This window comes from Cygnus atratus, chromosome 1 (genome assembly GCF_013377495.2).
Source record: "Cygnus atratus isolate AKBS03 ecotype Queensland, Australia chromosome 1, CAtr_DNAZoo_HiC_assembly, whole genome shotgun sequence".
NCBI classification, from domain to species: domain Eukaryota; kingdom Metazoa; phylum Chordata; class Aves; order Anseriformes; family Anatidae; genus Cygnus; species Cygnus atratus.
This window is the reverse complement of record NC_066362.1, coordinates 29,979,449-30,051,537: the sequence shown is the minus strand read 5'-3', so window position 1 is coordinate 30,051,537 and position 72,089 is coordinate 29,979,449.

Sequence of the window (72,089 nt, the reverse complement as noted above, 5' to 3'; positions counted from 1 at the left end):
CACAATTGGGACGTCACTGGAAGAGTGAAGAAGATGACAAGCATGTTTACTGCAGTGGAAATGTGTGTGCATGGGTAGGGAAGGGGATTAAACTGGAAAAATGAGAAAGCAAAACTAGAAACAGTCCAACGTGGAAGGGGAAGCAATCAAGTGCAGCAGTAACAAAAGAGTAAACCTAAGGATATAATGCCGAAAAGGGTTGTGGGGAACAGCGGGTGGTATGGGATGGGAAAACAAAGGAAGTATGTGAAAAGTGCTTTAGTAGCACAGCCATAGTGCTTTACCAGACAAGCTTGCACTATCTCAACCCACCATGGGTGGGAAAGAAGATGACAAGTTAAGCTGGAGAACAGACACACTCAAAGCAGTACCTGACCATGCTCCTAGGGAGTGCCCTGCTGCTCTCTCCAGTTACCACTGTCTGGATCCACACAACTCAGGAGGACAGCAAAACCCATTCTGCGATCACTGCCACCAATATCAGTCTCACAAGACATTTCATGGTTGAATGGCCTTTTAATTAGAAAAGCCAATGCAGAAGCCAATAAGTACTATATGAATTTTTCTGCCAGAGATGGACAGATTTTTTCTTGGTGTCAGTGTGTATTTACAAAGAGATATTAAACCTCTGTCTGCTTGTTTTTATGTAGTGAGAAAAATGATCTGCTTTAAAAAGACAATTTCGAACACCACACATTTGAACTCCCACCTGTGTTTTGAAGCAGGTATTTGCAACCTTCACTCTCCCACATTCCCTACCTCTGTCACTTTCTGCTCCATTATATTAGCATTTTAACAATGTACTTTGACATTTAAAAAATGCAGCTTTCATGCTGCTCTTTAATTAACACAGAGCAGACAGGGACAGGGATTTGCAGTAGGAATTCTCACACAGTTTTCTTTCCTATGAAACAGTCTATACTTGCATGGAAACAATAGAAATCAAAACCCCAATAAACCAAAAAAAAAAAAAAAAAAAAAAAAAAAAGCCTTCCTGGGAGTTGGTATTCACTCCCAGGGCTTACTTGGTTAGTACCAGTGTCTGGGTATGTCTGGTTGTATCTATATAAAAGCCTGAATATTTTTAAAGAGAGATCCTTGGCAAGAGTCGGCTTAGCTGTGGCCTAATATTGTTTATGGATCAGCACACTGTAAGACTAAATATGATCTTGTATTATCTTGAGTACTCCGTAGGATTTAAAGGCAGAAAAATAAGAACCAATAATGTGCTTAAAGGTAAAATATTCTTGTTTCTTTCTCATGTTATTAAAACTCTGTTGCAGAGCATCTCAGGTGAAACACAATGCAAAGTCAGATCCAAACAGCACATGTTCAGCATGTAGAAGGATCAGAGCCACCCACATTACCCTACTGAAATCCTGAATAAAAATGTTTTGCACCATTAAGCTAAACATACAATATTAAATAAATATAAAAGCAGAGGAAAAAAAAATAGACCTGTCTAGCTATTCAAATTCTGGCTGCTATTACACTGAAAATCTTAATACTGTCTCTTAGGAAACAGCCCCACCATTTTCTATTTATGAGATAGAACTACTTTAGTAAATTAATTTCTTATTCAGGATTTGAGCCTGCTTAGGGCTTGTGCAGACAGTTCTGCAGGATACTTGTCAAATCTGTTACTGCCTGCACGCAGGACAAAGCACCTCAGCCAAGGAAATGGTACTTCATTTGATATAGGGCCCTGAGAGCACTTGCCCTCATTTTAGGAGTTTTGCTATTTTTTTTTTCAAGGCAAGTTCACTGATAAAAGCTACTGGGGAGAGATGGAAAGAGCCAGAGTATCATAGCCATGTTTGGCCAAGCACTCCATGATCCAGATCCCAACGTCCCATCCCGGCCTCAGCTTATTGTCATGGTTTTGGCTGGGGTGGAGTTAATTTTCTTTGTAGAGGCTCACACAATGTCGTGTTTGAATTTTTGGTGAAAATAGTGGCGATAACACACCAATGTTGTTTCACACAGTAGTTGTTTCAGAGCAAGGCTTACAACGAGCCAAGGGCTTTTCAGCTTCACGGGCTGCCCTGCCAGTGAGGAGGCTGGGGGTGCACAAGGAGCTGGAGAGGACAGAACCAGAACAGCCAACTCAGACTGAACAAAGGGTCATCCCATACCATGTGGTGTCATGCTCAGCAATAAAAGCTGGGGTAAAGAAGGAGGAAGGGTGGGACATTCAGAGTGATAGTATTTGTCTTCCCAAGAAACTGTCATATGTGATGAGCACTGCTGTCCTGGAAGTGGCTGAACACCTGCCTGCCAATGGGAAGCAGCAAACAGATTCTTTGTTTGACTTTGCTTGTGGGCGCAGCTCTTGCTTTACCCAGGAAACTGTCTTTATATCAGCCCATGAGTTCTTGAACTTTTATCTTTCTGATTCTCCCACCCAGCCCACCTGGGGAAAGTGAGCGAGCACCTGTGTAGGGCTGAGCTGCCTGCCAGGGTTAAGCCACAATACCCATCCCCTTCCTCACAGATGTGCCTGATGCTGCAGGCTGGGGCTGCTCCTGGCTGCCCCCCAGCCTGCCCTGCTTCCTGGCTGGGGACAGACAGAGCAGCGTCCAATGTCAGAGGTGTTTGGGATGGGTCCTGTCTAGTGAGACCCTGTTCTGCCTATCTTGTTGGCAGTCCCCACCACTCTTTGCTCCCAGTCCATGTAAATATACAGCAAAACAAAGGGGTTATATGATTTGGTGCTGTTTCCCATTGATGGAAAACTATTTTTCTTCTTTTCTTCTGGAGGCAACTTCACAAGAGAAGTTTAATTTGGGTGTCGCTCATTTTTAAAATAACTAAAGGGGAATGGGAAAATATGTGTTCTTCTCCATCAAGCTCCATAACGTACTGTGCTACCCTGATGCTTTCTCTCACTGATTTGCCTACAGTTTCCTCACTGAAGCTAACAATTAATAGATGTCATTAAAGTGTTTGGAAGGTTAATGAGATGACTTTTTTTTTTTTTTTCCTAGAATGAGGAAATTTCCTTCTTTATGCTGAATTTACACAACTGTTGCATCGTATCACTTTTTCGAAGACTAGCATATGTATATGTCTAGCAACTTAGATCCAGTCTTGCCATCATCACTTTGTGGTGGTTTTACTCAAGTGGGCAGCTGAGCTCCACCACAACCACTCTCTCACTCCCCCCCTCCTCAAAGGGAAAGGGGAAGAAAATATGATGCAAAGGGCTCAAGGGTTGAGATAAGGACAGGGAGATCACTCAACAATTATCACGATGGGCAAAACAGACTCAGCATATGGAGATTAATGTAATTTATTACCTATTACTAACAAACTAGAGAAGTGAGAAAAAAAAGAAAACAAACTAAAAACACCTTCCCCCCATACACCCTCTTCTATGTACTCCCCCCAAATGGCGCAGGGGAAGTGGGAATGAGGGCTGCAGTAAGTCCCTAACCTTCATCTCCGCCGCTCCTTCACGGTGACTCTCTGCCCCTGCTCCACGTGGGGTCCCTCCCACGGGATGCCGTCCTTCCCCAACTGAGCCTGCGGGGGCTGCCCACAGGCAGCAGCTCTTCAAGAACTGCTCCCACATGGCTCCGTACCACGGGGTCCATCCCCCAGGAGCAAACTGCCCCAGCACGGGTCCCCCACGGGCGGCAGCTCCCCCCAGACCCCCTGATCCTGCGTGGGCTCCTCTCCACAGGCTGCAGCTCCGGCCCGGGGCCTGCTCCTGCGGGGGCTCTCCATGGGCCGCAGCCTCCTCCAGGCCACATCCACCTGCTCCACCGGGGGCTCCTCCACGGGGGGGCTGCAGCGTGGAGATCTGCTCCATGTGGGACCCATGGGCTGCAGGGGGACAGCCTGCTACACCAGGGGCCTCTCTATAGGCCGCACGGGAACTTCAGCACCTGGAGCACCTCCTGCCCTCCTGCTGCACTGACCTGGGTGTCCGCAGGGCTGTTTCTCACTCCTCACTTTCCCAGCTGCTGTTGTACAGCAGGTTTCTTTCTTTTTTTTTTTTTTTTGTTTGTTTGTTTTGTTTGTTTGTTTGTTTGTTTTTCCCCTTTATTCAGTCTGCTCTCCCAGATGCACAAACAACATTACTTATTGGCTTGGCTCTGGCCAGCGGCGGGTCCCTTTGGAGCCTGCTGAAACTGGCACTTATCTAATATGGGGCAGCTTCTGGATTCTTCTTAGAGAAGCCACCCCTGCAACCCTCCGCTACCAGAACCTTGTCATGTAAACCCACTACACACTTACAATGTTATTCAGCCTGAATAGTAGGGTGGAAGGAAAGGTCTATTTAGGGTATGTAACAGTAGGAGTATGTGAAGTGAGGCACAGAGACTGCCTTTTCTACACTTAAGTTGTAATTCTAGCAGAGATGAAAGGAACCCGCTTTCTCCCACAGAATAAAAGGATTTGAAAAACACTCAGAAGAGAAGCTTCCAAGGAATGGCAACCTCAGGCTTTGTAGTACTGGTTTCCTGGTGAACATGAACACGCTAACATAGTATGCCTGTACATATGGGTGAATAACCCACATATTCAGTATTTCAGAAATGGAAATATTCGGGTTTCCTTAGTCCAATCTGATCATGTATTAGCAAGTCCTAAAGAAAATCAGATGTGAATTTTAGCACAGTTATTTCATACGTATCATAAATTATACTATCAATGTTATACAACCAAAGACGAAAACAAACAACAACAACAATAACAAACTTGAATAAAACCAATCCCACCAGTGGATTTAGGTTATCACCTGTGGAGTAATGGAATTAAATCTCAGGAACTTAAAGCCTGTTACCAACTGGGGCAAAATTTTATCTAATTTGAGGATAAAAGATCTCATTGGAATACATGGAAGTTTTCTTTTGTTTTTAATTGGCTTTGGTTTGGGTCCAAGGAATTAATTTAATTGTCCTGGGCTATTGGTGTTCTGCTGTTCACAAGCTCTAAATCCAGTTTAAAAAGCTATTCCTTAACAAGGAATCCAGATAAAGCCAGGCGTGAACCAATTCCTTTGTCTTTTCCTCTCCATACTTGTCATTGCTCATGGTGTCTTAGCTGCTACTCTTTTTTTTTTTTTTCTATCTCATTTTACTGACTCTGTGCTCATAGAAGAGCCTAAGCAAAACAAGAGCAGTTCATGAGACAAAAATGAGTTTTTAACATTTGTTTTCCTTTTACACTGGAGCAAAAGATGTCTGGACAGTTTTAAAATTTCCATGGGAAAGGGGACCAAGTCTACCTCAGAGTAGTTAATAACTTTAATAGGTGGGGAATCACTTGTCTTGCTGGCTCACAGAACTGTCTAATATTGAACAGAGACCTTAACCTGCATTTTCTGTAAAACACTCATCAAATGGCTATAGTCAGTAGATTTTGTTCTTGACCAGAATTCTCATCTTTGCTTTCAGAAGCCTGATGATAGAATCTCTGAAGAACACCAATGGTTTTCTGGGGGGAAAAAAAAAAAAAATCTATCAATTTCTATATCAGTTTCATCTAGTTGGGGGGGGGGGGGGGGGCGGGGGAGAGAGAGAGAGAGATTTCCCGTAGGAAACAATGCCAGGGGGAGGTTTTGTTAGGGGTAAAATGTAAGAAGTATTATATTAGGTGGGTTTTGTTCACATTTTTAAAGTGCAAGATCTGACCAGTAAAACTCAAGGTTTTAATAGTACTCCACACATCACAACACTGTGACTTTGAAAGATTATTGAAAGTTACTTTACATTCTTTATTTACTCTTCCAATAAAATCTGTAGTTCAGTTGCCCACCAAGACATGTCAGTCAAGCTTTAAAATATGTGCCTGAATCTTTTCATGTAGTTTTCTACTGATACAACCTCAATGTGGAATTTCTTGTTGTCCATAGCCTCCTCTCCAATTTAGTTTTGCTTTTCTCTACTTCAGACCTACATTTCTTTCCTACATATTTGGTTGTCCTTAAATACACCTCTATTGCTCTTAAACTGTTTTCCCCAAAGGATAAAGTTCAAGTTGTGAACATTCTCTCTTTGTGTATGAGCTTGTTAGATAACTCCCAGCTTTCATCCCTAAATATGTTTGTTCTTTTTCTTTCTGCTTGTTTACTTCATGATTACCTTTTAACTGTGAAAGATTGTCACTCTATACAGTATTCCAGGAGTGTCTTAGCAGTGCTGAAAGCAGATGACTTAAAACACACCTTATCTCACATCCAGTACTGTTCTTTAGATTACTGCTCTCCATGTCATCATCATATGATAAGCCCCAAAGGACCAAATTTGCACTAGCTGGTGCAAATTGGAGATTGAAATGAATATAGCTTTGTGAATTACGCTAGCTGTAGCACCATCCTTGTGTCATTGCCATTTTGCTGAATAGGGTTAAAAGCCCAATATTCATAACTAATGTAAAATGATATCTAAGCTTATCGCCTCAGTTAATGCAGAATGGTGTCATCAATAATTTTTATCTTCTGACTCTCAGCTAACAGAAAGTGTGCAATATGGAGAATTTAGGCCTTCACATGGTTGTTCTTTAAAACCTTTTTTCCTGTGACATTTCCCAGGTGATAGACACATGTTGATGGGACATGTTGAAATGTTGATTAGTAACTCTGCTGCATAAGGACAGGTGAAGAAACTGCAAATCTTCACTGTTCTGAGAATCAGAAAAGGTAGCAGTCTGATCAAAAGCCCATTCTGCTCGGTAGGAAGATGACAAAAGAAAGCAGCACAGAATTTCAGCAGCTTTTATGCCAGAAACAGTCTACAAGTAACTGCATTTCCAGAAATGTGAAGCAGAATGAACTATAGAATAAACTATATTTTGTGCTAAGCAAATCTTTCACTCTCTCTATATTGTGACCTTTCAAAGTGCAGAAGCTAAAAGGAGCAACATTTTAGAACATCTATTTTTCTCATTACAACTGCAGCACTATAACAGCATATTGTGGGTGATACAGAAAAGAAATTAATAGCATGTTTGTACAGCATGGACTTTCACACTCCTGCAGTCAGTCTCTCTCTGGCTCTTTTTCTTATGCCTGATGAGAAAGAATTTCTTCAATGAATCAGCTATTAAACTTCATAACCATGCAGAAACTGACAACAAAAATGTCAGCAACATTTTCTTTGGGTACTCTAAAACCAAAAGGAAAATGCTAAGAAAAATATTCCAAGTTTTCTTTGAATTCTCTGCACAGTTTAACAAAGAAAATTCAAGCCGTGCAGCCAAATGTTTGATACTGAGAAAAATAAAGTGGGAGTAAGCCTAGGTACTGACTGGATTTTGCACCTTATGACTGACAGCTTTCCTATAATATTAATCGCTCAGCTTGTTGCCTCTTCTATTTGAATAAACCACTGGTAATGTTCAGAAAGAAATGTTCAAGTAATACCTTGCAAATGCTCCCATCAAAAGTGTCCAAACCTTTTCAACAGCAAATGTAATGGTTAGGAGTAAACTAAGGTTAGAAACTCATAAACTCCCAAAGCTGTAATTCAATGTTAGAGTCACAATAAACTGAGTTCAGTCAGTGTAGAATAAATATGTTTTTCCTTTCTAGAAGAATTTTTTTTTTCTCTCTCTAGGGCTTTTTAACTATTGAAGAACTAAAAGCTTCAAAATTGAAATGTTGGAAATGTTGTTATCATTGAATAAATATGATTGGATCTAAAGATATTATTTAAAAAAAAAAAAAAATCTGGAAAGCCACCCCCAGGCCACTGAAGCAGTCATATTCTGTATTATTACAACTCAGTATTTTTGGAACTCTACTGAATTCTCATAAAAAGTGGAGTATGATGGGCAGTGGATTTTAAGCTTTAGGAGTACAGCTATTAGAACTACTGCATTATGAACAAGATTTACTTTCAAGTTTCTGTAACACTTTGAGACTTTTAGAACTTCTGAATTTCATTAAGAGCAGTGCAGTGTCTGTCTTTCCATTTTGCACAGATTCTTCTGAGATGTGCATGAGTGATTAGGCATCCTGGAAAGAAAAAAGAAAATGTGCCCTTCAGAAGAGGGTATGTTGTAGGATCCATGACTTATGGATCTGCGGCATGAAGGATGAAGGAATATGAGGAACAGAAATGGCTGAAGTGGAGCTATAAAAGAAATAATGGGCTTGCAGGATATGAATTAGTGTTGAACTCCTATAATGCTTTACCTCTAAAGAAATCACAATATTCAGAAACCTCTGTACATACATGTTTTCTGAGAAAAAAAAAAAAGGAATATGAGTGGGACTCGGTTAAAATCACATATTCGTCCAGAAACAAATATCTGAACATCTTTTAAACGTTAAGGTATTCTTAGTTCCAGTATTATTTCCCCAAAGTATAGGCAATGCTTCACATTTGATTTTGTAGAGTAAATGAGACGGGGATTTTACAGCCTAAAACAAGTTTGCCTAACTGTAGCTATTTTTAATTTAATTTGTAGTTTTAGAACTGGCTTTCATCAAGTCAGTGAAAAGTGACTATTTTAAGAAGGTATGAATCATGCTATATGTTTAGCTATCCATCTCTTCAACTTCAGGCAGAGCCAAAATGCTCCCTCCAGTTTGGACCAGATGTCTAACTTTGAGACAAGATAAAGTTAAGTGACATGACTCAAATTTATAAGTGATTTACTCTTGGCAATAAAGGAATTCTGAAATTGAGCTCTGTCCTACAGGCATGAAGGTGTTTCCTAAACATCTTACCATTTGTTCCCCTAACAGGCTAGGTAAGAATGCACAAGAATCTGTATCTCAGGCACTATCTGAAATTTGAGAGCTTAACCTGAAGTTAACATCTATGTCATCATAAATGTTGCATATGATTTTGTATGTGTTTGTGAAGGAGGGGGAGCAGGTGGAGGGGTGTGTGTGTGTGTGTGTGTGTCTTTATTTATTTGTTTTTGTTTGTTTTTAAAGATAGAAAAGAAAGACCAAATGTAAAAAGATGGAGTGGTACTCCCCAGAATCTGAAGCTTTTCTAGATTTTGCAGCTCCTTAAGGGGAAGAATCTTTAGGAAGGATCTTTTCTTTGAAGTTCCTAACAAAGTGGGATGGAAACCCTCCAAAAGCCTTTGTAGAATAGGCTTCCTGTTATATTTTGCACTACAAAGCTGAGAGAGACCACACACTGTATACCGTAGAGTTCACTGTGATTGCCTCATATATTTTAAGGCTCATGTAACTGTACTGTTCATTATGCATCTGCTATACTTGTAGATAAAAATAAATAAATGAATAAATAAATAAATAAATAAATAAATAAATAAAGGGTATCTTAGGCTAATTTCCTTCATGGGAATATACTTGAGATAAAACACACTCATGCAAGTCCTTTTCTTTTGTGGTATAGTACATAAACTCCAAGGATTTGTACAAATCTCTAGTGGAGAGAAACTTTCACCATGAATTTGACAACTATAACAAGGACATGTGTTCTAAATAATTAACTGGACCATCCTGTACATTTCTGAGATACGTTATCTTTCTATGTAAAAATGATAATCAAGAAGGCTGGCTGTTTTAAATATTTATTTTTCTACATATCAATTACATCTTTTTCTCTCCATTTCTGCCTAAAAGATAGACAAAAAAAAAATCATTACTTTTCTGCAAGAAAGTTCTTGCCTGTACTATGTGCTTAAAATCAACTAGATTATTTTTCCTGGAAGGAAAAATGCTAAGTTTGCATTACATTAATTAAAAACAAACAAACAAAAAAAGCAACAAAACATTTTTTTCAAAGACAAGAGCTTTAATGATGAAGCTCAGAATGTGTTATAACTGCTAAATTAATTTAAAGCAGAAGGAGCTATGCTGCTTCAGGTATAACTGCTGCAGTCTCTCCTGCCATGCAGCAACTGACAATTAACGAACCCTTCGTGAAGTGAGGTAAAAGTCTTGATTCCTGTCTTACACTTGAACAAATAAGTCCAAAGATGTGCAGTAATTTTTATAAATTGAGGAAAAGTATTACAATTTGATGGTTCCATGTTTTAATCATTAGAATATCTCTACAAAGGAAATGTTTATAAGCAGTAATATTAGTTCTTCCTCTTGACATTGAAGAGGGAAGAAGGGAGCAGACACAGAACACAGAGGGAATAGAGGCATTATGTACAGGACAGTGGGTCATGGGTTCAATACTCCCCTGGAGGGAATGGTTCTGTGCAGAGTTAGACAAGGGTCCAACTGGCTCTTTGTGCTCCTGAGCTCAGATGTACCAGAACAGATTAGTTTACCAGCAACACACTTCATTCTCATCCTGTGGTAGCTGAAATTTTTAAGTGACAAAGGAGCCTTCAGCATCTTCATTTCTAGTCCAAAGACATTGTCATGAATTTTTCACCATTCTTTGCAAACTACAGGGAAGAGGTGGGGAAATGCTAGGAGTGTTTTGAACAAGCATTGATTCTGAAATGTTCAAGCATGTGTCTGTAACTCTCACTTAGCATTTGAACATTTGTCTTAGAGGTAAACAAGAGGATTCTAAAATATAAAATGTACTTAAAAGATCAATTTAACCCTTTTGTCTCGCTTAGAAATCCATTTTATGGTGAATGAGCCTACATTCTAATCTAATGTTCAGTGACTTTTACTGTAAAAAAAATCTTTATCAAAATCTGTCACGTGATCACCCCAGTAGGTTTGAGCAATAATTGGTTAAAAACCTGTGCAACTAAATCTGTTAGCATTATGTTTTTGGCTTGATTCCTCTTGTTACCAGTACTGTACCCAGTTTACCCAGTTCTCCTCTTCCTCACAGCTAAAGTAAGCGAGACACAACTGTATTAAATCAGCAAAGTAATTAAATATTAAGTCACGCTAATTAAAGGATTTTTTTTTCTTTTCTAAAGACTTTGAGCAGTTGCTTTTGCTTTTAAATTATTTCTTTTACTCATATTCATAGAATTTTCCTTACGTCCTGCAGAATACATTGTGAATGAGTAGTGGTAGATATATTTGTTTCAAATGAGTCATCTGCCTTCTTTACCTCATGCTGGCAGAAGGGTGTTCTCTCTTGACTTATACTGTGCTAGGGTTTACTCTTTCCCTTAACTCCTCAGTACAAGAGGATGCACGATAAAAGTGAAACACGCCTTATAAGCCATGTCATTCTATGGACAATTGGTTATGCTGGGGTTTTATGTTGCTTCTGCCCTAGTATGGGTAACTATACAGTTTTTCATTTAGTATAGATATACCAGCAAAAAGTCTGCTAGAGTTCATTGGATCTTTCTCATTTCTCTCTTCTCATGGAAAATCTGAGAGTCTAAAAAACCGCATAATGTTTTAGTTCCAGGGAAAACCAAATCTCTGTCTTATATTGACAGCATTCATTAGGAGAAAGTCATTAAATCCGTTGTGCTGCAAATGACTTTTCACTGTCTCCTTTCTTAGGGATCTTGGTTGTGATCTTTTCTTTCCTCATTAAAATGATACCATCTACTCTGCTAAGTGTGACCTGTTTCAATCTTGCAAATGTTGCTGGTATTGATTTATTTCTGTCCTGGAGGTAATAAGGCTTTTGGATCCAATCCTGTGAGATTCTGAAGGCATCCTGAAAAGTCTGATCTTCAGCTGAAGTTGAGTATGTTCTGCCTGTACAGTTGCTCTCCCAAGTGCTTCTGTCAGTTGCTGCTTTTAGAGATTTTCAGTACTTTTAAGAAGTGCCTTTAGTTTGTTGGTACTTTATTCCTAATTATATGACCAAGCTGTATACCTTTGCTTTTAAAGCACATATATTGGCATCCTGTCAGGCAGCATATTGATATTTATACTTGAATTGTTTGGCTTAATGTATGACTTGGCCTTGGCTCTAGTTATCTAGAAGAAGTATTGATTCCTTCTGAACCCCATTTTACTCTACAGTCTTCATCTACTAGCTTGTTAACTGTCCCATATCTTAGATCAACAAATTTGACAGAGTTTGCCTTAGGGGGAAAAGGAGGGTGTTACAATTCCCATGTCCTGAATGTTATGCCTTTAGGGGTTACAGAAGCCTTGGTATTAAGTACTAGCTGCTTCTAAATTGCTGTAAAGAGGTCAGTTCACTGACTTATACTGAGCTGTACTAAGGAGAAAAAAAAAAGTGCAAAACTTTGAATTTGAATTACTTTGGATAATTGTAGTATGCTTCCTCTCATTGTTACTACATTAATAATTGAGGATCATACCTCTAATCAAACAAGACGGGATCAAGAACCCCAGCCTGTTCTGTCTAAATCAGTTATTTCAGTTTTTATGCTCCAGAGTGATACCCTTCCAGCTTTAGTGGTTCCCCCAGTAGGATCTGCCAGGGTATGTGGGATCTGCAAATGGAAGTGGAAGGTGAGAGGTCTGTGTCAGTAAGAATATCTGACCTTTTCAGTGCAAAGGGAAAGGGGAAACAATAAACAAAACACACAGACACATAGACACACAGACCTGACAGACAAACATAATTGAGACAAGGAAAAGAAACAAACCTTCTCAGTCACAGTAAATGATGAGCTATCAAGGAACTGTAAGCAAACTGGGACTTCGTGACCGATGAGGTTGCAGACTTAAGGGTCCAGGATATTGGAACTGAAGAAGGTGTTTGGTGAGACTGATGAAGGAAGTACAGGGGGAGGGAACCGGGGAGAAACAAAGGAGGAACAGGCAGAAAGAAATATAAAAAGGTCTGGTCTTGTCTAAAACATGACTGGTCAGTACACTTGACTGACAGCCCTGTGCCCAAGCACCACAATCTGTCCTGTTTTACTAAATCTCTTTTTAACTCTCTGCATGATCTCCCTCTCTATCCTGGGTGTACGCGTGCTGAAAGGACTTCAGTGGCTTTAGTCCTGACCCACTGAATAGGAGGAAGGGGATTTGGCTGTCTGTGTTTTTATCAGTCCTGTATCCGTAGGTGCTGTTGAAGGCAGCATCTTGTCTGTGGTCATAAATGTAGCTGGCCTTGTTGGTGTTCCCTGTGTATGTCCATGTGTGTGTCAATGTATGTGTCTCTGCGATACATGCTCAGCCTTGCTACAGGTTGAGCCTGCACACAGAAAAGCAACTGCAGTATCTCTCAGCCTGGGCACAGACCTGAGGTCCCCAGGTGCCCTGGGCTGGGATCCAGCATCCAGACAGGAGGAATCACCATCCCCAGAGCTGCTGGAAGTGACAACACTGATGGCATGCCTTAATAGGACCTTTAGAGGAACAAAATCCTATAAATGTGTATTTGTTTAGTAATAACTGTTCAACCATCGTTAATGCTGTTGTTGTAACTGCAGAACTTTCTGAATTTGTGAACTTCTTTTGCATGTTTGAATTTAGAGCTACAAAGATGGTGAAGGGCCTATAGGGGAAGACATACGAGGAGCGGCTGAGGTCACTTGGCTTGTTCAGCCTGGAAAAGAGGAGGCTGAGGGGAGACCTCATCGCGGTCTACAGCTTCCTCACAAGGGGGAGTGGAGGGGCAGTCACTGATCTATTCTCTTTAGTGACCAGTGATAGGACCTGAGGGAAGGGAGTCAAGCTGTGACAGGGGAGGTTCAGGCTGGACATCAGGAAAAGGTTCTTCAATGAGAGGGTTGTTGCGCACTGCAACAGGCTCCCCAGGGAAGTAGTCACAGAACCAAGCGTGTCAGAGTTTAAGAATCATTTGGACTATGCTCTCAGTCATATGATCTGAATTTTGGGGTAGACCTGTGTGGTGCCAGGAGTTGGACTTCATGATCCTTGTGGGTCTCTTCCAACTCAGGATATTCTATGATTCTAATTTTCTATTTTAGTTTCATTTCAATGTTATATAAAAATAGAGCCTGAAATCTCAGGTGATATACAAGGTTCTATAAATGTACATGCATATTTACTTGTTATAAACAAGTCTGTGAAAGTATATAATACTGTTATAAATGTCATTAGTACAAGATATTGATCACTTTCCATTTCCACTCCTGTGATTTTTGGCAGATCCACCTGCTGACTGAAACAGATTATTGAATGTCAAAGTTGTTGAACCAGTAACACTAAAAAACTGTCAGATGCTTAGCTGTGCTTTGAAAACATACGCTTTACATACTCATATTCAAGGATGTATAGAGGTCATGATTTTTAACCACATTGTTTTGAATCATCATTGTTTTAATACTTTCTTGGATGTGGCAATTTATTTTTTAATACATTGATCCTAGAAAAGCTTGATGAGCTCTTGGTACTTGCCAGATGATTGTCATTTCAGAGAAGAAGGAAAGAGAATAATAGGCAAATTTTCTCTAAAAGTGCCACTTAACAAGAAGATATTGTCTTTGTGTGAAAAGATGTCTGTACAGGAGAGAGTAAGCGTGAAGGTGAGGGACACCTGAAAATCCCTGGCAGTTATTTCTCTGCTGTCTATTATCTGTTTCTATTCTGTCGTTTGCTTTTTGAATAAATTAAATATCAGTTATTATCTTTTAGTTTGTCTTCCTCAACTATAATTTTCTACATGTACTATTAATTACAAAGGCTATTAAAATGAGATGAGTGTATCAAGATCATAGTCTGGCCATCTATGCTCTGTGATGTGTGTACTATAAAGTACATTTCCAGCACAGGAGCAGTGAACAAAGGTTAACCATATCATTGACCAGCATGAGAACACCAAAACAATATTTTAGTTATATTTATTATACCGTTTGTATTTAGAAAAAATAGGTAGTTGCTACTACACTACAGGACGAACAGCTGACACTGAAGCATTCATATCAGTAGAAATGTTCATTTAGGCAAAATGGAATTTCCTTGTGAATTAAAAAAAAAAAAAAAGGCTTGTTTTAGTTTAATCTTTATACATTTTCAAAGGTATATACTCAGGCTGGGGATTGGGACAGTCTAGTTTGTGCAAAATAACCACTGAAATTTCTTTATGTAGTTGATACAGAAGAACCAATACACGTTGTACATACCTCTGTCTATACATACCTCTATCATCTATGCAGACAGTTTAGGTATCACCAAGGAGAATCAAAGCCAGTTAAATGTCTACTACTTCCATTGTTAATATGGGAAATTTAGAATCATAGAATCATAGAATATCCTGAGTTGGAAGGCACCCACAAGGATCATCAAGTCCAACTCCTGGTACCGCACAGGTCTGCCCAAAAGTTTAGACCATGTGACTAAGTGCACAGTCCAAACACTTCTTAAATTCAGACAGGCTTGGCGCAGTGACTACTTCACTGGGGAGCCTGTTCCAGTGTGCAACCACTCTTTCGGTGAAGAACCTCTTCCTGATGTCCAGCCTAAACTTCCCCTGCCTCAGCTTAAAGTTCCCGCGGGTCCTATCACTGGTGATAATGGAGAATAGGTCACCTGCCTCTCCACTCCCCCTCACAAGGAAGTTGTAGACCGCGATGAGGTCTCCCCTCAGCCTCGTCTTCTCCAGGCTGAACAGGCTAAGTGACCTCAGCCGTTCCTCATATGTCTTCCCCTCTAGGCCCTTCACCGTCTTTGTCGCCCTCCTCTGGACACTCTCCAGTAGTTTAATGCCTTTTTGTACTGTGGTGCCCAGAACTGTACACAGTACTCGAGGTGAGGCCGCACCAGCGCAGAGTGGAGCGGGACAATCACTTCCCTCGACTGACTAGCAATTTATAGAAAGTGCTTGATTTTTGTGTCTCATTTACTCAGAGAACAACCATGTTGGTCCTGTATAGAGTATCCCATACTGTGGTAAGGAGTACTCTAGTAAAGTGCTTCTCTGGGGTGTAGAAGATGGATATCAAATATCTGTTAGACTGTGTCAAGGAACCAGAGCCCAGGGCTTTCCATTTCTGAGCACCAGTCCTAACTACTGCGTCATTGGATATTAAGAAAAAAATATTCACTGGGAGGGTTGTGAGGTATTGGTACAGGCTGCTTAGGGAAGTAGTTGAGTCACTGTCCCTGGAGGTCTTCAAAAAAACATGTAGATATAGAGCTTAGTGACATGGTTTAATGGTGAGCTTGACGGTGCTAGGTTAAATGTTGGACTAGATGATCTTAGAGGTCTTTTCCAACCTAAATGATTCTATGTTTCTATGATCATAATGAAAAATTAACACATCTAATATGGTTACAGTCCTGACCCTGGACTTGGAGAGAATTGTCTGGTTACTTGGGCAAGACCAGGGTCTTCTCTGGCTACACATGAAAGGATCATGGAAAGAAGCTGGCTGCAAAAAGAAAACACTCTCCCCCATTCTGAAAGTATATGGGAAATATAAATTCTGACAGATATAGAACTCTCTAGCTAGCAAAGTTATATATCTCCAAAGGTGAGCAATTCTGAAGAGCTGGCAGATTGTTTGATGGGATTGCCGAAGTCTCAGGTTAAGTAAGACTTAGGTTTCCTGGGTTCTGTTCTAGTTTCCATCACTTTTTTTTTTTTCTCCTTTTTATCTTTTAGTTGCATTTAATAGCTGGTCTTTTTCTGCTTTCAAATATCACAGAATCACAGAATCACCTAGGTTGGAAGAGACCTCCATGTTCACCTAGTACAACCTCTGACCTAACACTAAGAAGTCCTCCACTAACCCATATCGCTAAGATAAATATGCAACATTACAGATTTTTGAACATATTTAAATAAAAATATACAATGGCTAAATGCCTTCAAGTGCCATGTCATTGTGATAGTAGTCTGATAGTCTGATATATTTCTGAAAATTGGAAATTATATGTTAGAATTTGATGCAGATAAGGAGTCAGAACATGACAGCAAGGTAGAAAATATATTCTGAATATTAGCTGGGAAGATTAAGCAAGAAGACTGGAGAAATGAACGGGAGTGGACAAAATAGTGATTCTTCTAAATGTGAGAAAAATACTTGTGGTAACCTCATATGTGGGTGTACAAGAAGAATATATTAGTTTCAAAAATTATTAGAGAAACAGCTTCTGAAATGCCTCTGAGGTTACAAAGCTGAGAAATATCCTATCTTTATGTTATGATGAAACAGAATGTTTAAGAGAGATAAACTAAACAGTTATGCGTATATGCCATGTGTAGTTCTGGGACATGCAGTATTACTACAGTTATGTACTAAGAGCATTGAGTGTATGATTGTGTAATATTAAACTTCCACAACAAGATTTTAATCAGTGAAGAATATGTGTAGTGAGAAGTTTAGTCATAAGGACCAGAAAAGAATGTTTTGTCATCAGGTTGTGCAATAACCTTGATAGCTTATTAGCTTTGTAAGTAGAAAGACAAACCTTGTAGAGAGGACTAACTTAAAAATAGCTGTCTGTCAATAAGCCTAAGTAAATATGGTGTTAGTGTGTAGTGACAAAGTTCTTTCTTCCTTTCTTTAAATGGACTGGAAAATGGAAGACTGGCATCATGATTCTGAAAACCAGAATATGAAACAAGTTCATGATTCTATATGCTCAAGTAATGGGATCTTTCCCCAATGCACTCCACAGGTGAGTTTGTGAACTGGTAAAGAGTTATTGGCATAGAAGAGAGACTTTCCCCTGACAAGCTTTAGAAAGAAGCCAAATCACTGAAATGCCTTTCATAGAGCTGAACGAATGAGTTTATCACATTTAGATCATAAACTTTATGCAGTTGAGATACATACTTAGTGTTTCAGCCCACTTTCAGCCCACAGTTAGGTTAGAATAACCTAACTATTAATTTAGGTTATTCTTTTATGCTAGACAAAGTAATAATAAGAGCATTGACATTTAAAGACAGATGTCAGATCTTACTCTTCTTATTATTCATATTTATTGCTCAAAAATATATATTTTGCTTTTTGAAGGACCTTTATTGAGTAGGTAGTTTAGTGAATCGAGTACAAATAATGTACCTGTAGAAACAAGAAGGAGTGGGAGTTTTCTTCTGAATAATGGTTTTCTTGTATATAAACCAGAAATGAAATATTACTGGTTGCCCAAAGGAAAGTTTGTACTATGATAGAGATACCAGATGATGAACCTGGTAAAGTATATGTGAAGAAGTCACCAAATTGACTTTCTCTACCACGAAAACTTGATGAAAATGTGCTATAAAAAGTTGAGGCCTAAATGTCACGTTAAAAATTTGGTCTGTAGTTTTTATCTCTCTCTTATTTTGTAGCATAATATTTGATCTTTATTATTCCAACAAACCTAATTTAAAATGATTTTGGTTGAAAAAGAAATGCAGAGTACTAATTTAATTTTGAATGCATGTTTTCATAAAAGGCAAAGTGATGAGAGGTGAGACATTAGTTCTACGGGCAAATTCTATTACAGCAAAAGTAATAACCAAATTCCTATTGACTTCAGAGATATAGAATCAAATACAGTTGACTAAACTAATATTATTTTTTTTTTAAAGCAATTTGTAGATTTAAAACTATCTTTTCTATCTGTAACTGGAAATAAGAATCAGTGACAAGCTGCGTAGAGTATGAGGCGTTATTCCATGGAAGGAAGCACTGTCAACACTATCTATGATGAAAGCAACGTTGGTTATGTCATTCTTTCCCCACTTTTCTTCCATAGAGTGGTCAACTAACACTTTCTCTCTGGAAGAAGTTTCTGACTCACTTTGTTTATATTGCATATAAAGCAGGAAAATACTGAAAATTTGAGAAATTGACATTGCAAAAATATACTAATGAGAGAGTTTGAGGGAAAAAGATGTGATCTTGTAAATACTGAAGAGATATAGTGTCCTCCATGGTTCCAAAAAATTGGTTTCTATAGTTGCAGCGTAAAGCAAAATGGCCTTTAGTGGAATGGGAAAACAGTTGTATCTGCAAGAATTAATCATTTTAATAAGTTGGAAGGAGCTTGTAAATGCAGATGAATTTCTAGTCTCAGTCAAATACCTACCTTATACAGTTAAGCCAGAATTTTAGCCAGTGGTACCTAGCTCAAGTATTTGTAAATTTTCTTCCCAGTCTGCCAAGCAAAGATACTTGAAAATCTCAAACAATCTCAAAAAGCTGAGTGATTATTCTGAGGTGAGAGACTGCTCTATCTCGAAGCTTTGAAAACAGAGAAAAATATAAACAGTTTTGGGACATTACCAGTATAGCTACAGATTTCCGGCACTGCATGCTCTAGGTTAGCTAGAAGCAAAAGATTTCAAGGCCATTTAAGTTCCTTCTGAGCCCAGCAATTTTCTGTGTACAGAGGTTTGTAGATGTGTTGTATCCCCATATAATAAGGCATATTATATTTTTGTATGATTTAACTAAAAGGAAACCACCAGATATAATGCATGTCAGCATTTATCCTCTGAGATATAGAAATATCTCTTTTTTCCAGCATGTTACTAACTACTCAGTTAAGGAGATAAAAATTGTTAAGTTGTTCAAATACTTCAATTTAATTGACAAGGCAGATTATCAGTGAGAGGAAATACAAATAAATAGAAATAGAATGGATATGTTTGTTACTTAACCATGTACAGTCATTTCTGTGTAGCACGAAAATGTTTGTAGGACATGTAAGAACAATAGCATTTTGAAGTAAGGCATTTTCAAGAGTATAGAAAATACAGGCTCATCAAAAAAAAAAAAAAAAAAAAAAAGAAAGAAGCAGCAAGTGAGAGAGACTTACTATTGAAAAAAATGACACATTTAAAATGTCAAAAGAACAGTCTGAGAAACTGACAGTAAGCAATAAACCAAGAAATATGATAAAGAGAGAGGAGGTAAGGTGTAGAACTGCTCCGTATTTCATGTTTACTGATTGCTTACATGTCAATAAAAGATAGGGTCTAAATTTCACTTTTGGATTCAAGGCAATACTATTTTTCCTCAACCTACAGCTGATCTATAGCCACTTTGTGGCTCATATGATGTCTTTCAATTACTTTTCAATTTCAATTATTCATATATATATATATGATAGGGTTCTTCATTCTTTCCCCATAGTTTCAGACCCTTGATCATTCTTTTCAGAATTTCTTTTATTTACTTCAAGGTAACCATTAAAAGAATGGTAGTGTTACTGCCTTTAGCTGAGTATCTTTCATCCCAAATGAGATCAAAATACTTTCCAAACTCTGTTTACAGGGTTGAAATTACAGAAAAGTTAAAGCATCTGGAGTAGAGTATGAGAATTTCCTCAACAGTCTGGGTAAGCAGAAACATTTCATTTCCCTTGCAACCAGGTATGCTTTTCTGCTAAATAGGAAAATGGTGAGCAGTTGCTTACAATCAGCTCACCTTTCAGCTAATAGAAAAATTGGACCTGTGCCAGTCTATGTGCAACTGATTGTAGGAAACCTTCCTGGAAGCCTTCTCTGCCACCCCAAACCCACCAGGATGAGCAGGATAACTCTGCTAAGGCACTTCTCTTGGCAGAAGTCCTTGAGGCATCAATCTAGTGAGCACTGTGCCCAGACTTGATGCCTGATGCAGATGATGTCCAGGATGACTGAATGACTTGGACTCATTTACACCTTGCTAAGTTATTAGGACTTTGATATTGACGTTAAGATGGAGGATTTAGTTTGTTTCTGATGCTACAAGACAATTCACAAGAAGAAAGGAAAAGAATAACTCATAAAACACATTAACTACTGTGTTACAATAACACACCCTATTCCATGAAGAAACTGCCCAAATCAATTCTAACTCTTCCCTCCTATTTTAACAAAAATATTTAAGCTATCTGGAAAACAATACAATATGAGCAGACAATATCTGCTGATGACACTAAGACAGTCAGTGTGGTATTGTTCTGGGTCTGGCTGGGTTGGAGTTAACTTTCCCTGCAGCAGCCTATACTGTGCTGTGCTCTGCACTTGTAGCTAGAACAGCATTGGTGTCACACCAGTGTTTTGTCTGCTGCTGAGCAGTGCTGGCACAGCATCAGGACTCCATCCAACCCCCCCAAGAGAGGTTGGCAAGAGATGAGGAGGGGACATCACTAGGGCAGTTGACCTAAACCAACCAAAGGGATGTTCCATACCATATGATGTTACACTGAGCAATAAAAGGTGGGAAAGAGGAAGGAGAGGGGGGGCTCTTGTTATGAAAATGTCTATCTTCCCAAACTACTGCTATGTGTATTGTGGCCCTGCTTCCCAGGACGTGTCTTAACATCACTCATTGATGGGAAGTAGAGAGTAATTTCTCTTCTCTTTCTGTGCTTCTGCATGGCCTTTGCTTGTTGCTTTTTTGTTTGTTTGTTTGTTTGTTTTCCCTCTTCATTTTCCCTTTAATTAAATCATCCTTATCTCAAACCTTGAGCCCTTTGTGTTGCATTTTTTCCCCCTTTCCCTTTGAGGACAGGGAGCGAGAAAGTGACTGCGGTAGAGCTCGGCTGCCCATCCAAGTAAAACCACCACAGGTATGAATGAGGGATCATTGCATAGTTGTGGAAAGGTTGCATAGGTGGTAAAATGGTAGCTACAATTAAATATAAAAAATATAAATAAATGTAATATGTGCAAAATAATATTAAATTTACTGCTATTGTGTACATAATTATGGGTCTTGAACTAGTTTTTTTCCATAAGAAATAAAATTGTGGGTTTATAAAAGCAGTTCTGTGAAAACATAAGCTCAGTCAAAAAAAATAAATAAAAAATTGTCACAGTCAAAAAAAAAATCAGCAAATTAAATGTTAGGAACAATTAGAAAAGGAAACTAGACAAAACAACCTCTATGCCATTATATAAATTCATTGAAAGATTGTACCATGAACCTTCTGTTTGAAACAGAAAGGCCATAAGAGAAAGAGGAAAGGTACAGGGAACAGGAAGGACAACTGCAGTTAGAGACAAGGAGTCTTCCGTCTGAAGAAAAGAAAATGGAGACAGATCTCAGTAGCAGCATTTAGAAACAGGAGGGGGTTGAGGAAACCAGCTTCAGTGGCAGTCTCTTGCAGTACAAAGCAAGGAACTCCAGTGAAACTAGCAGGTCATAGACAAATCAAAAACTTCTACACAGCTAAGTTCTTTACCACAGGATGCTATTCTATAGAGGACAAATGATTACATGAGTTCAAAAAGAACTAGGAAAATGCATGTAAGGAAAGCTCTGCCAATGATTTTTAAATACCAACGAGCCATCTGTAGCCCAAAGAGCTGCTGAACTTTACATCATAGCAAGTGAAGTTGAGTATTTTGGGGACATATGACCATAGTATTGCATTGTTCATATTTGCTTTTCTAAGTATCTGCTACTAGCAAATATTGGAATAGGTAGACCTTAGATTTAACTCACTGCGGTTCTTATTATATTCTCATGCTCTAGCTATTCCTTCTATCAACTGGATATCGAGGTCTTTCTACAATCATGATAGTTCCTAAGGACAGCTAAGGCTTTGTTGTCGTGACAACCTGAAATTGACATCAGAAGAAATTAAAGTAGCTTTGTCCTATTTGAGTTTACAAATATATCCAGTTCTTCACAGAATCACGGAATCGTCTAGGTTGGAAGAGACCTCCAAGATCATCTAGTCCAACCTCTGCCCTAACACTAACAAGTCCTCCACTAAACCATATCACTAAGGACTACATCTAAACGTCTTTTAAAGACATCCAGGGATGGCGACTCAACCACTTCCCTGGGCAGTCCATTCCAATGCCTAACAACCCTTTCAGTAAAGAAGTTCTTCCTAATATCCAACCTAAACCTCCCCTGGTGCAACTTTAGCCCATTCCCCCTCGTCCTGCCACCAGGCACGTGGGAGAATAGACCAACACCCAGCTCGCTACAGCCTCCTTTAAGGTACCTATAGAGAGCGATGAGGTCTCCCCTGAGCCTCCTCTTCTCCAGGCTGAACAACCCCAGCTCCCTCAGCCGCTCCTCCTAAGACTTGTTCTCCAGACCCCTCACCAGCTTTGTTGCCCTTCTCTGGACTCTCTCGAGCACGTCCATGTCCTTCTTGTAGCGAGGGGCCCAAAACTGAACACAGTACTCGAGGTGCGGCCTCACCAGAGCCAAGTACAGGGGGACAATCACCTCCCTAGACCTGCTGGCCACGCTGCTTCTTATACAAGCCAGGATGCTGTTGGCCTTCTTGGCCACCTGAGCACACTGCTGGCTCATATTCAGCTGCCTATCAACCAGTATTCCCAGGTCCTTCTCGGCCAGGCAGCTTTCCAACCACTCATCTCCCAGCCTGTAGCGCTGTTTCTTAATCATAAGTCTCTTATACACTGGAAAGCTGAGTCTCAAGAGGTCTAATTCAATTGCAAAAGTTTTTGTACATACTCTTCCTGAATTTCTATAGTGATTAAAACATGCATAGACTGAAATATTTAAGAAGGAAAGAAGGAAGGAAAGAAGGAAGGAAAGAAAAGGAAAGAAAAGAAGGAAAGAAAAGAAAGAAAAGAAAGAAGGAAGGAAAGAAAAGTAAAGAAGGAAGGGAAGGGAAGGGAAGGGAAGGGAAGGGAAGGGAAGGGAAGGGAAGGGAAGGGAAGGGAAGGGAAGGGAAGGGAAGGGAAGGGAAGGGAAGGGAAGGGAAGGGAAGGGAAGGGAAGGGAAGGGAAGGGAAGGGAAGGGAAGGGAAGGGAAGGGAAGGGAAGGGAAGGGAAGGGAAGGGAAGGGAAGGGAAGGAAAGGAAAGGAAAGGAAAGGAAAGGAAAGGAAAGGAAAGGAAAGGAAAGGAAAGGAAAGGAAAGGAAAGGAAAGGAAAGGAAAGGAAAGGAAAGGAAAGGAAAGGAAAGGAAAGGAAAGGAAAGGAAAGGAAAGGAAGGAGGGAAGGAAGGAGGGAAGGAAGGAAGGAAGGAAGGAAGGAAGGAAGGAAGGAAGGAAGGAAGGAAGGAAAGAAAAAAAGAAAGAAAGAAAGAAAGAAAGAAAGAAAGAAAGAAAGAAAGAAAAAGAAAGAAAAGAAAGAAAGAAAAACAAAGAAAAAGAAAGAAAAGAAAGAAAGAAAGAAAGAAAGAAAGAAAAAGAAAGAATCTACATCTGAAATATTAAAGAGTTTACATGTCAGTGCCTAAAATTTTGTATCTCAAGGGTAGTTTACTGGACAGTAAGAGAGGAACAATGAAAATATTATGATACGATGATCTAAACACTAAGAAGGTGAAAAGCGATTATCACAGACCAAAAACTGCTTTCTCAGACCAAAACTGCTGTTGGGTAATGTCTATTTTATGGTGTTGTGTCATAGTTCATCAAATTCTTCACAAGCAGTTCCACTCTAGTAAAAATTACTAGAACATTCTAATCAATTAGCACTCATCCCATACCTCTTTTAGCATTCACACACACACACACACACATTGGATACACATTTGTAACATTACTATGCATCTTTCAGAATTAAAAATGATTCATAAATATGAAATTATAAATCTTACCCAAGAAGCTAATAGACATGTTGTAAACACCTACAAATCCTGTCAAAACTCATTCAGAAAGTTCATATTTTTTGTATTCCTTTGAAATGTATGACCCTGAGTTAACTGTAGCAATAAATAATAAACTACTCAACCAACTTCCATCTCTTCAGAACACATTTGCAGATTATATTTTTATTAGGCTCATAAAAATATGCAGTTCAAATGTGGCTAATTATGAATTTAAAATATTTATTTCTACATCAGCAATACCAAAATCATTTATAAGAGAAAAAGAGAAGAAAATTGTCATCAGCTGAGGAAACATGGTATCAATTATTAACTTAGTTCAAAATTTGAACATGGTATTGTATGTGTTGGAACTTCACAATTCTGTTATAACTTCTTATAACACCTAGCAACCCAAAAAAGCTGGTGATATATAGGCTTTACTAAGATTCTAGGCTGGACTTAGTCTATTGAGTGTTAACCATGATCATCCAAGAGTGTCTGCTTAATTATCACTCTTCTGTACCATTGACTTTGTGATGACTAAAATCACGCTATTAGTTTAATTTCATTATTACTTGCTTTGAAGTTAAATAGATGATTCACCTGACTGCAATATTTGCTTATTTGTTTTAAAAGGTGGAATACATGTGGTTATTCATCATAAACAATTATTTTGTTAAGATTTAAAAAAAGGGCAAGGAAAATGTTAATAAGAACATACAAAAATATTTTCTTTTTATCAGATTTCTAATAAAACTGGGGAAGTATTAATACAATATTAATACGGTATCTGAGATATATTGTCATTCATTCCTAAATGTATCAAGCTCTTAAAAGTACATACTTTTCACTCACCAAATGATTCTTAGTCTAGAGACCATTCATTAGCAAGAATTTGGACAGTGAACATCACGTTTTATTTTCCTCTCGCCTAAGTGAACGAACAGGTTTGCTAATTTATATTTCACTTTCTGACAGCATTCACTTTCACTTTCACTTTGAACATGCAGCTTTAACAAGTAAAATCTGTACTTAACATGTAGAACCAAAACTTAAACAAATGAGAATGAAAAGTGAACAAACTTTCTGGTACATCTTTATGTCACTACTTATTTCACAGGGAGCTATGTATCTTTTTATAAATGTTTACACGTTAAGGTGTTGGAAGCAGATGGATATGGCCTGAAGGAAGCTTCAGCCCATGGAGAGCCCATTCAGGAGCAGGTTATCTGCCAGGAACTGGAGCCCATGGGAGACCCATGCTGGAACAGGGGAAAAGTGTGAGGAGGAAGGAGCAGCAGAGGCAAACCATTATGAACTGACCACAACCCCCATACCTTGTCCTTCTGTTCTTCTTGGGGCAACAACGAGATAAAAGAATTGGGAATGAAGGAGTGAAGTTGAGCCTGGAGTGAAGGGGGAAGTAGGGAAAAGGTGTTTTAGTTTTGTTTTCTCAAACAAAACTGAAATTAAAGTTTTCTTCCTTTCTATTTTTCTCTTTTCTCTTTTCATTTAATTTTTGCTGTCCTGTGAAGATAGCTAAGAAGTATGTGAGTGTGTGGGTGCACACTATATCATAACAGGCCTGATTCATCTAAAACACTCAAGTGAGAGTTATGAGTTTTAGCTCTGCAGCTTTTCAAAGAGATTTAATTAAAATGAAATATTACATGGATGCAGAGGAAGGAGCTGGACTTTGTCAACTACACAATTCTGCACAATCATCAATTAGATTTAGGCATAAGGAACATGTCTATTATTGATTATGTATTCATGTATGATTTTTAACTCAGTAGTAATATAAAAAAATAATTGTCTGAAGTAGCCTGAATGTCATTAACGATGCTACAACTAGTAGCACAACAGAAAATGAAATATTAAAATTAAATATTTCTTTTTGCATTACTAATGTATTCCACTTGCAAATATTGGTGTAAAAGCAGACAAGGCAATGCATCTTATTTATTCAAATGTGCATTGAAAATAAATTTAGATATTACTAAGAAATTTTAAGATGAATTCCTTATTCATAGTAATATGTATCTGATATACAGTGGATGTGAAGAATGTAGAGATTACAAAACATGTACTTTGATTACTATGAAATTCATCCCATGGAGAGCCTATTCAGAAGCAGGTTATCTGGAAGGAACTGGAGCCCATGGGAGACCCATGCTGGAACAGGGGAAAAGTGTGAGGAGGAAGGAGCAGCAGAGACAAACCATTACGAACTGACGCAACCCCCATTCCTCATCCCCATCTGCTGTTTGGGGCAACAAGTTGTTTTAAGCACAGTGAGATGTTACTGTAATATGTCCCATTATACCTTTTAAATTATGTTTCTATAGTATTTTTTGTGATGAAATAAGCCACTGTAAATAGCAAGGAAGCATATCCAACTGTATCTTAATACGGTCCCTACTGATATGCAGGATGACCTCCATTTTAATGACTGTTCCATTCAACAGTCATGGAATGGTTGAGTGCAAAGTAGCAGTGCTTTAAATAGTAGCAAAATCTACTAGCAATATTAGCAAAATGTAAGGATGAAGTGAAAATTAGGCCAAGGAAACAACTGGTCTGGGACCAGAAAAAAAAGATAGATTTTCCAGTACTTGTATTTTAAGATCTGTTATTTTACTGAATTGTGCCACTTACCTGGGTCAAAATGATGTTTTGGCAACATTCACACCTCAGCATTAGAATCACCAACCCTTGTTCATTATCATAAGCAAGGAATTTAAGTGACCGTGAACAATGCCATGTACACTAAGCATCCAAATTTGTGATACATTCATCTGAGGATGCTTTGACTCTGTTTGTCTCACTGTATAAAACAGTGAAGGTCTGGATGTGGCATTTGGAAACACATTCCAAGTTCCTTTAGCTAGCAATTAAAGCAGCTGAGGACTTCTGCATCAAAGAATTCAACAGATCAGAGAACCAGTACTGTGGATACTTTCTCTTATTACTGGCACAAAGTGAAGCTTGTGGTGCCACATCTTCACTGCATTTACTAGTTATGAAACTAGGTTAAAAATGTTTTAAACTACAGGAGGTATCAAACAAGCATGAAAATATTTATACAAAAAAGAAATCAAACTTGTTAAATGGTACCCTCATTTACTGGATGACCAAGAATTGTAGAACATTGCATTTTTATTCTAAAACATCAAGTTAAATCAGCAATATATACCTTTAAGCAAGTAAATTTTTCAGAGGAAATTAGAAGAACATATTAGTGTAAAACAGTCGGTACTAAGGCTTTTTCTGTGAAGGTATAAATATGCAAAATTTCTTCTCTTGAGGCAAGTGACTATTTTTACAATATTATGACAGAACTTATAAAATCCCTTTATAAATTGGTGAATCAAATCTGCAGTCTTTTTCTAGGTAGTGTAAATATTTGATGTTCACAGAAATTTTGTTTGATTATGTAACATAGGATTGGACCACATTTCATTGACTGTTTTGTGCAAAGAGAAGTTAAAGATGTTAAACACTGATGCAAGCCAAAATCACTGAAGACATGACTCTGTGATTGACTGAAGAAATTAATCTATCACAGCTTAAATGCAGATCAGGATTTCATGGATTTAATAGTAATGTACAGCAATACACAAACAAGTTCAACACTAGTTTGCTGATAGATATGATTTATTTTCAAATGTGTTGAATAACATCTTCCATATTATTTATTGAATTTATATATTGTTTTATAACAGAAAGAATTTTTAATAGAGACTTTTTCTGATCTATCATTAGCAGATTAATTTATTCACAATACAGCACCCAGTTTGTCAATCTTTGCTTTGTTTCTTTGACAAATTATTCAGTTCAAGCAAATCACTGACACCATTCATGCCTGAAATCAGGGCATAAACTACACCTAGAGATCTTAAGAACCATAATAAATCACCATTTTATCTGTATAAATCTCCACTAATGACCAGATATATAGAGATGGCAGGTAATTCATCCAGATTAGAAATAAAAATTGAGTCCAGCTAAAGACTCATAAAATCTGTAATCATTATTTAGAGCTTCAGAATTGTTACAGATTATATTATTTAATCTATACATATTTAAATTACAGTACTGCTCTCCAGAACGTAATAGTCAACATAGATTTAACTTCTTGTACAGTGAGCTCCAATCAGCATTTCTGACTCTTCATTATTTAAATTTATTATTCATTATTTCTTTTATTATAAAGAGAATGGTAAATTAATTGTTTAAAGGTGTACTTGTTTGGAAGTTGTTATACCACTGGAAAGGAGTGACTAAAATTGCTGAAAAGAATATATGTAAGAACTGATGAGAAAATGGAAAGCACTGTAAAGCACAAGACGTAGACAAGGAACTGGGAAGAAAATCAATAGATCAACTCCTTCTCTGATTTATGCTCTTTACAAACACACAATGCTGGATTTCAATGGTTATAAATCATTGTGTCTCCTCTGGAACCAATGGAACTACATTTAGCCAATCTGAAGCTTTGTCCAACAGCTAGAAAGAGTGTCAGCAACTAGTGTACAGAGAAGAATTTGGCCCTGTGAAGGCCTGGGGCATTAAAGAAAATACTACCTGAAAAAAATGACTGTGCTTATTTTTATACCTTTTCATTTATGACCATCAGTGGAAGTAAATGAAAGGCCTGTCTTTTTTCTCCTAGTCACTTAATGTTATCTTATTTGCAAACTCTAGCATAATCACTTAAAGTAAAAATACAATTTAATTGCTTAATACCATTTGCTCAGACTGTGAATTCTGCTCTGTCAGTAGTCCCTTACTCAGTAGGTACTCGTCAATAAATAATATCATCCTCCTTCTTGAAAACTGTGAGGATTAAAAACAAAAGAGGAAAAAAAAGCTGTTACCACTATGGAATGGCAGTTCAGAGAGCTCTTACCAGCAATAAAATGCATTGTTTCTTAAGCTCATTGCTGGTTCGTATCTTTTAAGTTACTTTGAAACACAAGCACCATAAACACTAGAAAGGTTCCGTTTTCTGTATCTCTGTGGTGATAATAGGGACAATAGAATGGTTCCAGGTTCTGACTGAATAGCATTTTTTTCTTCTGGAGAATTTTGGTCGAGTTACAAACTAAAGTGGGAGAGAAGGGTCCCATTTGGAGGATGCCGCCTAGTGGCAGTCCATGTAAAGAACATTGATGCTTCAGCACAGTGGCTCTCAAAGGGAACCTGTGATTTTTAGGTCAATTGAAAAACAGGGTTCAGAGGTTCCTCTAGGAGTTGTATCAACCAGCTGCTAGTTTTATGGCACTAAGATATTTTAGATAGGTACAGAGGAGTGTAAGAGAGAATAAGAAGAGTTAATGCCCTCAGAGAAAGATACTGAGCTGATAAGAGGGTTCTTCAAAAACTTTCATCTGCAAATTTCTTGTGTCATTTAGTTTTCTCCTTGTAAAACTCAATCAAATACCAGTAGGTAGATTTTTCTTTTTTTTGTTTTGTTTTGTTTTGTTTTGTTTTGTGACAATAGCACCGCATGTTCTGGTCCCAGCTTTTAGGAACCAGTGTTTTATCATTTCATCTAGGTAAGATTGAATGCCAAATGAATGGACAACATTTATGGGCTCCTCCTTGTATTCAGTATTCTGACAAATGGTCCATCCTGCACTTTGGCTACACTAAGAAGGGAACAGACAGAAAATACACGTTACAAATAGCAAAGTAGTAGTAATGTGTATGTAGCTGGCCAACCCTGACTAGTGGCTAAACTAAGATGACAGCAACATGAGAAATGGAAAAAGTGAAAAACTGTACATAAAGAGAGGTATTACCTTTCAGAAATGCTGAGCAAAGTAGAATTTACTAGGGCAACCACATCATGAATAGCAAATAAGTGTATAAAGTCATCAAAACTGAGACCCTTGGGGAAAGTGTAAATAGGACTAGCTGGCTAATTTTGGAGTGGATGGGGGTGGTAAAGATGAAGAAACTAGAAGGTGAAAACAGCTGTATAAAGGGTATTAACTCATATGATCGGGCCTGAGTAGGGTACATATGAATCAACCTGGTGTTTGATCACCACAGTTTGGAGATGGACAATGGAACCACTTTTTCCACTGTATCTGTGTCTGACTTACCTTCATGATCAGGAGGGACAACTTACTCTCCTCTTCCTCTCCTTAGCACACTTAACAATGTTTCATTAAAATGGTCTTATTTACTTTCTTATGGTGCCATGGCTTAAATACTAGTGAAGGAGAATCCCACTCCCTCCAACATTCTCATCCTGCCTTTACTCTGGGAAGGGTTTGCATCTTTCGTGCAAGAGCAGTAATTCAAACCTTTTAAAGCAGAGAAAACTAACTGCTGGGTTACAGGGTTTCTCTTCAAAAGCCTCTGCATACTTCAGGGTGAAAATGGCAGGGATCAATGAATTTTATACTTCATTTAAAGGCCTTTTTAATAATTTTAAAATCATGATAGAAGTATTTGAAATACATTGTATTGTCCTGTCTTGTCTTCTCACGTAGACTATGTTTATATCTGTTTTCAGTAAGAGTATTCTTGATTTTCAGCACTAGGAGAGGATTAAACTCACCTTTTTTGCTCTTGCACTTAAAACCTTACAGTTCAAGCAAAGGAAGGAAACCGAAAATTATGGGGGAAAAATAAAGCAAACTTTGTTTTTAAAATGGTAGCAAAGAGAATACAAGTGTTTAGCTTGGAATATGTAAGGGCAATAGTCGAAGGCTATTTTCTAAACTGCCATTTTAAAACGTGTTTGTTCCCACTCTGACATACTGTAGCATGTAAAAAAAAAAAAAAAAGTTGGGTATATTTTTATATTTTTGATTAATAGCTTGCATATTATGCCTTCTTTAGTTAACAGTTTTGAGATTTTTTTTCTATATTAATGAGCTTTAGCCCATCAAAAAGGTTTTCCTGATATTAGAATCACAGAATCATAGAATTATTAAGGTTGGAAAAGACCTCCAAGATCATCTAGTCATCATCCTCTTCTTTTTGCACCGCCCTGCCCCTCCCCCCCCAATATTACGCACTAAACCATGTCCTTAAGTACCACGTCCAACCTTTCCTTAAATACCCCCAGGGGAAGTAACTCCACCACCTCCTTTCTCTGACTCTACATCATAATAAACACCAATGTCACACCAATCCCTAGCGGATTCTGAGATGCACATACCCTAAACATCCTCCAACAAAGATTTAAAGAATTACTGCTTAGTACTTATATTTGAGCTTTGTTCTCCATGTAAAATATTAATCTCTGCACTACTCTGTATGGTTGTACACCAACTGATAGCCGTCAGGGTTAGTTTTCAGTAGAAATGGTATTAACTCTGATTCAAAGAAGCAGTACCCCAAAGAAGCAATTATCATCAAAGCTGAGATTCAAAAACACTTTGTATAACTATTATTAATACTGCTATGTTCATGCTTTCTTAATACAGGTCTCCAATACCTTATCAAATGATGATAAACTCAAAAGCTATAAAAAAAGTATGGCATCTTGTTGCACATCACAAAACAACAGATTAATTTATATTTCTAACAGTGTTGGGCATATTTAATGTCAGAAGTTACATATAACATGTTTATTCACATCTGCTGTTCTTAACATTTCTTGGTATACCAACATAAAATCAAAGACTGATTTAAGAATAAGACATTTGCTCACCAGGTTCACATATGGAGGCATGGCCAAAAATCACAAGTGTCTGATGGTAGACTAAGTATGCACAACCTTCAAGAATGACCTTGACATGCCAGAACAGTTATTGGGACATGGGATTAGGTTCATTTTATGACTTGGAGTTGAAAAGATTTCTAAGGTCCTCTAATTCAAACACCTGCTGAAGGCAGGCCTAACTTTGAAGCTAGGTCAGGCTGCTCAGGGCATGTCTTTCTGAGTTTAGAAAATGTCCAGTGATGGAGATTCTATAATCTTCATGGGCACCTTTTTTCCAATGCTCCTACTGTTCGTAATGATTAACATTTTTAATTTTTAATATCTTGTAAAGAACTTTGTTGCTGCAGCTTGTGACTGTTTTTCTCATCCTTTCACGTTGCACCTGTAAGTCTTGTTTCACCTTCTTTATAGAACCTCTTAGGGAGTTAAAGACAGTAGTAAAACTCTCTTTTCACCTTCTGTTCTCCAAATGGACAAACCCACTTTCCTCTGCCTTTTTTTTTTTCCTTGTGTGTGTGTGTGTGTGTTTTGGCTTTTGAGAGACACCACTTTTAACAAATGGCCAGTTAGACTTAGGACCGTGACTTCTATTCACAGGTCAGATTTTCAGTCACCTTGCATACTGCTGATTCATTCTGTATTTTCCTAATTCAGCTTCAAGAATGTCACTGAATTTCAGGTACTCTACCCTGACCCTAACATCCAGTCATCATGAAAGGCTCTCATGCTGGTCTGGAACAACTTTATCCTTGGCACATCTGTGATGACTGTTCCCTGTCACCTTCTTGTTCTTTATGCGTCTGGACATGCCTTCCAGGAGGAGTCACTTCATAAATTTCCCTGGGATGAAAGTGAGGATGACCAGCCTGCATTTCACCAGGCCTTCCTTCTTGCTCTTCTGAAGATGGCAATATTTGCCTTTTCCCAGTCATCAGGAACATTCTCATCAGGGGCCTTCCCCTATTACTATCGCTCTTCAAAGATGATAGAGAGTGGCACTGCAATGACGTCAGCTCTCCTGGATATTAATCATCTTCTTTCCTCTTTCCTTTTTCCTCTTTCCCTTCCTTTCCTCATTACCTTTCCCCTTCCTTTCCCCCTTCTACCTCCTCTCCCTTCTCTGCAGACTCTTCTAAAACAGTCAGTCAATCAGTTTTATACTTAAAAAATGGAAAGAAGCCACAGAACTTGAAAAGCAAGTTGCTAAAATATAGATTTTTCTGTTATCACTAACAAATGTTAGATAAAGTTTTCACAACTGACCTCTTAACTGTGTACAATACAAATGGAAAACTCAAAGGTCAGCTTCTTCGAAGATAAAGGCATTTGTTCATTAGTAGAAGATATCTTTGCAATTTATGCCTTAATTTATTGTACCAATATTACACTAAACAGATGTTCATTTTTATGCTTATCTTTGAAGAACATAGAAACTATTCTTTCAAAAACATTGACCACTGATTTAATGATTCATTTCTATCCAAAAATGGGTGCACTATAATGAGCTGCAGAACCAAGACATGCAGTAGACCTGTTTAATTGGATCTCATCTTGATAAATTGGCATACAATGCTAGTGACAGTAGCAGTTTCATGCTGTACCAATTCTTCTGTACTTTATTGAATTTGTCTAAAACAAACAAACAAACAAACAAACACATAAAAAGGTTGTTAAATGATTCAAGGACAATGGTAAGCAAGATTCAAAAATAATCTGCAATGAGTTGTATGTTGTTATCCACATGTGAAATATCTCAATAGATTTCAATTAAAAATGTTTAAAAAGCAGCTTTTCTATTATGTATGTTATGTATTCAAGTGTCTGGGCTTTTCAACTCATCTCGTAAATTAATAAACTAACATGAGAAAGTCAGTCCTGGCTGTATTGATGTGAATTGAAAAAAATCTCTTGGCTTCATTATCCATAATTACACTTTAAATATATCCTAGTACAAGAAATCAGCTGCCCATAAGGCTTAAAAAAAAAAAAAAAAAAAAAAAGGGCAAAACACACAGGGCAGAGATTCCAAACTCCATGTTCTTAAGGTCATACTTGATATTTTCCATGAGCTGGCAAACATAGAGCTCCTTTTTGTGGGGAATATATTTTCATCAATGAGGTTATAATTCTCTCACTGAAAAACAGTGCAATTTTTGGACAATGCAGTATTTCATTTTTGGAAAAGAGAAAGCAAACATTACTGTGTCCCAAGAGAAAAATCACAGTTCATAGTTAAGCTCTCAAAAAGTCCTCTGAATATTGAAAATTCTGAGCTTTTTCTCAATGAGATGTAAATAAGTTAGAGGAAGAAATATCCTGCACAGTTTTTTGTCTTTGAGAAATCTGTAAATATAAATGCTTTTGTAAAGTTAGCCTTAAGCTGAAAGTAGACAGTTTATGGCTAGATCAGCATAGAGACATTGAAGAGTTATGGGATTCCCAAGTGGATGTGACTGGAGGATGCATGCTCACAGACAACCTACCTGTAGTCTCTGAAGGATGACAAAGCCAGTATACGGGAAATCAGGTGCTCTGGACTGAATTTCTACATTACAGAACAGGAAAGCCAATACTTTACTCAGAAGTGAGCTGTATGACATGATGCTCTCTTCCTTTGATGACTCTCATGAGTCTGATAGAACAGGTAGCTGACAAAGAAGAGTATAGGGTTGGTTGTCTGGGTTGCCCCGTTTGACTGGTGGCTAGCAAATGTGACACCCATCTACAAGAAGGGCTGGAAGAAGGATCCAGGAAACTACAGGCCTCTCAGTTTGACCTTGGTGACAGGGAAACTCATGGAGCAGATTAGCTTGCATGCCATCATGTAGCAATTACAGGACAACCGGGTGATCAGGCCCTGTCAGCAGGGATTTATCAAAGGCAGGTCCTACTTGATAAACCTGATATCTTTCTACGGCAAGGTGACACGTCCAGTGGACATGGAAAAAGCAAAGGATGTGGTCAGTAAGGCTTTTGACAACATTTCCCACAGCATTGTCCTGAAGAAGTTGGCTGCTCAAGACTTGGATGGGTATATGCTTCATTGGGTTAAATACTGGCTGGATGGCTGAGCCCAAAGAGTCGTGGTAAATGGAGCTAAATCCATCTGGAGGTCAGGCACTAGTGATGTCCCCCAGGACTCAGTACTGGGGCCAGTTCTCTTCAACATCTTTATCAGTGATCTGGATGAAGGGACCAAGTGCACCTTCAGTAAGTTTGCAGATGACACCAAGTTAGGAGTGAGTATCGATCTGCTCAGGGGTAGAAGGGCTCTGCAGAGGGTTCTGGATAGGCTGGAGCGATGGACTGAGGCCAACTGTATGAAGTTCAACAAGGCTAAGTGCAGGGTCCTGCACTTGGGGCACAACAACCCCATGCAATGCTACAGGCTGGGGAAAGAGTGGCCAGAAACCTGCCAGTTGGAAAGGGACCTGGGAGTACTGGTTGATAGTCGGCTGAATATGAGCCAGCAGTGTGCTCAAGTGTCCAAGAAAGACAATAGCATCCTCACTTGTATCAGGAACAGTGCGGCCAACAGGAATAGTGAAGTGATTATCCTCCTGTACTCAGCTCTGGTGTGGCCACACCTCGAGTACTGTGGTCAGTGTTGGTACCCTCCCTACAAGAAGGACATCGAGGCCCTGGAGTATGTCCAAAGAGCAACAAAGCTGGTGAAGGGTCTAGAAAACAAGTGCTACAAGGAGCAGCTGAGGGAACTGGGGTTGTTTAGCTTAGAGAAAAGGAGTCTCAGGGGAGACCTGATTGTGCTCTTCAGTTATCTTACAGGAGGCTTTATCGAGGTGGGGATTGGGCTCTTCTCCCAAGCACCATGTAATAAGACAAGGAGAAATGGCCTCAAGTTGCATCATGGGAGGTTTTGGTTGGATATTAGAAGAAATTTCTTTACTAACAAGGTTGTGCAGCATTGTAATAGGCTGCCCAAGGAAGTGGTTGATTCACGATCCCTGGAGGTTTTCAAGAAAAGTGTAAATGTAGAACTCAGTAGCACAGTTTAATGATGGACTTTAGTACTAGGTTAAATGTTGGACTAGATGATCTTAAATGTCTTTTACAACCTGAATGATCCTATGATTCTACGATATCTGTTGTGTTTACGGGCAAGGTGTAGTAAGCCCAGATTTATTTCTTTGTAATGCTGCCTCTGTTGAGTGTGACAAACAATTACATACATGAAACTGAAAATGCAAGTGAGTTATTTCTGCTTTAGCTATGTCAATCTGTCATCCTCTTGAATTTCTGAGAATGAATTAGGCTCTGGCTTCAGCTTCAGTTGTGTCCTCTGCAATGGAAAATCAGTGAAGAAGTTTGACAGCTCAGGGAAACGCTGCATGTGCCGGCAGCAAAGTTAAAACAAGCAAGTATACAATCAACCTTTCTGACTTCTTTCTGTTAGCAAAGTGCCATCTTAATAACCAGATATTTTTCTGCTTCATAGTGTCCCTCTAATGTATCATATATGAGATGTATCATATATATCATATATCATATTGTATCAGGAATTATATATATTATAGCTTCATCAAATCATTATCAGAATAAGTTGGTATTTTTGTGTACACATTGATGCATTGATGACATCAATGCTTGCAACATCTTGCTTTTTTGTATGAATAGACTACACTTTTTGCAAAATACTGTCCAGTTCATTCAACAAAACTAACCAAATTATACCCGTCTCTATCTAGAAAAGCAGTAGGCAGTGTAAGACTTTACACTGAGAACAGGAAACTTAGTGGTGATGCTAATACTAATTCTGATTCTTAGGGTATTTGTACAAGGTAAGAAAATACAATGAATATGATAAAAATAGAACAGAATGATGTTTGAAGCCATTGGTAGCCTGCCACTGAGTTTGGTGTAGCCAGGATTTCACTGTGATGTTCTAGAACTTTTCAAAAAGTAAACAAAGTAAATTGCAGGAACTAGTCCCTCTCAAGAATGAACAGCTAATCAGTTGTCCTTTAGATTAGAACAGATATGGCTGACCTACATATATTTTAAACCCAATATTTACATCAGGAATCACACTTAGAAAAGCCAAAGAGTTCCAATGGCATTTTATGTAATGCTACTACTACTACTACTACTACTAATAATAATAATAATAAAAAATTTACCTCTAGGGACCTCATCATCGTCATAATTATCATCTATATATATGTTATATATATTCTCTATTAGATTTTTGATTTTAGTATTTTTTTTTTTGGGGGGGCGGGGCGGGTCTTAAGCCAAACTCTGGTTCAGTCTCACATTTTCACTTTTAGCTTCTACTATAAAGATTTCATCCCATTTGCTTCAGGCTTGCTGGGAGTAACAGTGAGATAAACTACAGGCTTGTGTGTTTGTGGCTGTTTTATCACCACTAACATGCTTCTCATGCTTCTCTAATCTACAACAGGCTTCTCTCACCTAACATGTCTGAAGTGCTATGAACACAGTAAGGGATAGGCTAGTGCCTCCTGTTCTGGTTGTATAGTATTACTCAGATGATGGAAATTCTTTTTGAAATGATATCTGCTGATGTGTAGAAGATGTAAACAGGCACAAGTCTCTGGGGCCTGATGACATGCATCCCAGAGTCCTCAGGGAACTGGCTGATGTAGTTGCCAAGACTCTTTCCACAATTTTTTAAAAGTCCTGGCGGTCAAGTGAAATGCATGGTGACTGGAAAAGGGGAAACACCATTCCCATTTTTAGAAAGGGTAGAAAGGAGGACCTGGGGAACTACAGATTGGTGAGCCTCACCTCTGTGCCTGTGAAGATCATGGAAAAGATCCTCCTGGAAGCAATGTCAAGGCACATGCAGGACAAGGAGGTCATCCAAAACAGCCATCACAGCTTCACCAAAGGCAAGTTGTGCCTGACCAATCTGGTGGCCTTCTATGACAGAGTGCATCAGTTAACAGGGGAAGACTGACCAATTTGACATGATCCCACACAACATCCTTATGTTCAAATTGGAGACATATGGATTTGAAGGGTGGACCATTCAGTGGATACAGAATTGTCTGATTGGATGCACCCAAAAAGTTGTGGCAAATGGCTCTATATCCAAGTGGAGGCTGGTGATAGATGGTGTTCCTCAGGGGTCTGTCTTGAGAACGGTGTTGTTTAATATTTTATCAATGATATAAACAGTGGGATCAAGTGCACCTTCAACAAGTTTGCAGATGAAAGCAAGCTCAGTGAAGCAATTGATACAACAAAAGGAAGGGATGCCATCCAAAGGGACCTGGACAAACTTGAGAGTGCAAGGTACTGCACCTAGGTCAGGATAATCTCAGATGTGAGTACAGACTGGGAGAACTCATTGAGAGCAGCCCTGCAGAGAAAGACATGGGGGTTCTGGTGGATGAAAAACATGACATGAGTCAGTAGTCAATGTGTACTTGCTCCCAGAAGACCAACTAGATCCTGGGCAGTGTCAACAGAAGCATGGCCAGCAGGTCAAGAGACTTATAAAAAAGATGGAGAGTGAATGTTTAAATGGGCAAATAATTATAAGAAAAGGGAAAATATTTTCAATCTAAAAGAGGTAAGATTTAGATTAGATGTTAGAAAGAAATTCTTCACTCAGAAGGTGGTGAGGCACTGGAACAGGTTGTCCAGAGAAGCTGTGGATGCCCCATCCCTGAAGGTGTTCAAGGCCAGGCTGGATGGGGCTTTGAGCAACCTGGTCTGGTAGGAGGTGTCCCTGCCCATGGCAGGGGGGTTGGAACTGGGTGACCTTTAAGGTCCCTTCCAACCCAAACCATTCTATGATTCTATGATACTCTATAGCTGATGTAAAACTAAAGTGTAAACAGTTTTAATCCCAAAGGACCTAATGTTTACAAGTATCTTAAGTGTGGGAGACAGAGGGATTTGGCCAACTTGTTTTCAGTGGTTTGTGGGGACAGGACAAGGGGCAATGGCCACAAAATGTATCACAGAAAGTTCCGCACCAGCATGCGAAAGAACTTCTTCACGGTAAGGGTGACAGAGCACTGGAACAGGCTTCCCAGGGAGGTTGTGGAGTCTCCTTCTCTGGAGATAGTTAAGGCCTGTCTGGACGCCTACCTGGGTAACCTGCTCTAGGGAACCTGCTTTGGCAGGGTGGTTGGACCCAATGATCTCTTGAGGTCCCTTCCAACCCCTACAATTCTGTGATTCTGTGATTCTTTCTAAAAAGCCCCTTTTACAGGGAATTCTGATATGGGATACAGTCCTTTGTGGTATCAGCATATATTGCAGAACAGAGCTTCATGCATTTTGCAAGCTCAGTTAAGATCTATTTTATTATCAGCATATTATTCTGCTGATTCTGCAAGTTATTCCACAAAGGGAAACTATCATGCTCCTGCAAAGCCAAAGGCTACTTCCTAGGACACAAGTCTACCTCTATGGGATAACCATCAGAATGAAGGCTTTAGACCTTATTCCTGTATAAATTGGCAACTACTCAGCAGGATTCTCTGTACAGAGTGAATCTGTAACTTTTTCTGTCTCATTTCTCTCTGATCATAAGATGAATATATTCTTACACAGCTACAATGTAAGCTTTGTCTGCTCCTTTGAGGAAGAAAATAAAGAAAGACCTCATAAAAAATAAAAGGGAGTCCTTTATCGTATGGAAATTTTTAAGATAATATTATCTCCTTTAAAAGACCACATACATCTCTCTCTTTCATATATAAATGCATTTCATTTCTGTCAGATATAAAATTCTGATGTCATAAATTCAGTATAATGCTTAAAAGGTAATAATGTTTCATGCATTTGAGTTTCTTGTTTTGTTTTGTTTCTAAAATCAGTTATTAATATTTTTTCAATATAAACTGAAATGAACTTTAAATTGAATATTAGACTTAGGAACCTAAAATTAGAAACATAATAGCAGATTTCTCTAATCTGTCCAGACTTATTTACACACGAACATACTTTTTACTTTACTTTTTCTGAGATGGGAATAGGCATTATAAATTCAACAGCTTTTAAGAAATTTAGAGAAGTAGGATTTCAGGATATATTTTTAGACCTAATGCAAGACTCCAGAAGTATATGTGTGCATTCTATTAAATCTTTGAGTACACAGTGTTTCAGTTAAGGATTCACACTTCTCTTTTCTTCATCTTTCAGTAATGGTTGCTATTTCCCTTTCTCTGGATAACTCAATAGGATAAGTTGCTTTAATTAGCTGACATTAAAATATTAAACTAAGCATTTGAGAGTTAGTGTATTTTACAGAATGAAATGAAATGCCTTTCTGTTTATTTTGGTTGTCATTATGGAATTTTATCAATAAAGTTTCTCATTGTATCTTAATATGCACTAATGCATCATGTCAAACTTCAGCGTACACAAAATCACACGGCTGTAAACTAAAGATTGTATAATGAAAATTTATCTTTGTGAAAAAAAGTATTAGTATTTCATCACTACAAGAATGACTCCAACATTCCTATCTTCATCATACTTACCACAAAAACTGCAATTATGCAATTCTCATTAACATAACAAAAAGTAATTTATACAGCTAAATAATATTTTAAGATCCTTGCAAATGGAGAATATTGAGGTACCTGTCCTATAGAGGAACGACTGTCCATTCTCCTATATTCACATTTGACAAAATGAAAAATATCCTGTCATTTTAAAACTTTTTAGCAAATGAATAATAATATCTAGTGACTCATGTCTGCAATATTAAATAATGTCTCACCTAACACTTACTTTTCTGTATTATGCATTGTATGAACTGGATAATTAAGTGGAAATGTATTTATTCTCATTTCCCATTAATTTGTGGACAAAATTATGTCTTCTAAATTTAGCAGCAGAGTTATCATCCACAAATAATGACACTGTCAATGTTTAAATCACTTGGCTGTAGTACGCTTTTTATACTTTCATTGTTCTAGTGTTGCTTCATTACTGCCTTGAAAATCATCAAGCAAAGAATGGACAATTACACTTCCAAGTGGGTAGTAATTAAGAAGCTTGGAAACATTTTGGTATTTGCATATATTTAAAGCATGAATGGAGGAAATGATGTCTTTTCAGGTAAGTGTCAGTGTAAAAAGATGTCCATTTTAACTAGGAGCTTATATATTGGCAATATAGAATACTCTTGTCCTGTCACAATATGCAACTTCAACAATGGGCAAATCTTGGAACATAAGATCACTATTAAGTGATAGTTGTGAATGTCTATGGGTGACACTAGAGAATGCCGTTCCTTCTTTTTTGGCACCTGTTTATTTTTTATTTTATTTTTTTCATATTTTGGTGTTTTTTAGAAATACAAAATGTTCCAGTAATTTTGTTCTCATAGGCTATGCTAGAATTATTTAAATAGTCCTATCCATTCATATGCTGTCTTATATCTGACATTCCATTATAAGTAGCTGCGAAACTTCTACTCCATAAACTACAGTTCATGATATTTATTTCTATTGGTACTGAGCCACGTAAAATAATTTCTCTACTTATTCTAAGAAGTTCCTTCTCCTTTACCAATCCTGCCATTACAGACACTGTCAGGGACACCATCTATACAGGATGCAATCAACCAATTCAAAACACACAAATGACACTTAGATATAACCTTTGATCATGATCTTTTGCCTGCTTCCCGTCCTGCGTTTATTGTATCAAAGAACTATAGTCACATATCTTTTTTAGTTTCTCATCATTACACTGTAAAAATAATCTCTGAATAATGGAGTGATCATAAAAATGAACTTGGATCAAATTCTTTAAGACAGTTTAGAGCTGTTTTCAAAATATGGTTCAAAGTTGTATCTCTATTTCAGTGATGGTTAAAATATTTACTAAGTGAAATTTCAGACATTTTATGTATCTCTATACATACATAAAGATGTGTATTGAGATACATGATATATATATACATACACATTTTACTTATAAAAACATTTTCTTGAAGTTGAATGTACAGAACTTGGTCAAGAAAATGGCAAGTGAGAAATTAGATCCTTCAGCAAAGAGAGTACAGATTCAAGTGAGAAGATTTGCAGTTTCTATATCAGTCATTCCCTGTTCTTGTTTTGACTGATCAGTTTTCATACAGAAGTCTCAGTCTATAATCTGATGAATTATGTGGAATTTAACATTGTATTAATTTCAGATCTCTTCTGAAATTCTTGTTAAATTGTATTACTAAGCCCAGTACTGCCCAATACAGTCCACCTTCCACAGTTTCATAGGATTAAAAATTGCACCTGTTGCACAATATAATGAAAATCTGTAAGAACTTCAGTTGTCATTCATGTATGTATCACTGAGTCTGGATTTCTGGAGAGATGTGATAAGATCTTTTCAGTCGGTGTTTGAAGAAGTTGATGTGATATTATTATTTAAAGACCGATGCTTAAGGTGTATTTAACAAATCTTTCCAATAAAGCATATTGGTATTCATAAATGCCAAGCTTTTATTGTTCACATTAATGTACCTTTCCAGCTGGAGATTAGTATCCTAATTACCGTATTCTACTTTCTTATCTGGATTTACAGCATGAAATCAGATGTCTAGTACAATATCAGATTTTAACAGAAAAAATCTTGACCACAAAGCTACATACGTGTTTTTTATTTCAGATAGGTAATGCAGAACAGTTTTAGGACTACATGGAAAGTGTTTTGTTTTATCTTTGAATGTTATAATTAGCTTTTGTCTAAACATAATATTTTTATTATAAAATCAGTGGCATTATGAAATGAAATAATCTAAACTTGAACATTCCTGCCCTCAGTTAATGAGTCTTTCACACAGATTATCATGTTTAATTTAGAAAGCTTGGTGGAAGTTGATTTTTTGTTCTCCTAAATTTTACAAGCCTTTTCAAATTTAATAGAAAGAATCTATTTCAAACCCCCAACAGGTGATGTGGCAAAATCTAAAAACAATTAAGAATTAAACATTGTTATTTCTTTTTATTTGCATAACTGCTAAAAGGCATAAAAATATTGTTTCCAGGTAAGTCGGCAGTATACTGGGATGTTCAGTATAAGCAGGTAGGATTATTGATTGAAATAGAAACAAAAATAAAACAAAATAAAACTTTTTCTGCAGGCCATGAAGTGTAAGTAGATTTTCTGAGTCACCAGTTCAGTAACAGTTTACAGTAATCTTTATTCCTCTGCCACTTCTTCCCTAAATATTTCTATCCACTTTTTTGCTCATCCTGTGGGGTTTGGTAAAAACCTTGTGTTGGTGTGCTCCCTTGTCACCAGGGACTGTGCAGGTCCAGGTAATCTTTACTGGTATAGGATGTAGGATGACACCAGTTTCACCACAACTATGGCATTACTTCAGTCACTCAGGTTGGGTTTGGTTTCTGGTTTGTCTTTTGGTTAATGACACCAAATCCCATTAGGATTTTCTTGGATTATTGAAATACTGATTCTGGGAAAAAAAAAAAAAAAGTAATTTGTTTGCAAATATTTTCCATTCATTTTTTGCTATACCAAAATGCTTGTAAAACTGCAGTCTCTATAGAAAGCCTATGATTAAGGGACAAATCAACAGTAACTTCTCGAGAAGCTGAAACCTTTAATCTTCAAATGGCTACTTCTAGAGTCTTGCCAAGAGTCATCTGGAAAGGATAAAGCTAAAAATATAATTACAGGAAAAAGCAATCTTAGGGCTGTTTTTCTGCTAATAGACAAGATGATGTTAAGCTGTATTACCAGATAGAAGATGTGGCAGCTTGGGGATCAGCTGGTTTAACAAATTAGGAAAATTGCTTATATGAAAGAACAAGATTAAAGAATGTTAGCATTAAGTGTGAATCCAAGCCTCAAACTAGAGTCCTGAATGGTCTATATGAATAAATAAATAAATAAAAATTACCTGAGGCACCTCTTATTCCACAGTCTGATGACACACTACTTGGCAGCTGCTAGGAACATCTGAGTGGTGAGACAGTATTCTGTACCCCAAATATATAGACTCACAACCTAGTCATAAGAAATTTTGAGGGGTTCATTGGAGTAGGTGATGCATATCTTTTAACATAGAAATGAATAATCATGTGTGAGAATCGTATGCCTGGTGTGGGAAAAAAAAAAAAAAAAAAAGCATAGAAAATAAACCCTTAGTTATTGGTTAGAAAAAATCTCATAGAGCAAGACTGATTTTATATATTTATTTCCTAAATAGAGCTTAGATATATCAGAGAGAATGAAAGTAAAAAAGTATGTTGAATCAGAGGAAGTTTCATATGACTTCATGAAGGTACTGCCCTTGCTTGTAAATTACTGTCCCTCATCTGAGTCACAGTAACCCCTCCTATGCACATCATAGATTGTAAATGTGAAGCAAAATGGACTTGTTTAAAACCCTGTTGTTTCCTTCCTGTGACGGTGCAAATACAAGACCTCTTACTGTGGCTCAGCTAAGGGCAAGCTTCTTACTAGTAAAAGAGCTGTAACCTCTTCAGGACACCTTAACCTGATCAAACCTTACCTCATGACCACACCTACTTGCTCAAAACTTTGGCAATTTGAGCTTTGAATGTTCCCTTGGGAACTGTCTTTTTTTCCTAGGAAAACTTATAATAGGGAGCACTGTGAGTAAATGTCTTTCAAAATGTATTCACATGAAGGCAAGATTTAACAATATCAAGAAGCAGTTTCGATAAGGAACCTTAACAAAATTGCTTTAAAGCATTCACATCTGTAATGATTAGTATAGTGAGACCCCTAGACAGGATCAATTGGGAAAATGGAGAACAAACTAAAAAAAAATAAGCATTGGTTTGAACAGAATAAAATGAAAATGTGGGATAAAGTAAAGGCAAAGACAGGCAAAATACTAATTCTCAAAGTAATGTCTTGTGAAACTAGAATACCTTTCAAAAATATTTGACACTAGCCTGATGAATATTTTACAAGTCATAACAGCAGTGATAAAATTACATTTGATTTTAATATGAACGAACTGCATTCATTACCAATATCTGGAATCTTGCTTAAAAATACAGCTCATGAGATTACAGTGTTTCAGTTCTGCTTTAGTCTGATCACGGGCCATGTGTGGAAACTTTAATTCCTTTAAAAATGCATCCATTATTATTGATAGAGGGAATTTCAGAAGCCAGGTTCGATAAATCTTGCATGCTAAGATGATAAAATAATGAAGTGTTTGAATATGAAGATATTCAAACCTATTTTACCATTTTATAGCTTTAGCTATCATAATGATATGCATATACCTTACCTGACTTTTGCTATGATTTTATAATGAAAATACACTACAAAACAACAACAAAAATTAGACAGTTTTAGACATTGCTGAAGAAAAAATAATATGTGATGCAGCTATTTTTTTTTTACTGTTCCTTTTTGTGACTAATGAAGACCATGATGTTTCAAAGATATCTGTTCAATTAAAATCCTTTAGTCATATAAAATAATGGTCACAACTATGCTCTGATCTCATCACTTGTTGAAATATTAAGAAATAACTTAGAAAAGGAGAAACAGTTCTCTTAAAAAAAAAATCTGTATGTTATACTTCTTATTTTTTAATATTTCGCAAGTTCTATTCATAATTCATCTTGCCCTTAGAGGTATGTGGACTTACAAGCTTGATCCAGCAGGTAGATAATACACACACATACACATACCAAACAAACAATAAAAATAACAAGCACAGAAAAACAAACAAACAAACAAAAAAAACTGTTCTAGAAATTGAAATGGTACTATTTTTCAGGAATCTTGATTGTGTTTCTCAAACGTATAAAAGTTATTTATGTGCCATGTAAACAATATGTATTGTTATTGTGAAAACAGCTGCAATCATAAATGTTGTTTTCTCTATCAAAACTCCAACTTTCATGCCATTATAAAAGCACATAGAGGTATTTTTTCATGTGCCTTCAATGGTAGGAATCATGGCAAGATCATCAGTTGATGTAGGCAGGCATTCTCTGACCAATTCTTCTTTAGGGATGTGGACATTTTAAATTTAAAAGTTTAGTATTCTGACAAGAGCATTGAAGGGAAATTGAAGGGAAATTGCATGCAAGAACAGGTCTTTGAATCTTTTAGTATTATTTCCTGGAAGCTGTAAACTTTGTTCAGGTTTCTGTTTCTGACCAATTCTACTTCACGGTGATAGGTGTAACACAAACTACGCTGATTTCTCTTCACAACCGAGTCAGCTCTATTCCTCTCTGCTCTAAAAACAGGACTCTAGAGCCATACTGCTCCCCTGCCATTTCCCTGTGTACTGTATCAAGTATATTCAGAGGTATGAATATATGTAACCAAACATATGTAACCATATGAAACCATGTATATTCATGTATATTCATGTATATTCTGTCCATGTATATTCAGAAGACATTGTAAGATCAGTTTTTCTCATAAACTGATTTTCTTAGTGACTTTTGACCTAGTGTCTCTGATATTTTCATGCAACTCTAACCCCCCACTCCTTTTCCTCCTATTTCCACATGCATTGAAAAATAACCAGGGTTCAATAGGTTTTATATTACTTACATTTATGTATTTTTTAGATGTATTATTTTCACAGGAAGGAGTAGCACCGTCTTAGGGCAACTGACGTTGAAAAGATATACAATCCTTCCTCATTTAAACAAACAAACAAACCAGAATCATAACAAAACAAAATTATTAAAAAATCATGCTATCGTTAAACTGGAGTGTTCATGAGTTAATACACATTTTGTTTCCGTTAAAATATCTGATTAGAGAAATTAACTTGTATTGGACAGTGAGTCCCCCCAAAAAAAACATTATTCTGAAATTAAAATATTGTTCATGTTCTGATCAGTATAAATGAGCATGTGTTTTAGCTGGCTCATTTTATTTTCATCCTAGGCAGATTCTTATAATTCCTGATCCTTAAGGCAGAGTGGTGGTCACTCATCTCAGGGCAAAGGCTGCAGCTCTGGCTGGGCAGTCTGCACTGTCTGTCCCAGTGGTGGCTGATGTCTCCACCTAGACAAAGCTTCTGAGGGTTGGGCTGACAACATTTCCCACAGCATTGTCCTGAAGAAGTTGGCTGCTCAAGACTTGGATGGGTATATGCTTCATTGGGTTAAATACTGGCTGGATGGCTGAGCCCAAAGAGTCGTGGTAAATGGAGCTAAATCCATCTGGAGGTCAGGCACTAGTGATGTCCCCCAGGACTCAGTACTGGGGCCAGTTCTCTTCAACATCTTTATCAGTGATCTGGATGAAGGGACCAAGTGCACCTTCAGTAAGTTTGCAGATGACACCAAGTTAGGAGTGAGTATCGATCTGCTCAGGGGTAGAAGGGCTCTGCAGAGGGTTCTGGATAGGCTGGAGCGATGGACTGAGGCCAACTGTATGAAGTTCAACAAGGCTAAGTGCAGGGTCCTGCACTTGGGGCACAACAACCCCATGCAATGCTACAGGCTGGGGAAAGAGTGGCCAGAAACCTGCCAGTTGGAAAGGGACCTGGGAGTACTGGTTGATAGTCGGCTGAATATGAGCCAGCAGTGTGCTCAAGTGTCCAAGAAAGACAATAGCATCCTCACTTGTGTCAGGAACAGTGCGGCCAGCAGGACTAGGGAAGTGATTGTCCCTGTGTACTCAGCCCTGGTAAGGCAACACCTCAAGTACTGCTTTCAGCTCTGGGGCTCCCCATATAAGAAAGATTTGGACCTATTAGAATGAGTCCAGAGAAGGGCCACAAGGATATTCAAGGGACTGGAACAACTCTCCAGCAGGCTGAGGGAGTTGGGGTTGTTCAACATGGAGAAGAGAAGGCTCCAGGGAGACCTTATAGTGGCTTTTTTTAAAGGGGATCTGTAGGAAAGTTGGGGAGGGACTCTTCATCAAAGAGAGTAGTGATAGGATAGGGGTAATGGTGAACTGAAAGAAGGTAGATTTAGATTAGACATTAGAAAGAAGTTCTTTACTCAGAGGGTGGTGAGGCACTGGAACAGGTTGCTCAGAGAATCTGTGGATGCCGCATCCTGGATGTGTTCAAGGCCAGGTTGGTTGGGGCTTTGAGCAACCTGGTCTGGTAGGAGGTGTCCCTGCCCATGGCAGGGGGGTTGGAATTAGATGATCTTTAAGGTCTTTTTCAAAGCAAACTATTCTGTGTGATTCTGTGTGTGAATTGGAGCATATAACTATCAAGGAAACTGATAGAATGCCTGTTGATGCCTGTATTTGTAGGGTATGAACATAGAAACAGAATCAGAGCACTTTTAACTTAAGGATAACCTTCCTGTAGTCTAGTAATTTGTCCTCCACTGCACCATCCCAGAGATGGATCTTCACTTCCTCCAGCTGTGACTAAGCTGCCATTCCTTAACACCTGTTCTGAAGAACTGCAACACAAACAAAATGGTGACAGGAGATGTAAGAGGAGGCTTCTTTCAAAGGCGTCAGAATCACTGAAACAGAATGCAGAGAGAATCAAAGAGACAGCACGTAAGATGAGCTATATTGAGTTATATCATAGATGCCCTTGTCTGTGTAAGAGGTTAAAAACTACCAAAGATAGGAGACTAAGTTCAGCATGTACAGTAATTTTCATGCATACTCAATCTACTAACTTTTTTGTGACTTGGAGGCTTTCTGAACAATATATCACTTCTGGGTATCGTTGCCATTTTTATCCTTGAATACATCCAGTCCATCCTTGAACACATCCAGTCCATCCTTGAACTTATTTAAACGCTTGGCTTTACAGAGTGACAAAGAGTTCCAAATTATTAGTGCACGTTTCAGAAGGAACCATTACTTTTTATTATTTAGTTTTAGTTCTTTCTGATACTGTCATTTGACTCCCTTACTTTATTGTACTGGAAGAGACAATGAACATAATATCTTTGTTCACTCCTCTGCAAATCCCTTAACTTTGTAGACCTATCTCCCTTGATTACTTCTTTTTCAGACAGAAAAATCCTAGCTAATTTAGTTGTTTCTTGGATGGAAGAAGGTCCATTCTTGTCATCATTCGTAGATACCTTCTTGACTTTTACCTTTCATCCTGTCACCACATCTTTGACACAGAGAACTAGTATTTAAGTAGCAAGTGAACCACACATTTATTCAATGACATAGTCATTTTCTATGCTTTTCACTTCCTTTCTTTCCTAATAATTCTTGGCATAAAATTTATAATTTTGTTCTACTTTATTTGCTTTCTCTAAGACCACTTGAAGAAAGGTTGACAAGGATGAAGTTACCAAAAAGCTGTAGAAGAAAAGAGAATTAGGTCTTTGTTGTCTGACAAAGCCTTCTTCAGCTGGAAAAGTTATATTTATTAACTGAAATATTTAAGCTTCCTGTCAGAAAAGAAACTGGTGGATCTGAAGATACCAGATCATAGATGAATTTCTAGATTATGGGTTGTAGCTGTGCTTCATATTGTCATAGAAATGATGAGCACCTGCAGCACGTGAATGCAAACACAAAAATATTGCTATATCTGTCCTTACTATGAGAGTTCCATGGATCAGTTGTGGATCAGGACCCTTAGTGTTTACTTACTATATGATGATATTTTTTCAGAAACTATCCCACTCTAGTAAATTATAAGGTAGTCTAGACACAATATTGAACAGTTATTGCATTCTAAGGAGTTCAAGCCTTTTGACAACCTGATGTCCAAACAACATCAGAACTGAATCAGTAGTAATCCACTCTTCTATAAAGGATGCTGCAGTATCGATACCAGGTGTTTTGAAAAATGTCCCAAAACGTCATTACAAAGATTAAGCTTCAAACAATCTTTACAGGTTGTTTCCTTCCCTCCCCAGTAAAGAGAGTACATTACTTTAATCTTTTAATGAATAAATCATAAGTGGTATTTTCTTGCCCCAAAATTGTTCAGCCACCATAAGCAATATTGAAAATAGTGTCCTTGGAAGGCAGTGTTTTTAACATCATTTCTCTTGGAACAGTCATCTGTAGCTTGATGTATAGAGCTCTCTCCACTTGTATTGTTCCTAAGATATGTTTTAGATGTCCAAAAAGATACCTGAAAAGTGCATGGAAATGTGATGCATAAAACAGTGCTAAAACAAGAGTTTAAGTGATTTAAGATACTAGTTCAGCTACTGTATCATCTGCAGTCTTGAAAACTCCATTTAAAATATGACTAGGTAGTGACTAATAACACAGTACTGACTGCTGAAGAACTAATGTCATTTAAGGTCTTCTTGACAGTATATTATATATCTGTAGACACACCACCAGAACTTGATTATGAGAACTGCCTGTACAAAGTTGCCTGTAGAAGTGGAAACTTAGGTGGCACCACTTAGAAACGCATTCTCTGTGTTTCTAAATGTACTTAATACCCAATGACTGCTTGAGTCAAACTATATATGTACTGCTTTGGAATTCCTCTAATGTAGTACCATATAGCCTGAGTGCAGCAATGTGTCTTTATATATTTGCAATTGTATATTACAATGGTATGTTGGGAATAAACAGTAATAAAAAATCTCCAAAGGGATGTTTGTATACTTCAAAGAAGTACTAGGACATTCTATTCTACTAAAGATTCAAAATGTCATTGTTTCTTAAATTATTGTAAACAAATTGGTTGCAGATACACTCGTCACAACATTTTGTTATGGCTTCTGTGTAAGCAGACTGGTATATATTAACTTCATGCTGTTTGTTGTTGTTGATGATGTTTTTGGTTTGGTTTGGTTTTTGAGGGGGTTATTAGTTTCAGAATATTCACCTGAAGTTGAATAGTTCAAGAGAGTTTTTTTAGTCCTAAATTAGGAGCTGTATTATGAGTACTCAAAACTCTTGGAAAGTCAGGCAGTGGGGAAGTCAGACTTGAGCCTGTATATGAAAGAAGGAATTGCCTGCTATGAGGGCACCTGCTGTTCTGATTTGAGCTGATGACAAATTCATGTGAATTAGCTACAGTAAATGGAGATGACAATGGCTCTTTCTATGAGCAATCTTGCTTGATTAGCTGGAATTTGAACTTAGGAGTCTCTGCTTCTTTCAGTCTTGTATGATAGACTAATCCAAGGTCAATCAGAAGAGCCCTGGGCATGGTGGGAATCTTCAAGAAGAGTCATCTTTCTACATGTTAAATTGTTTTCTTTGAAGGATGCAATTAAAAACAATCACTTCAATAGCAGCGGAAAATGACTTTTTAAAGCTTGATTTGGTTAATGATTTGGTTTGAATAATGGGAAGTATGGCTTATATTTTATTTAGCCTTCTGAGGTTGGAAAGCCATCTACATGATTTGATATAAAAATCAAGGTTATTCTTTGGGAACAGGGAGAAATAGTAATGATTTTTTCAGGTTACAACCTAGCATTTAGCTTCTGCTGTTATTTTATATCTTGTTAGGCTCTTTGGGAAACTAATTTATAAGAAAATACTTTAGCATTTCACATTTAAACAAACATAATCTGACAGAACTTTGAGACATCATGCATCTGTCCTGTGAGAAGATATTGGAGACTCTTAATAAAATAACCGTGCAAGTGGAAGACACAGTTGACACTAACATCACATTGTGTTGTTTACTGGGACTACAGAGGTATTTTAGTATAACAGAAATTTCATGCTATAATAAGGGTTATATTGCTTAAGTGCTTTAGTTTTCTTTTATACGAGATAGAATTTCTTCAGTGCTTCCTATAAATGTAGAGACAGTTGTTTATTCATGGTCTCTTGATGCATAAACTACATGGTGCTAGTTGAAACTAAGCAATTTGTGACTTGGCTTTCCACAAGGAGTTGTTCAGGAGCTTCACTGCCCCTCCACCTCATTTTGAGATATGGAATCAAGGTTGTGTGCACAGTTTCTAATATTTATTCATTATCTGGGTCTGTATACTGAAGATTTTGAGGAAGTGTCTAGCTCTGTGGATTGATCTGTGTTAGTAATCACAGCAACATTTTTGTATAATCTTTTTACTAGTGTATTCACCATTATCCTCTAAATCAGCTCAGAATATCCAGAACAATAGAAATACAGGTCGTTTAGTGAATAAGTGAGCTCAACATGGAATTCTCTGGGATTAAAACACCTTCCTAATTAGCTCAGCAGAGGATCTATTTTGAAATAGCATAACTCATCAAAAGAAAAGAGCAGCTTGGTGGTAGCGGTATACATAAACAGTGCAGAGTCTTGATCTGAGCCTGTCAGCAGCATGAAACAAAACTTCTGCATTGCAAAAATATTAACCAACCTCACAACTCTGCTATTTGACTTAATTGGGGAAAAATAACAATATATTTAAATAGAAATTATTGCAGTCATTAATCTAATACATGTAAAATGATTCCTCTAAAAAGCAATTGCCACAACTTAAATTACTTTGAACTCAGCTGAGAGAGAAGTTGTGTGCCATGCTTTGCATAGTTTTTATTAAATTACGTTAAGATACCAGAATCAACAGCTACTACTAGTATTTGCTGTTCAGTCCAGCACTTTTATTCTGATAGTAGCAGGAGGTTCAACACTGGGTAGCTCTGTAGTAAATGTGCTGTTGCCATTGCTACTAACAGGCCACAACCTTGTACTAGCTTAGTTAAGCAAGGCCGAAGGACTTGGTTGGCCTTACCTAGACTTTTCTGTTCTTACTCTAGATATTTTTTGCTGAAGCTGAAAATTGTGCAATGGTTAGGTAACAAGAGGGTAACCTCCCTTTAGCTTTATTTTAGCTTTATACAGCTATATAGTTTTACCCTGAATAAATTATACCACATACTGTAAAGCTCTAAAAAAGCCAAAGTTCTGAGTCTAACAGCTGTCAGAAAAGCCATCATAGCTCTCTTCTGAGCAGCTGACTTCAAGTCAACAGATATTTCTCCTGATCATAGGAATAATTTTGGTTTACAGGACTGTTTGCTAGGAAAAGTGCAGAGCTGAAGCTGTTCTGATGGTTGAATTATGCCAGTGCACATGTGTTCACCAGACACGGTTGATAATGCTTTAAACCGTGACTGTTTCTGAAACAAAATTGTAAAACTGCACAGCTGCTGATGTGTCCTGCCAAAAATATTGAAGAGTGGGACCACTGGGTCTTATGGGCAGATCTGGCTTTTTCTAATACAATCCCCCCTCCTTCCTCACCCCATTTTTGTGGGATTTTTTTCCTGTGTTATTGGGGCAGCTGCAAGTGGCTAAATATGGTAAAATTCCTTGTTAGTGAAGAGAGAAATAGAGAAAGATGGGGTCTCTCTACTGGGAGAAGGGCAGGTGGTAATGGGCAAAGCTAGAGTTTACACAGAATTGCAGAGCCATGGTGGACTGAGTGGCAGAGAAGGAAATAATTGCCTTGTCTCCAAGCAGATGGGTTAAATAATATTGCTTTGCTCCTATGTCTTTCAGTGAGGAAAGCAAAATCCTGGACAGCGTGGATAGCCTTGTAGTGCCAACCCTAGCCAAAACACACACTAGGGATAGTTGCTGCATGTGCAGGAGTACACTGTGCTCAGAGAAAAATATGTGCTTCCCCCAGCCCTTCCCTGCCTTCTGCCAGGCTCACACAGCAATGAGCCTCTTCTTGTGAGATCTGAAAAAGGGAGCAGTGAAGTAGGATATCCGAGGCAGATTAAGTGGAAGAGAAATTATAGGTATATTCTGACCTCTCTTCTGAAAGATTTTCCAAAATGTTTATTTTTTAACAGAGTTATTTCAGATTTCCTGAGATTTCCCTGCTCAGCTCTCCCTGAAGCACGGTGTGCCTGTAACCCAGGACTGACACAGATGTGTTTGCAAGCACCCTGAGGTGGTAGACCGGCAGTTCTCGTACAGGGTCCTTCCCCTACACTTGGGCAGCTGTCATCCACCCCAGGCAATCCAGTACCGCTGCTGCAGCCTAGAAAATGAACATTTGCCTACTCTCTGGCTGCAGAAGTCTTGGGGGCAGCCAGCTGTCTCTTTTAGCTTTCGTTATTTCTTGGTTCTTAAGAAATCAATAGTGAGTGTAAATAAAAACAGGTTTAGTACAGGCTGTCCACCAAGTAGGTGGTTTTCAGTATCTGCTGATATTCAGATATCAACATCTGCCGGTTTCAAATATCTTCACCTGCAGTGGAAACTCCTCTGGCTTTTCTTCTTCAGAGAAAAAAAATAATAAAAAAATAAAAGGAAAAAATGCATTTAACATCTTTAATTCATTTTCTTCCTTGCTGTATTACTTTAAGTATCATAAGTCACACCTGTTATATGGGACATATTGTCTACATTTCTGCAGCACAAGGATACAAAGCATTCAGACCCAGTCCTAACAGAGTTAGGGTTTTAATGATGTACATTTTCTCGCTAAGTATCTCACTAAGTCAAATCTTTGGATCTGCAGAAACTATCTCATTTTGTAGGAACATTTCACCCATTCTTTCAAATTATATTTCTGGGCCTAATAATGGAGAAGGCTATATTCCATGATATGTTGATGGGGGGTTGTTTTGCAAAGAAGGAAGTGCTTTCTTACTTTTTGTTTGTTTGTTTTTTTCCATTTTAAGAAATGCCATTAATCAGTAATTGCTATTAATCAGTAATAGATAAGCCCCTCCCTATTTCCTTTTCTATCTTGGCTTCTAGGGAGAAAAAGCAAACAAACAAACAACAAAAAAAAACCTTGCAGTAAAACTTCTGTCACTGTAATGCAATTGATAGTACAGGAACTCTGGCACTGAGAAAGCTGATTTCTATAGCTTTAAAGAACGGGCAGATGTGATCTTCTACATACAATCCCAAAGTATGGATCATGCTTTTGAACTGTGTTATAGCTACAGGAAGAAAACCCTCTAAAACCACTGAAACTACTTTGAAAATGCATCTTGTTTATGATAGCACCTGCAAAACACTTAATCACTCACTTTTTTTTTTTTTTTTTTTTTTTACCATGCGTAAAGGGGTACCCTGGATACACTTTCAGTTTGATTTCAGTAGAGAGTAACAAAGGAATCCCTTTCACCTCGGGGGGGAGGTGGGGGGGTGGGGGGGGTAGGAATTTGTGTCTATCTGCCACAAAGCAAGTAACACAGCATTGACCTGCAATTCTGTCTTTTCCTCTTGGCAGCTGAGTCCTTCTTTCTGTTGCTAGAGTTGTTTCTTGCCTCCTTTCCCACATTATCAGTTATAAGAACTTCCTGCACTCCAACATTTTGACAAATTGCCTAATGCTTTTCTGAGCAGCTGCCCAGTAGGGATACCTTTCTTGAACATCTTTGATCCTAAAAGTTCTCTGAGTCACTGTCAATATAAAGCTGGAGCTGATAGCTATGCTATCATCCGAAATAAGGACATTGGAACAGAGTGCAGCCTGAAATATTTGTGAGTGAATGAAAGAAGATAAGGTGAAATTCTCCAGATATTCATAACACACAGGCTGTATTAGATTGCATGTATGCCGTGAATTATAAAATTTACATGGGTATTGCACCTAGATTGTAATGTTCAGTTTTCATAATTTTAAGTGTTTGTTTCTGCCATGTTGACAACCAGTAAAGAGAAATTCAAAAACACATTAATTTTATTTAGAAGTGTCATCTTCTTTTCGCTGTGTATAGAAAAAACAAACAAACAAAAAAAAAAAACCAACATATTCTGATGGCATTATCAGCCATAAGCATTATAAATTGACACATTTCCTGGTATACTCAGCATCATAATGAACTTTAACATGCTGCACATTGACATTCAACCACCATAAAAATACATTCATTACAGGACATTTTGTTGAGCCTTCACTCATGTTGAAAGCTAACAAAGAACAATCTACAGTCTTAAGTTTTATTTTGAAATGTCAGTTTCTATTCATAAATATCAATAAAAAGTATTTATCCTAATAGCATTTGGAGACAACAAAAAAATAAGCTAATCTGTGCTCCAGGATGCTACCATCAAGAAATGGTTACCTAAAAAATACACTGAATACACCATATACTGTAAGGTTATCCTTTATTTTAAGACATGCTGAGTCTACTTTTAGCCCATCCTTAGTTGTTGCACTTCAAGGTTCATAAAAATTGTCTATATATATATATATAACTGTACTATTTAGGTTAATAGATATATCAACACAGCTCATAAACGTCATAGTCCTTGTCTTCTCTCCTCTCAACTAATAAAGAATTCTGCTTTGTTTTTCATGCTGGCAAGATAAATTCATTTTTTTCAAATTTTATGGTGGAAGACAAGTTTTGAAACAAAATGATTTCTTATTTCACAGAATCACAGAATCATCTAGGTTGGAAGAGACCTCCAAGATCACCTAGTCCAACCTCTGACCTAACACCAACAAGTCCTCCACTAAACCATATCACTAAGCTCCACATCTAAACGTCTTTTAAAGACCTCCAGGGATGGTGACTCCACCACCTCCCTGGGCAGCCTATTCCAATGCCTAACAACCCTTTCGGTAAAGAAGTTTTTCCTAATATCTAACCTAAACCTCCCCTGGTGCAACTTTAGCCCATTCCTCCTCATCCTATCACTGGGCACGTGGGAGAACAGACCAACACCCAGCTCGCTACAGCCTCCTTTAAGGTATGTGTAGAGAGCAATAGGAGGTGACCGCCCCTGAGCCTCCTCTTCTCCAGGCTAAACAACCCCAGCTCCCTCAGCCGCTCCTCGTAAGACTTGTTCTCCAGACCCCTCACCAGCTTTGTTGCCCTTCTCTGGACAGACTCAAGCACCTCCATGTCCTTCTTGCAGTGACGGGCCCAAAACTGAACACAGTACTTGAGGTGCGGCCTCACCAGAGCCAAGTACAGGGGGACAATCACTTCCCTAGGCCTGCTGGTCACACTGTTTCTGATACAAACCAGGATGCTGTTGGCCTTCTTGGCCACCTAAGAACACTGCTGGCTCATGTTCAGCTGACTATCAACCAATACTCCCAGGTCTTTCTCTGCCAGGCAGCTTTCTAAACACTTGTCTCCCAGCCTGTAGAGCTGCTTGGGGCTGTTGTACCCCAAGTGCAGGACCCAGCACTTGGCCTTGTTGAACTTCATACAGTTGGCCTCAGCTCATCGTATTTCATTCTAAAGGCTGGGTTTTATTCTACAGGCAGATATCTTGAGTTGTTTTGTTTGTTTGTTTGTTTGACAAGCTGAGCTGTTTAGGGAGTTTATGTGCTAACCACAAGACTTTTTGAAACCATGGGCTGGTGATCACATCTAAATTTGACAGTTCCTAAGGTAATAGCTGCTGTTAAATTGAAAGGCTTTTTTTTTTATTTATTATTTATTTTATTTACTTATTTATTTATTTATGAGTTAATCCTCTAATACAATCTTGAAGTTTAAGGAGTAAAGAAAAGTCAAGACTAACCATTTTACATTGATTTCTTGAGAACATTAAAAGCAACATCTAATGAGTAGGATCAAATCTCCATAAATAGAAGGTTTTGCTTTTAAAAATATATATTTTAATTACTACTTACAAACAAACACTGATTTTTCAAGACATCTAGAAGAATATCAAGAATATTAATGATGAAATTATTGTATTATCATAATGTACAGTGAGATGATATTAGTCAGGAGACTCTCCTATGATGAATCAATGTAAAGAACCAAGCTCCTGTGGAGGGAATAGGCATGAAGGTAAGAACTGGAAGAGTAGTTTAGTTGGTCAGAGAGAACTGTGCTGGGAGCTGGGATGGAAACAAAGAGGCTCATCTTCTTCTCTACAACTTTGTTCTTTTACTGTCAACAAACACCTACAGCTTGTTTCAAAGAACCTTCTTTTCTCATGTTGCTGCTTCAAAGGGAGATGCTAACCAGTTCCTGCTGTCACCTGTTTCTGTAACTCAAACAGCAGAAATCTTTGTAATACCTCAGAATCAGGGAGAATATTTAGCTGTAGAAAGACTGCCTTGTAGGGACCTAACCCCTGCAGCATCTAAATATAGAATAGAAAAAGAAGCAGAATCCTTAACTCCCGGTGGGCTGTATTCACTACAGACGTGTGCTTTTGCTTGCTGGTCTTGTCCCAGTAGGTTTGTAGATAACTCTCTCTGGGACATAGACACGGAAACTATATGATAACTTAATAATGAAAGTATTCTGCTGGACTGGGAGGCATAAAGGTTTGAATGCCCCTCCAAGAAGAATGACAGGAGATAAGGTCTACCCACTTTCCAAGCTCTTTCTAAATAATAAACAGTATCATTTTCTTTATCATAATTTTAATAACAAATGCTTCAGTACTGCTTTGGTCCACCCAAAACCTTCACTGTCTTCAGGAGATAATGCAGAGGAACCTCAAAAAACTGAGACCTTCTTTGCAAGAAGAAGGTTCATACAGATCCCATATTAAGCTTTTTTTTTTTTTTTATTTCCTATTCTGGTCATGGGAATTCTAGCATTCACTTATTATTGAGGTCATTCTCTAACCACAGGGAGGGAAGTTTGGGTTTTGAAGCTTCAGTCTAGATTCTTGTCTGAAGGACCTGTTGCATTCCTTAGATTGTGGTGTTGCAGTGCCTTAGTCAGTGCTAAACACCCTGCAGAACACCTAGATACTTCCCTTTTGAAAATTATTGCAATTAAAGAGCTTTGTATGCCAAAAAGAACTACAGAAATCTACCACAGTGCCTCATTTCAAAAAGAAAAACTATATAAAAGTTAACAAAATAGTTAAATGAAGTTAGAAAGAAACCCAAGAGAGGTAATGTCTAAATTCTCTCAGGCAGTACAGATTGGAAACTGTATGTGAGACAGAATCTCTGCAGCAGACCTACCTAAAAAACTAAAAAGATCTAGTAAACAGATGAGTATGTGGGACTACTATAAATTAAACAAAACAAATCTTTGTTTAAAAGATGAAAGTTGAGTCCAAATGAAGAAAGTAAGAGAAAAGAGAATATAGACTGGTGAGTTAAACAGTGCTGGTTCAAAAAGGTGTTTACGAGTAACTTGCTAATGACATTAAAACTTCTAACAGAACTTTGTTTTAAGCAGTGAAGTCAGGATGGCTGCCAAAGTATTGATGGGGTTCCAAAGATGATGTAGGTACTAAAGAAACACTTAAGGAAGAAATGACCATACTAGACAGATAAAATGTATTGCATTTGTGTTCTCCTAATGCAACCATAATGGTTACCTTTTCTTTTTTTTTTTTTTTTTTTTTTAATAAGGAAGTAGTCTGAGAAACTGTCTCAGATTGAGACGTCAGTAAATGCCTATTGAGGTAAACCAATAAAATGATTAATACGATTTTGTCATGAAGAGACTATGCTCAGCCAAGAACTGTAAAGGTAATCAAATACAAAATTGCTAACTACCAGCTAAAATCAGAAGGATGGAAAGGTTCAAATAGGACATCAATTTTTAAAATAGTCCAGGAGAGAACTAGAAAATGAACTGGTAAATCTGATTTAACTTCGGGCAAACTGTAAAGATTGGAACTGTCAGGGGGGAGAGAGAGAGAGAGAGAGAGATGGGAAAGGAGGAAGAATCAATACAGATGCTATAGAGAATAGTCTTTCCATCCAAAATCAATATGTTACTGTAAAAAAGTCAATTGCTACTTTGGGAATGTTCCCAGGCTGTGGAACTTGATCCTGTACACCAATAAATTGTTAGAATACTCTATGTCAGGCTTTTGATTCATACCAACTATCACTGTCCTACTTACGATTTAGGAGCTAACACAATCCAGAGAGCAGTCTCAACATGCAGGCACCACATTTTGGAGAATATGAAACACAGACTGGATACTGCTAGTGAGTTCAAGTGCCAGAGAACAGTTGAATTAAATTAATGTTAGCATTAGTGCATCCTTAGAATGTGAGGATAATGAAGATCCAGTCACTGTAAAGTACATATATTTACAGGGTTTTAATAAGATCTGCCATCAAAGGTCCCTAAAGAAATGGAGCCATCTTAGGGGAATCCAAAAATAAGAAGCTGTACATGGAGACAGTGAAAAAGATGAGAGAAGGGAAGTGCCCCTAGCTGTACAAACATGATGACAAATTTCATTTCACTGTAAGGAAATATGTAGGGAATATTTTGAAGTCATTGGGTATTGTTTCATGGGAGAAAAACAAAACAAAACAAAACGAACAAACAAAAAGCCCACCTAGTCTCTGAGAGCACCCAAAAAGGCAGGCAAACTGTTTGATGTTACTGTAAATCCGACCGAATAGAAAATAATAATTATAGGTTTATAAACCTGTATAAATTCTACGTTTTTGCTGACTCCTGGGAAACAGATACAGTTCTCATCCAAATACCTAGGACAAGATAGACTACTGTTTCCAGCCTGAGGAAAACTGGCAAGGGGAACAAAAGAGACATAATAAAATGAAAGGAACAGGGACCTAACCACAGGGACCTAACCACAGAAGGGAATTACTTGTCATTTCTTAGAACACAAGATCCTAATAATATGCTGGGCAAAAAGGTTTATTTTTGGAAAAGGAATTGTTTTCTCATAACTCATAATTAAACTGTGGAATTTCTTCACACTGAAAAAAATACCTAGAACAAATATATAAAACACAAAAGAAGTGAGACAAATTAGGATCATCAGTTTGTATTAGAAGGATTTAGTCCAGATGCAACCCCAAAGCTATCCCTAAAGTGGTAGTTGTCAAAAACTGGGAAGTAAAATTGTCTTATACATGAACCTTTTCCCTACATTATCACTCCTGGAATGCTTGGAACTATGTATGCTTCTACTATGTTTGGACGCAAACTACCAAAGGAGACAGAGTTTTTGTTTGGGCCAGCAGGGTCATACCTAATTATGTGATAGTCTGGCTACAAAGAAAAAAATAATCCAGCAATTAATGCAATTACTTCATTAAAATGACTATACTTAACAAATCAGGTGTGGACAAGCTAGGAAATAACAGACATAAACATATAATAGTTGATCATATATTGAAAATCACTTTCGAATTACAAATGTAGTATGAATCAAATGAATTTTACACAGGCTTGTTTAATTCTAGGGAATGTTAACGTTTTCAAGCTTGACTTCACAACATGAACTATTTTCTACCATCATTTTTGGATTCAGTATTGGTTTTTAGCTTGGATTTTGATTTCTAGAAACTTAAAATATTTACTAATTGTTTAATATGAAATTTTACTTGCTTATTAAAATGTTTTTACTACCGCATATAATCACAAGATTTAATAGAGAATGTGAAGTTTTTTTGTACTATCACCGCTCCTCTTCAATTTTCATTTAATTTCGTGTTGCACAATTCAGTTCTAGTTCAAGTATTGACACATAATAAATACCTTTTTTCAGTTTCCATTATTCTGAGGCTTTATTAGTAAGCATGTAACCATCTGTGCTTGAAGCTGAAGTGATACTACCTCTTAATGTTTATTGAAAATGTCAGGTTGAAAACAGCAAGTATCATTTTCTTCTTGACGATCTTTGTAAGTAAAGTTTAAGATAAAGGTCCATTGGCCTAATAATCTTGTTATGTGCATCACTGACTTGAGGTTTCTTTGGAAAAACATATTTCTCATTCAGAAATGTTGAATAACTCCTCCTACAGATTAAACTCTATTACATAAGGAGAGAAAAGAAAGCCCTTAATCTACTCTGCCATTCCTGTTGAACAAAACCATTGTGTCACAGAAAATTTTGGGGGTAAACACGTAATGGATTAGTAGCCTTTCACACCATAGGTTTAGTTTAAGCAAGATGATATAATATGGTACAGGAGGATTTTGTCCTCAAAGTTTTAAGAGGTTTCTTTCAGGACTCTTTGAAACCACTTTGCTTTTCTGTGAGCACATACCAAGAAATAGCATATTAATTAATTATCCATTTGTACTAAAACTGCTTATGAGTTCTCAATATCAGTTCCAGGAACTGATATTTGTCATCAGATATCTATATAGCTAATAGACACTGAATCTTTTCAATGACCCTGGTCAAAAGCATGGAGTAAGAATATTCTCTCACTATTCTATGATTAATTTGTATTAAATATATTGAAACACCAATTTTTAAATAAAAAACTTGCAAACTGATCATTGATTCAATATGCTCTTTACAGTGAAAGCATTTGTACTGCTCTATTGTTTTGGTGGCTGTATTTTATCAGCTACCAGAAAGTATTTTATCGATATGCCAGGATAATTCAAAGTGAAATTAATTTAGTGATGCCTTGAATATTCTTTTACCCCATGATAGCAAAAGAGGTATGTAACAAGATTAATGGGTTCTAATAATCATTTTTCTCTGACGGTATCAACAGTCAGACAAAATATGCCTAGTTTCTTTTCAAAAGTTGCAAATGTCTTGTACTGGCTGAATTAAAATCACAGATGCTAGATAATTGTTGACTCTGATTCAATTTAAAATAAGAGATCTAGTGTCCAACTCATGCAGCTAGTTACGTTCCGTTATTTTCTTGATCCATCAACCCCTTTTTGTGGAGGTATGTAGGGATATTTTAATCTCTTTTATCATTTCTGTCTTCCTTCAGTTGGTTTCTGAAGTGTCACAGTCAGTCAATACTGGAGGTTAATAACCCCAGGATAGAAAAGTACTTCACTTGCAACACTTACACAAGTAGTACTTTGGTTTCCTCTTTCCTTGTCTCACTTTTCTCAGTTCAAGGGAAATTTACTTCCTTCCTTGTGTTTTCACCTTCCTGCAGTACTGACTTTCTTGCTTCATTACTACACCTTTAACTGCTTGGAGCATTTTGAGTCTCTATCCTAATCCAATAGTGTTTATCTCAGAAAGACTTTATTTTCAGTAGGCTTGGCATTATTCAGTGTTATTACTTGATGACGGCCCTCTTCTTCCAGAATATAAGTTGCCTTCATTTCATCCTCCTGGAAGCATTTTCTGACTTCTTTTATCCACTGAAATAAAGGAGGAGTTTGTTTTCCAAAAATCATGGTAGAAATGAGAAAAACAGAGACTAAATAGACTAAATGGTAATATCTGTCAGCCATGAAAGACAAGACTTGTCAAAAAGGCTTATTTCACATCATTACCCTCACCTCACCATATCCATCTGTCACATGTTCCCAAGAAATATCTTTAAGGCTTTCAGATATTAATAATTCAACTTATTATTATTACTATTTTTAAATTAAAAGTCTTGGGAGAGTTAAAAGAGGTGATTTTCCCCCTGTGTTTAGCATTGGTGTGACCTCACCTTGAATACTGTGCACAGATCTGGACTCCATAGCATTCAAAAAATAAAAAATAAATGTTAAGTGTCCATAGGAGGGTAAAAGGGTTGGAAGGCATGTCCTGTGAAGAACACTTGGGTTGTCTAGTCTGCAGAAGAGAAGGCTGAGAGGCAACCTTGTTGCTCTCTGCAACTTCCTGAGGGGAAGCAGAGAGGGACATACTGGTCTCTGGTCGCTGGTAACCAATATCAGAATGCAAGTGAACAGCACAAAGTTCCATCAGGGGAGGTTCAGATTGGACCTGTGGAAAAATTTCTTTACCATGTGGGTGGTCAAAGACTGGAACAGGCTTCCTAGAGAGGTGGTTGATGTCCTAAGCCTGTTCAAGAGGTATTTGGATAACATCCTTGGTAATGTCATAACTTTTGGCTAGTCCTGAAGTGGTCAGGCAGTTGGACTAGACAGTCTTTGAAGGTTCCTTCCAACTGAACTATTCTATTTGAACGGTATGCAATGAAAATGCCCCAAACTATTTCACAGATAAGAAATTTTCTGCCAATATCATCTCTGCTAATAACTTTGGCCTTCCGAGAACATTGCGTCAAGATCATATTTGGCCCATTTTAGTTTTCATCAACTGGAGATGACGACTATAATTGTATTAGAATTCAGTGAATCAAGGCATCTGCAAACCACCTTGTAACAACTTTTATAATGAGAATAAGAGTGTATTTTGCAGTGATAAAAAGTGACAGACCAATTACAGTCAGCCTTAACTGTTATAGGTAAATTAGACACAACAGATTTTATTCATTCTAAACTAATGATTGTTATCACCTTGTCCTTTTATTATCTCTTGTCTTCTAAACTAGCATTCTTCAGTTGATTAACACCTCCCAGCTTTCACAGACAACTATAATATAAAACGTAAAAGCAGTAAGAGCAACTGTATTATAAATGCAAATCTAGTACTAATGTAAGATGCTGAATTCAATGTTTATACGTTTCAGTATTAAAAAGAGAGAATCAGACTCACTCCTTAGTATAACAAACTACTAGAACATCCATCGTATAACAGAATACTAGAAAAAATATTTTTTTTGCTGATGTAATAATAAATCAAGCCTAGAATGCATTTCATATGCCATAAAGTCAAGCCTCTGCCAATGAAAGATTGTTCACTACTTAAATACCTGAAAGATTTCCTTAATTTCTACAGAAATAATTCAAAACATAGTGTTAGCTGAGGAAAAGAAGAACAATGAGAGCATGGCTGCCTTCTCCAGCCATTCAGGCCCAGAACTATTCCTGCCAGGCCACTGGGGACCAACTTAGTGCCCAGGCACCAAGGATCTCTGCCCATGCTGGGGGGCGCAGCTGTCTCTCTCCCCTTTGCAGGTTCAGCTGGTAACAAAGCTGAACATGCATCCCAGAGATACACAGACGTACACACAGAGACAGGACATTGGCACAACTGTCCACACTGGCTGCCCCAGTCAAGGGCTGCCTTCAACAGGACTTACATAAAACGTAGAAACAGATAGCTGAGACCCTTCCCTCCCCTCCAGCTGGTAGAGGCAGAAGTTCACTTAATGAATGCACACCTACAGTACTATACAGGTTCACAAGCACAAACACATTCACAGATCCTCCAAGTACCATCATGGCCCCTCTGTCTACCCAGCACCCCTGCCTGGATGCCAGGCCCACTTACCCACTTCACTGGTTGCCTAATCATCAGCTAGTCCAGCTTGAAGTTTGCTGCAAACACACCCACACCTACACCCTCGTCCCTTATGGACACAATATTTGCAATTTCCCCTGGGTGTAGCAGCACAGACCACCTGCCTGCCAGATACCCCATCCCAGACTTGAGGTCCCCACTGTTCGCCAGCTAGTCCAACTTAAAGTTTGATAGTGAATACACATGCACACCTCATGCACAACTAGTTGAAGAAGGTGCAGATACTTACCCACCCCATCAGCAGCTGGCACCAGGTACATAGGCTGTGACCTATGGGTCCACTCAAGCCACTGGTACAGAGCCCTGCACTTGCCTCACTCATGCCAGCACTCCCAGTACTTCATTTGGGAACATAAACCACTCATCTCCCAGTGGCTGGGAGTAGAAGACCCCCACTAGCTCCGGTAGCTGACACTGCAACCCATGGAGCCTGCATCCCTGGTGTGACTCCAGAAGCTGGCCCCCAGTCCAGTTGCACTGGTACCCCAGCTACCTTTACACATAGATGCCTGACCAAACAGCAAGCGCTATGTGAACTGCATTCTCTAAGCAAGTGTAGTTCAAGATGCAATAAGAAAATATTCATTCTCCATTAAGGCTTTGTTTGGCCCAGTTCAAAAAGTCCACTGTTAAATACCCAAATCACAGGATCACAGAATCACTAATAGTTGACTTGGGGCCTCTGGACACTGTGGTGTCTACCTTTCCTGCCTAGAGGATTAATTAGAGCAGGTTGCTCAGGTCTGTTTCCTGTCAGGTTTTGAGTATGTTCAGAGATGCAAACACCACAGCCTCTCTGGGCAACCTGTTCAAGTGTTTGACTGGTTTCTTCTTGTGTTCTAATGGAATTTTGTTTTTTTCAAGTTGTGTCCATTGCCTCTTGTCCTGTCAGTGGACATCGCTGAGTCTGGCTCTCACTTCTTCCTTTCCCTCCATAGATATCTGTAAACATTGCCAAGATCTGCATCCTCCCAGCCAGTCCCCCGACCTTCTCCTCTCCAGGCTTTGTCAGCCTCTCCTCATATGAAAGGTTCTTCAGTCCCTTAATTATCTTTGTGGTCTTACACTGGACTTTCTCCAGTACATCTCTATTTCTCTTCTGCAGGAGAGCCTAGAACTGGACAAACTCACTAGTGCTGAGAAAAGGGGAAGAATCACCCCTCTCAACCTACTGGAAATGATCTTTGAGGTCCCTTTCAACTCAAGCCATTCTATGATATGATTCTATGATTGTATGATATGAAATATTTTTTTCTAGCTGTGGAAAGATATTTAGGAATCTTTTTTTTTTTTAACATTTCAAGGAATATAACTTTCAGAACTTTCAGATAGGAAAAGGGACTCTGATTTCTGATCTCTAAATGTTTTTAACTAAGATGGATTAGAAAGAAAATGTATGAGTTCTTCAGTTACTGGGTTGTGGGATCATGTTCCCTTTTGTGATTTGTCTCTGACAGTGAATCCCAAATTCTTCTCTGGGGCCCCAATCCAAGAGTAAACTGTTAAAAGTAGTAGGTATTGAATCAAAATAGAATCTGAATCAAATTTGTTTATATGCTTGCACACAAGACTTCTTGGCAATTAAAGATATAAACTGACTTCATGGTAAGGAAGGCATTAAAATGAACTCTGTCACACTCTCTGGATAAGTGTTGTATGTAACTAGGAATGCAGCACTAGAGCTTTCTGGAGGAGAGTGAGAGTATTTCTCTAGTTATTCAAGTGCCTGTATAGAAGTAGGTGTCTGTTTGTGTATTTAAGACTATAAAACACTCCACTTAAGAAAATAATAATTTAAAAAGCATGTAAACCTAGCCTACACCTTCATCTAATGTCCTTGTTGGAACAGAAACTCAACTTTTGACATAATATAGGCCACAAATACATCTGAACTTCCCAAAGCAATAGAATTTTGTTAGCACTGGCAAAGAAATGTTGAATCAAGTGAGATGAGTCCTATAATACAAGCTTGGACATTGTTCATAAAGGAATACTTGCCCCTAGAGCAAATTATCTATTGATTAGCACAGGGAAACAAGCCATACTTGAAGACAAATGATCCCCAGTGTTCTAGTCTTTTACTGGCTATCTCCTCTATTCATACAGAGCCTGTTTTTCCTCATACCTTGCAGGCTATATGATGTGGTCTGTCATATTTATAACACATCTCAACGATAAAAATGTTTGTTATTAAAGCAAACCATAAACAGATGTATGAAGCCTAGAGAGACTGCTAGCACATTTTATGCTATTACTTTGAACACATTCTCTACAAAATGAATCAAACTGAAAAACAATTTGAATACTGTTCATGCTGTCTCTAAAACAGCACCATGAAAATGCGTCACATTTTCATTTTAGTTGTAATAGCTTCAGTATAATTCTGTTAACCTTGTTGTGTTTCAAGATAACTAAATTAGATGTTAATTTACATAAATAATTAATTAGTTTGTATTTGAATACTGGTCCTGTCACATTATCTATTAATGAAACAGTAGGCTAAGGAACAACTTAAGGACTTTGCATTTCTTTCAGAGCCAATTATTCACCTTATTAATACCGTGTGAATATTAGGGCCACATATGTAATTTGCTTTGAAATTCAGCCCTGGTCATCCACAAAATTTGAGGGAAACCATGTTGGAGTGGTGACTATAAGCAAAGTGTCAGGACAATTGCAAATATATGTAGAGCTGCAAATATGTCTAGTTAAAATGTCTGGAGTTTTAATGTGATTTTGCTTATATGATACAAATCTCCTAGCTATACTCCCTAACAGAATATTTCTGAATTTTAATTGCATGTAGCCAATTGAAAAAATAAATTTCTGTCCTTGAATTCAAAATGACTGGGATTTTAATTCTGAAATGGGAGGGAACAGCCGTATAAAACATAGCCATATAACACCTTTTCACCAGAAAGTGACATGAAATTCCCAGGCCGTTTTCCAGTGTCTGGACTCTGATGTAAACAAGACAGAAAGGTGATGAGAACAGATCAAGCTAACACCAGCTGGGCAGTTACTTTGTCATTGATGTGATGATCACAAAAAAAAATTACACAGAAATTAAATAGAACTGGTATCTTCTTGGACCTAGCCACTGCTTGTGAAAGCAGACAGCTGTGATTACTAATGCCATCAAAGAGGCAATTAAATGAGTCAAATAGAGATTTGACTGGTCATTTATAATCAGGACACCTTCAACAATATGAACATCTGCACCTCGTGCTCCCCTCCCCTTCACCCCCCCCCCCCCCAAAGAAAAACAACAACAACAACAACAACAAAAACTAAACAACATCATAAAATCAGAAGCCAAATTATGCAACCAGAGAAGACGAGAAGACATAAAGCAAAAGATTTGATTAAAGCCATTTGCCATAAGTATGGTGACAGAAGTATTAAAAGTACTTAGAGAGTTCCCTCAGAATGAAAATGAACTGAGGCAGAGGAGACAGGAAGAACAGCTCACATTCACAGCCAAGAGCTCAAAAGAGTACTGGAGCTATGCTTGTTTTTCTCATCTCTTGTGGGCTGAAGAATGCCTCTCAAATCTGAGTTAAAAGGATATCTTTAACAATATATATACATTTTGCCTTAAAGGTTCCAATCTACAATCTTCACTTACGAACTATGTCAGCCTTAATTATCTCCAGTACTAGGAATTTTTGTCCTATTTCAAAGGCAATTTTTCGATTATCCCATTCCAACTATGGATATTTTTATTTATCTCAGTAATGATGTCACAAAGAGTTTCCCTTTCCACTTCAGTTGCTGCTTCATGTTTAACCACACAATCTTTGACCCAGTCAATTTCTTCAACGCTCTTTCTCTTAAATTATGGAAGGAGCTTATTAAGCTCTGCAGCAGAAGTTTTATTTGCAGGTCTCTGGATCTAATATCTAATATTTTGTTGAGGAGTGAATACCATAAGAGCACATAGGATTCTACAAGAAGACTTACTGACACTGTTTCTGGAGTAAAATAAATCTCTCTTCTGTATTATTTCTGCCAAATATTGCACTAAGATTACATAATGAGGCAATTAACTGGAATAATCCCTAAATCTTTTTGACTCATTTCTTTGCAAGGCAAAACATGTAGTTGAGAAAACACTCTGTTATTTGCTTCCAGGTGCAACCTAACAGGGCACTTTAGCAGAAAGGGAACTAAACATTTCTTCAAGAGCTTTAGGTACATTTGTAGCTGTGTTGCACGTCATTATTTATTGAACCTTCAATCTTTTATCTATACATTCGACCATAATTTAAAGATCATTGTCTAGATTATTTACAAAATAATTCATTGACTATAGTAGAGGGCACTTAACTGGAAGTACTTATGAATTTGTAACGCCTACAGTTTTAGATCCTTCAATAAATATTTATTATAATAAATATATATTCTCTGTCTTATATATATGCTCTCTCTTTAAATATATATGCTCTCCTAATTCCATATAATGCAAGTTTAAGTCAGGTGCCATTTTGTGCTAGTTCAGATTCCTTATAACAGTTGTAGTTTTTACTAACTAGATCTGTATTTCTTAGAAAATGGACAGCAAATATTTGGATGATATTTAAATCTTCCTGACCTGGCACAATGGATAGTAATTTTAGTCTCTAAATAATTTTTGACAGATTTTCAAGTCAATCATACATTGAAATTCCTTAGGTTTGATACCAGTCTATCCCCACTTTTTAATTAATCTTGTTTCTAGTATTTTTTGAGTACTGGAAAAACTTTTTAGTGCCTCAATCCTTTGAATATCTCTATTTCTTAAGACTCATTAAAATACAAAACTCATTAAAAAATAACTGATCTGAATAATTTCCAGGCTAAAACTTCTAGGACTTTTGGGAGTATGGTTTATACTGGGATCACCATGTTTTAAAATAATTGAAATATGGGTGTATTCTCTCACACTTGTTTTTTTCAAGGTACAGTATTTTGAGGCAGGCTTTTGTGGTCCAGGAAGGAAAAGTTCAACATTTCCTTAAACTCTGTGTGTTGTTTATTTATCCTCTGTCATTTACAGCTGTGCTTCAGAATCACCTTTCACTAGATAACAAGTTTTCTTCTTATTCTGAATGAATGATTGTTTTGAGCTCTGGATTTTTGGTGTTCTTTTTCAAAAGGTTCAACCTGCAGCCTATCTCTTGAAATTATGTCATTTGAATTCACAGCCTTCTTCTGCCATAACAGTTATCATGGGAAAAAAACTAGACAGGGACGGGAAGAAGAAAATGAATGCAATAATCAACTTCATGGATTTTTTTCTTTTCAAATTAGCTGTTGCCTTAAGCAGTGTAACTACACAGACTGCATTTCCAACTCTGTATTTTCTTGTTTCAAACTCATGTGCATCTCTGGCCCTGCCTACTTTCCAGAGGCACTGTAATCCAGTTGGCTTTTCTCTTGTGAGAAAATATACAGAGGAGACAGAATGAAAAGTGGCTACAGGCACATCACTTCATGTTAGAGGCAAACCAAACCAAACCAAACCAAACAAAACAAAACTGGAATACCCAGCTGCTGCGAATACGCTGGTTTCTCTGATAACTTTGAGTGTCAGTAAACAATTCAAACACATTACTGCACTTTAATGAGTTGCATGAACTGCAGTAGTCACCCATGCATGCTTCTATTTTAACTTACTTGTGAAGGAAGGCATTGGCTTGGACTAACTTCATCGTTTTTCAATAGTTATTAAAGGTTTAAGTTAACATATGTACTATAAAACTATAAAACTATAGTACATATGTTAACTTAAACAGGCCAAAAATACACACCAATTTAATGGATTGAGAAGAATTCAATCTTTAGATCACATGGTCCTGCTTTTCAAAAAATAATGTTTTAAAACAACAGTGAAATATTTCATTACTTCAGAAGAATCTACTCTGTGGATACCTCAAAATTGTAATTAATGTGAAGACTTCGGATTTTCTGTGAATGGGTGGTGCTCTAGCAGTTTGGCATCCATTAAATCTTCTGTCTGCAGCCTAAATTTAGGCTGCCAGAAATCCCTTCTGCCCTCAAGTCAGCAAACGTTTAGGGTTCTCTCAGGAAGGACCTGAGGGCAGCCACAAGAAATAATCTCCAGACTATTTTTTTTTTTTTACCCTACTTGATGTCACTGAAATGGCAAATAGAGTAACTGGAGGCTACACAAAAATGTCAGTGCCTATGGATTGGTTATATCCCAAATTCCCATTTCCATCCAGGAATACCAGCAGGACTGCCCCAGAGCTAGTCTTTGGGGTGATTCAATGAACAAACAAGGTAGATAGGCAGCTCTGCAGGCCTTGAGGCTACCCTTAGGGCTGCTCTACATAGTAACATAGACAAAGCACCTGAGACTCTGAATGTGATCACTGAAGCAACCTGTACTTTCAGAGCTGATGCTTCAGGCCTTGGCACAACACTCATTTCTTGCTAAACAGTCATTTCACACTTTCAAAGTCTTCAGAAACTGTACACTGAAAAGTCTGCTCATCTATGAGCTACAACGGAGATGTGAACATGTTGTGTGTCAGTGGGGTAGCACTGATGAGTGTTTCAAAGGAAAAAATAACTAATCCAGGGACGACATATGGGAGACCTTGCCACAGAGTATAAGGCTGAATGAGAAAAGTTCTGATCCTGTTGTCCTTTACTGGTGGTATGTGTGCCTGGTATTGTCTTTAATTTTGATTTACATTTTTCTTGCAATCTTTTACTTCCATTGCAAAATGAACCAAATTACTGTCTCAATATTCTTCTCACGTGTTTTTAAGAAGATATGTAAGTGAAGAAAAACTGTATAGCTTTGCCCCAGTAGATATCACTGTTTAACTGAATCTTCTGTATTTGGTCTTATTAACATGCAATGTATGTAAAATATATTCAGTATATAATAGATTTAATGGTTTATTTCTTAGTGGAGATACTAGTTTATGGACTTATAAATATAGTATCATTTGTTGGATAGTCTGGAGAACAAGTTTATCAGCTCATTAAAATCTTGCTGATATAAACTGCAGTTACTGAAAGAGAAGACGTTATACACCTCATCATTCAGCTAAAGGTTTCTACTCATTTGCAGTAATTTAAAGTGCCACATTACAGGAGTTTAACTAGTTCTTGGTGTCCTAGATAAGTTCAGGCTTGGATAATATTTTGAATACTTAAAGTTCTCATTCTGTTTGCCTCATCAGAAGTTTCATGGCATCAAGATGCTGCTCAAAAGCGAGAAGCAGTGATAATGTTATCAAGTGGCACATGATGAGGGATATAAGCAGAGACAAATAAAGCCCACACACTTTAAAATTTAAAAATCACATTTGGCAAAC